The following is a 69,313-nucleotide window of genomic DNA, read 5'->3' as shown; positions in this document are numbered from 1 at the left end:
GAACCAGCAAATACTTGTTACCCCCACATTTCAGCATTTCTGTGAAATCCACCTGAAGATCCTCAAAAGGAGCTGCTCCATAAGCTTGTATGCCGGGTGGAACAGTGGGACCTTGCCTCGCATTGTGCTGTTGGCAAGTAATGCACCACTGTGCTACTGCTTTGGCAAGGGCTGGCTAGTGTGAGATGTAGAAGTACCAGCGTAACAACTTTTCAACTGACTCTTGACCTAGATGAGTGGTTTCGTGCATGGCCAGTATGATTGTGGTTCCCAGCAACTGCGGCACAGCTACCCTGCCATCTGGCAGTCTGATCATCCTTCTTTTATTACTTGCCCCACTTCTGCATGGAATGTCTTTTTCTTCGTTAGAATAGGTAGGTACCAGGTCAGGTGTTTGACAGAGTAAGGGGTCTGCTACTGATGCCCAGTAAGGGGTAGATGCTGCTTTTTGAGCTTCTGAGTCAGTTCAGGAATTTCCTAAGGCCACTGAGGTGGAGTCTCGCTGAAGTCCCCTGCAGTGCATGACTGCCCACCTTCTGAGGTTTCCACACTGCCTCTAATAATTGTAGAATTTCTTGTTGATATTTTATGTCCTGTCCCCCAGAGTTTAACGGCCCTTTTCCTTATATAATGCTCCATGCACTTGGAGGATTAGAAAGGCATATCGAGAGTCAGTGTAGATGTTTACAGTCTTACCTTCACTGAGTTCTAGAGCCTGAGTTAAAGCAATGAGCTCAGCCTTCTGGGCTGAAGTGTCCTGTGGCAACGATTTGGCTTCAATGACAACATCCAAAGTTACCACCGCATATCCTGCACATCTTTCTCCTTGTGGGGTGATGAAGCTGCTCCTGTCCATGTATAACTCCCAGTCTACTGATGCCCATGGCTGGTCCCAAAGGTCAGGTCTGCTAGAATAAACTGAGTCCAACACTTCTACAGTTATGCTCGAACAGGCTCTCTGATACTGGAAGCAGGGTGGTGGGATTTAGGGTGTTACAGACTTCAATGATTATGCGGGGATTTTCACATAGCAAGCTTTGGTACTTGGTTAATCTAGCATTTGTTAGGCAATGATGTCCTTTGGTATTCATCAAAGTTACCACAGCATGGGGGGCCTTTATATTCAGGTTTTGCCCAAGGGTTAGCTTATCTACTTCTTGTGCTAACAGGGCCACTACTGCCAGGGTGCTTAGACATGGGGGCCAGCCTTTGGAAACCCCATCTAGTTGTTTTGAGATATACGCCACTGGCCTTGGCCAGGGCCCTACAGTCTGGGTTAAAACTCCAACTGCCATTTTTTTCTCTTTCTGACACATCGAGTGTAAAGGGCTTTGCCAAATCTGGTAGTCCTAGGGCTGGGGCCGACGTAAGTTTTTCCTTTAACCCACAAAAGGCTTGCTGTTGTAGAGGCCCCCATTCAAAGGGCTCCCAGTCACCCCCCTTTGTAACCCTGTACAAAGGCTTGGCTAGTACTGCAGTTTGGAATCCATAATCCACAAAACCTCACAGCTCCTAGGAATTCCCTTACTTGACTTCTGGTTTTAGGTTCTGGTAAGCTGCAGGTGACCTGCTTTCTTTCTGACCCCAGGCTACACTCCCCTTTCCGAAAAGTGAATCCCAGGTAGTGTACCTGCTATCTGCAGATCTGAGCTTTCTTCCTGGACACCTTATACCCACAGTCCTCCAGGTGCCAAAGCAGGGCATCCATCCCTTTTGTGCACCCGACCGCCATGGAGTGTCCCAGCAGAAGGTCGTCTGCTTACTGGAGCAAGACGCAGCCTAGGTTTTTAGCAGGCAACTTTTGCAAGTCTCAAGCCCAGGGCCTCCCTGAAGATAGTAGGGGAGTTCTTGAACCCTTGGGGAAGCCAGGTCCAACTGCCCTGAGTAGTGACACCTGACTCTGGATCTTCCCACTGAAACGCAAACAGCTTCTGGCTCTTAGGAGCTAGTCTGATGCTATAGAAGGCATCTTTTAAGTCCAGACAGGTAAACCAGCTGTCCTCAGTCAGCGGCAACCCTAACAATTTGTAAGGCTTAGGAACTGTTGGGTGCAAAGTCACTGTAGCTTGGTTGACCAAGCACAAGTCCTGTACTGGTGGTTAGTGCTTGGGGAACAGGCAGGAGTAGGGTGTTCCATGGAGACTGGCAAGGGACTATAATTCCAAAGGCTTTTAAGTGCCTGAGATGAACCTGGATTCCTTCTAGATCTTCTCTGGGAACTGGATACTGCTTTTGTCTAATTGACTGGGTCCCAGGTTTAACTTCTATGAGTACGGGGACTTGGTTGACCGCCAGTCCCGGAGGATTATCCTCTGCCCATACTCCGGGCCATCACTTAGCTAGAGTTGGTTTTATCTCTTGGCCTGGCTCGGTTAGAAAAAGTCTCCATTCTTCTTCCCGGGGGACCATAAGGGCCATGATAACTCCTATTTCCAGTAACTTTAGCTGTAAAGAGCCCTGTTTTGTAAAGGAGATGGTGGCTCTCAGCTTGCTAAGCAAGTCTCTTCCCAGCAAAGGCAAGGGACAGTCAGGCATGTACAAGAACTGGTGAACTATTTCATGTCCCCCCACCGAGCAGGTCCGCAGTAGACAGAAAGCCTGCTTAGTGGAAACTCCTGTTGCTTCAATTACATCTACAGTTTTCTTGGATAAGGGGGCAGCTGGGGTGGTCACTACTGAATGTTCAGCACCAGTATCGACCAAAAACTTAATGTCCTTGCCCCCAATTGTAATCCTGACTGTGGGCTCCTTGGGGGCACTTAAGTGTAGAGGACTATGTGCTAACGAGATGTTCCTGATAAGTCCTGCTCTTGCAAACAAAGCAGGGCGTTCCTTCCCTGCAAACAGGGAGGACAAAGGAGCCAGCTGCAAACAGCAGACCCTGGGGGCTGGTTTATGTGTAAACATCTTGAAAATCCAGAAAGTCAGGGAAAGGTCAGAAAAACAACAATGTGTCTTATGACTTGGCAACATTCCACAAACGACTGTATAAAATAAAGCAGAGCGTGTCGTTTGGGGCAGCCGCCATGTTTGTCTCATCCTGTGTTGTCTTGTGTGTTCATTCCTTTGTTTAGGAAACACGTGGACCCCAACACTTAAGCCCAGTCCCCTTCAGTCTAATAGTCCTTCAGCCAGATTGTACAAAACTCCCTTGTCTTTATCTGAGGTCTTTTGCTCTGAATCACCTTGCTTTTCCTTCAGTTGAGGACACTTATCTTTCCAATGTCCTATTTCCTTACAATAGGCACATTGGTTACAATGCAAGTGTGGGCTATTAGATTGCTTGTTCTTCCCAGAAACCCCCTTTCCCTCTCCTTTCAGGGGAATTCCCCTAATGGCCGTGGCCAGTAAGTCGGCGTTTCGCCTGGCCTGGCATTCACCTTCCTTCACGACTTTCTCTGCAGCTTATTGCATCTCTATTCACTAACATTTGATTGACTATTTCCAGTAACTGCAGGGTATTCATACCCACAAACCCAGCCTGTTTCTGCAATTTTCTCCTGCTGTCTTCCATGCTTTGACTAACTAAGGCCATGTTAATCATGAGCTGATTTTCAGGGCTATTTGGATCAAAAGGAGTGTACATATGGTAAGCCTCACACAGTCTTTCATAGAATTGCACTGGACTCTCTTTTCCTTGGATGACCTCAGAGACCTTATTTACATTTGTAGTCTTTTGAGCCCCTTTCTTTAGACCTTCTGTCAATGCCTCATGGTACCATCTTAGCCTCTCTATGTCTGGTCCCTCATTTGGGTCCCACTGGGGGTCTGTTCCTGGCAGCTGAATTCTTATATATTCTTGGGGGTTTTGGTAATCTGCTAGGACATGCTCCTCTAGCCACTTAGTTGATGCCTGGAGCACCCTTTGCCTTTCATCTGTATTAAAGAGGTACATGAGCAGCTGGTGGCAATCAGCCCAAGTAGGATTATGAGTCTGTATAATAGTTTAGAGCAAGTCAATTAAAGCTTGAGGCTTTTCGGTGTAAGATGGAGTAGTATTTTTCCAATTGAAGTCAGCAGAGGAGAAAGGTTGATACACAAAGGCACGCCTTTCCACCAGGTGTCTGTCCTCATCTACTCCAGTATATTGCTGTTCTCTCAGGGGCATTTGGATTCCACTCTTGGGCCATAAGTGAGCTGCCAAGGGAGGAGTTTCTCCCACAGCTTCACTTCCTCTTTTGTCTACTCTGGGTGGTCTAGGAGTGTGGATATCTGGTGGAGATGTAGGTAATGTGGACTCAGAAGTGGGAAGCCCTTGCTCTCAATAAGTAAGGGTCACTGCTGGTATCAATTCCTGCCATGATTCTTCTTTTGTGGTGTGTGTGGTGTGAGTATGGTGTTTTGTCTCAAGGAAATATGGGTCAGGCACAAAGTAAGCCCACCCTACTAGGAACTAAGTTGGGTCGGACAGGACTTTTAGCACTGACTTCCCTCAGCAGGTGGAGCGAGAACCTTCTTTAACTAACTGTCCCTTTGCTACTAGTACTGCTGCTGCCTGTCCTCTTAACCACTGTGGGGGATCTAAAACTAGCTGTAACCAAGAATCTATATACGGGAACTGATCTGGGTGCCCTGGCTTACAGGTTACCCTGTGCAATACCTTCGAGACAAGGGACCTGTCCAGGCTTCCTTCTGATGGCCAACCCACCTCTAATGCTAGCCAGTATATCTCACACAAAATTCTGTTTTCCTGGTGTCACAGTAACTCCATAGTCTCCCTTAAATTCCTTTTTGAAAATTTTCAACATAGTTCCTAGTGGGGTGGGCTTACTTTGTGCCTGACCCATGTTTCCTTGAGACAAAACACCACACTCACACCACATGCATACCACAAAACAAAGAATGGGTAAAGAGGGACATACACACTTTTACAGTTTACACCAAACCAGAATCAAAACCAAAATCAGAGTATCAAGAAATCCAAGTCAGGTCAAAACCAAAACCAAAGTATCAAGCAATCCAAGTCAAGTCAAAAACAAAAACCAAAGTGCTGGTACAGGCACATCATGGGTGATCAGGCCACGCTTCCACTCAAATGGCGTGGGCAAGTTCCAAAGACCAGTCTTACCAAGTTTCAGATGTCTGGACCCCGAGTACCAGTTCCTTCCCGGTGTTCAGCCACTGTGTTGATCCTCCATGGGGGCCTGTCATGTGCTTCTCTGGTGAGGTGTTCCACTGGGGCAATTGCCTGCCCTCAGGGAGCACTCTCAGGATCTGCATCTTTCAAGCTGGCTGGAGTCCCCCACAGGGATGCTCCACAGGGTAGCCTAAGCTGCCTAAGGAGCTGCCTCGACTGTCCATTAATCACCTCAATTCCTGGTCAGAGAACCAAGAAATGTAGCAGGATGAGCCGCAGTCAAGAACCCCTCAGACACCAAGTTGTGGAAGGAAAGGGCTTTATTCAGCTGGGAGCACTGGTGGACTCACGTCTCCAAAAACCAAGCTTCCCAAGTGAGCAATTCCTGTCCCTTTTAAGGGCTTACAACTGTAAGGGGGTCCATGTGAGAGGATCATGATCGATTGAGCAAGCAGGGGTATGTGACTGGGGGCTACATGCACCGGTAATCAGAACGGAAAAGAACAGCACAGGGATTTTCACATTGCTTTTCCATACAATGTCTAAAATCTATAGATAACAGAACTAGTTAGATCAGGGGTTGATCTTTAACTACCAGGCCTGGAATGCAGCGCCGGGCTGTCTGACTACTGATCATTTCTGTCTTTTCTTTAACTCCTACTTTTTCTTTGAGGCAGAAATTGGGCACAAGACAATATGAGGGGTGGTCTCCTCCCTTATCATAACAACCTTGTGAGAGAGGGTTTATTTAACAAAGAAGACACTGAGCACAGGAGGCCACCATTTACCTGGGGCAAAGCCAGGATCTGAACCCAGATGGCCTGGCTCTGGAGTCCATGCTCCTGAGCACCATATAGTGCTGCTCCCTTGGAAATTCATAAAGGGAGGACTGGACCCAGTTCTCCAGGGCAGCAGGGGGAGGGCACATGCCAAGGATGCCACTGGAAAGTGAGCAGAGGTGAGGTTGTGAAGGTAAGCCTGAGAAGACAGTTTCCTCCCCTGCCCCCCTGAAGTCTTAGAAGCCACTAAACATCTTTAAGCAGGGGAGTGATGTGAACAAATTTACACATTAGAAAAATAACCCACTGAATTTTATTTCTTTCCTTCCCCCACCAACTATCTGAACTTTCTAAGTCCTCTTTTTCTGTGTGGCTCATTTGCTCCACCTGTACTGCAGTTGAAGGATAAGGAATGTGCAATTTCTATACACAGTCCAAGTGTTTTCATAAGTGCTTCTTAAACTGGCTTTAAAGGCAGATCTGTGTCCATGACTACACCTGTCCCTCTCTCCCTATAACAGTGAAAAAACTTTAAAACAAACTTTCCTTTAATCACATAAGCTATTTCTTTCTGAATTAGAAATGCCCAGTTGCTCAACCTGCAACAATGAATACAAATAGTTTCCCTAACACTTTGGGGAACTGCTCCACCAAATCTAATGCACCTGTTTCAAGTTTTCTTTTAAGTCCTTACTGATGCTACTAGTATAAACCCATCACTATTGTGCCTCTGTGCCTTGGATGTGCTCCCAGCCACTCCCCTACCTCTGCCACTTGCTTGAAGGCAGCCATTGTGACAGCATTCTTTTCTTGGCCCATATTAGAGTTAGAACTGGGAGCTTATTGAGAACTGGGGATCCACCTCTCTTGTGGAAAGGGTCTGTTCCTCTCAGTGTTCCCTGTTCCCTGCTTTCTGGACCAGTAAGGTCCAGGTTTTACATAACTGTTGAGTGGATTTTCACTAACAAACATAATAATTAAAAAAAATTGAAACATGTGATTTGCCTACGTGATCTGTCTATCTGGAATTCATGTGAAATACATTTCACCTGCAGACTTGAATTTTTAAAACTTCTCCCTTGCAAATTGCTCATTCCCTACCTTGCTGCTTTCTCTTGTCATCTGTCTTTCCTGGGATATTTTTCTCATAGGACTGCAGGACCAATCTCCTGTTTCCTTCCTTCTTCTCTTGTGGTGAGCAGACTCTAAGATGGCCCCCATGATCCCACCTCCTAGTACTCATGCCCTTGAGTGTGGGTGGGGCCAGTGACTTGCTTCTAATAGAATAAGAACAGGTGATGGGATGTCACTGCTGTGATTAGAATACACAGGACTGTAGTGTTCCTGCTTCCAGGAGACGCCTTTAACTAGCGGCCATGTTGAGGAGGCCCCTTTTGCAAGGAGCTGAAGGTGGCTCTAGCTGACAGCCAATGATAAATGGAGGACCTCTGTCCAACAGGAAACAAAGAACTGATGCTATCAATAATTACACAGACTTGGAGGCAGATCTTTCCCCCACTGAGCGTGGGGGTGAGATCAAAGCTCTGGCTGACCCACTGAGTGCAGTTTTCAGATGAGACCCTGAGCAGAGGACCCAGTTCAGCTGTGCCCAGACTCCTAATCCACAAAACTTGGAGACGATAAACATGTATTGTTTTAGGCTGCTACATCTGTGGGAATAGTTTACAAGTCTTCCTTTGCCCCTGGAGTATGGCAAGGTTCAGGCTCTGGTCCCATGACCATGAAAAATTAGGCACATGGACGTGGAGAGTGAGTAGGGCAGAGTAGAATCTACTGGGAAAAAGGAAAGCTCTCAGCAAAGACGGGGTCTTGAAAGCAGGGTGTCAGTAAGACATCTGTGTTCTGTGTCTTTTATGTGGCAGAAGACAGGAAGTCTTCTGTGGGTTTTGCCCAGATGGGAGAGGTAACATTTTCTCCTTGGGGTACTACAGCTGTGCATGCCTAAGGTTTGCCAAAGTGACTCCATCTTGGTTATTACCCATGAGTGCCTAAGCAAAACCCATGGGGGTGCTAAAACCACAATGCTAATGTCATGTTTAATGACATTATAATGAGCTGGGTTAAATTAGGGAAATTTAGGTTGATTTATTGTGCCTGCACCAAAGTTGGGATGGTCACTTCTGAGCAACATCCTAGCTTAAGGGTAAGTTCTTACATTTTTCCTGTTAACTGTAGAGGCAGTATAGTGGCTGTCCCACAGTTGTTCTTGTGAACATAGTTCCTTTCTATCCCTTCTCCTGAGACCCTCCCTCTCTATGGGCCTATCCATCCCTTAACTACCTCCTCTCTCAATAGTGTTACACAGCAATAAATAATGTATTCCCTTTTTGATTTCTGGTCATAGCACCGATCTAGCCCCAGGGACATCCTCAATTTCTCTGGCCTCCCTTAAATACACAAGGCCTTTCCTTAAAGCATACCACTCCCTCACACTATGAAAATTATATCAATAGTTATCAGAATGAAAAACTTCTGAGCTTTATACCTCTTCTGGCCAAAGGCTCCCCATGCCCAAGAAACTGGCCTGAACACCTAATCCCTGCTCACAGGGGGTGGTAAAACATGGCAGTTGAACTGTCTGCTTAGCACCTTCTGTCTGTACTATTCCTCCTGACATCACTGGGTATCCCTGCCATTTGGGCCCTCTAACCATCACTAGAGAGATCCTTGGCTTCTGGTCCATAGGGGATGACAATTTGGCCTACAGGCCTGTCTCTGAAGACTATTCGGACTCTGCTCTGTGAACGGAAAGTGGTGCCAAGTCATCTCCAAAGGAGTCAGTGTTTCTTAAGTTTGCTTTCTTTTCTTAAAACTAGTTTCTACTACACAAGCAATGCATAAGTACATTCTCTTAGTTAGAAAAGCAAGTCTTAGCCTTAACTTGGAAATGCCCTTTAACTTCCACCATGGAGTCTGGGCCTTTATCCCACTTGCCTACAGTAAGCCTGTTATGAGTTTGGTGTTTCCCTCCAGACTCTTCTCTATGCCTGGAGATCTTTTTTATTTTTTTAAGAGATAGCATCTTGCTCAGTCACCCAGGTTGGAGTGCAGTGGCAAGAACACAGCTCACTGCAGCTTCAAATTCCTGGGCTCAAGCACTCCTCCCACCTCAGCCTTTTGAGTAGCTGGGACTATGCATGAGCAACTGTGTCCAGCTAAAAAAATTTTTTTTGGGAGACAGGGGTCTCACTATGTTGCCCAGGCTGGTCTTAAACTCCTGGCCTCAAGTGACCCTCCCACCTCAGCCTCTGAAAGTGTGGTTATTACAGCTGTGAGCAACCACACCTGGCCTGTTTTGGGGATCTTTGCATGTTAGTTCACACAGTTCAGTCTCATTCTTCCACTGCCACGTGGTACTCCATAGTATTGACAGGTATTTACATGGTTTCCGCTTATCTGTCATTACAAATAATGCCACAGTGAACATCTTAGTATATGCCTCTTTGAATGAGGTTTTTTTTTTTTTTGAGACAGAGTCTTGCTCTGTAGCCAGGTTGGAGTGCAATGGCGTGATCTCAGCTCACTGCAAACTCTGCCTCCTGGGTTCAAGCAATCCTCCTGCCTCAGCCTCCTGAGTAGCTGGGACTATAGGCACATGCCACCATGCCCAGCTAATTTTTGTATTTTTAGTAGAAATGGAGTTTCACCATGTTGGCCAGGATGGTCTCGATCTCTTGACCTCGTGATCCTCCCACCTCAGCCTCCCAAAGTGCTGGGATTACAGGTGTAAGCCACCAAGCCCAGCCATGGATGAGTTTTTATAGCATGGAATTGCTGGGTCATAGGATATGATTTAAATTTTAGCAGATGTTGCTAAATTGTCCTCCAAAGTAGCTATACTAATTTACAAGTTGACCAGCAGGAAATGCATATCCCTTTCTCAAGCCTTGCCAACACTTTAGAAACTTTTTACTCATCAGATAGAAGGAAATATGGTTTCTCACTGTTGTAATTTATAGTTCCTTGCATTATAAACATCTTTTAGATGTTTTTGGTCACATTTCTACTTTACAAATTATTCATTGATTTTGTCCATTTTTAAGAACTCAGTTGTCTTAATGATTTACAGGTCTTTATATAATCTTTATACTAGTACTCTTTGTCTCACTTGTCATTTATTGTGTGTGCCTTAGGAAAAGTTGTAGAATTTGACCCTATTCAATTGGTAAATCTTTCCTTTGTGATTTTGTTATTGTTTAAAAAAGTAAAAGAATAAAGAATGGCTACTCCACAGGCAGAGCAGCCTATGTTTTTTTCTTATGTCTTTAAAGAAACTTCTCCTACTCCACGGTCACAAAAATTCTTATATTTTCATCAATACTTCAACAGCTCTGTGTTTAATGTTGGGCCTTAAATTCCAGATTTTAGTGAATAGTGGCAAGTGGGGGGGTCTATTATTTTTAATGAGTAAGCAATTGTCCCAACTCTACTGGCTAGACCACCAGTCTGAAATACTACCTTTATCACACTAAACTCCCATGTGTACACAGGATGTTTTTTGAACTCCAGTTAAGTCCATCAGTACCACAGTTTTACTTCACCCAGTCTTCACAGGGACTCCAGTCCCATTTAACATACCTGCTCTCTCCAACTGTGCAATCTCTTTTTCTAGTACCCACTCTCGAGGCTTGGGCATGAACCTACAGTGCTTGAACTCAGTTGGGGAGTAGGGGGAAGCCAGTGTTGCAGTGATTCAATTCATATCTTGATGATTCTCCACATATTCTTTTTCCCTTTTAGCCTTTATACCCAAGAGAAATTCAGCTGGACACCAGTAACCTAAATGCTATTTATTGAAAAGAGCAAAGAAAGAGTGCTGACCCCTTAGGGACAGGATGAAACAAAACAAGCTCTGCAAGTCTACCTCCTGCTCAGCATACAGGCTTGTTGCCCCACTGGGCCATCTTGTTGTTGATGGGCATCTTGAAGAACTGATCAGACTGTATATAGGCAGCGATTTTCTCCAAAGCCTGAAAGGAAAATACACCAAATCTTATAAAGACCCCAACCCAGTCCAACAGATGCATACCAAAACAGCAACATTCACATGTTGCCTATGTCTACCTCCTCCACTTTTTGTAGACAGTGCCTTCAAGGTGTAGAAGTCAGGCTTTTCCCAAGATTTAAAGGTCTAGAGGTGTCCAACCATTGATCCCTTTAGGCAAAAGCCAGGCAAGAATCCACCACAACGGGATCCTACAGGGCCCAGGGAAGCCTGTGAGTGTTTTTATAAGAGAAAGGTGCAGGAAACATCACCTCAAAACGGCACATAAAAGCCTTCAGGTTTGGGAACTCATCCAGGCACTTGGGCTCAAATATACGGTTCTGATCCAAGATATCATAGGTGAGAAAATCCACAAAGGTGAGCTAGAAGAAAAGCAATAAGATGCTTGGATCTGAGGAGTAGTAGCCTGCAGAGATAGAAGGTGTGCTCTTCTTTTCCCTTCTTCCTACCTTTTCCCCTGCAAACCATGAGAATTTCCCCAGAAACACAGAGAATTGTTTCAGTTGTCCAGGTAGCTCTTCCAAATACTGAGGCTTCAGTTTTTCCTAAGAGGAAAAAACAGAATGAGAATAGTGGTGATCACTTTTGTAGTTAATCAGGGCACAGGCCAGTGACGGACATTTAGTAGCCCCTTCTCTAGGTGGCTTCTCATTGCCTTCACTTGAGGATGGCAGGGTGGGGAGGAGGAGTTTGGAAAGAAGAGGCACCAGAACTGGAATTACATGACAAAACAAACCAAAAATTATAAGTTCTGTTTCTTATTCTAATAATCTGGGTTGGTGGGAAGGTAGCAGCAGCAGAATGAAACAGAGATAACCCTTGGGTTCCTAAATACCCCTTTTTCTGATACTCCATTCAGCAGATGTGTGCTAAAGAAACTCACGTGCAGCCGGGCGCGGTGGCTCAAGCCTGTAATCCCAGCACTTTGGGAGGCCGAGACGGGCGGATCACGAGGTCAGGAGATCGAGACCATCCTGACTAACATGGTGAAACCCCGTCTCTACTAAAAAATACAAAAAACTAGCCGGGCGAGGTGGCGGCGCCTGTAGTCCCAGCTACTCGGGAGGCTGAGGCAGGAGAATGGCGTGAACCCGGGAGGCGGAGCTTGCAGTGAGCCGAGATCCGGCCACTGCACTCCAGGCTGGGTGACAGAGCCAGACTCCGTCTCAAAAAAAAAAAAAAGAAAAAAAAAAAAAAAAAAAAAAAAGAAACTCACGTGCTCAGAGCTGTAACACAGCCTTATCAGTTGTGTGCGGAAATCCATTACTTGGTTCTCTATGATGTCCACTCGAATCTTTTCTTCCTCAGTCTCACCACCTGTAGGCCAAATGATAACAAATCACCCTTGGCATTGTCCACTCTCAGACAAACTACCAGCCTGGGGTCCCTCCCCAGCCCTACCCCACTCACACATGTTGTGCTTGCGAGCGATGTAGCGCAAGATGGCATTGCTCTGGGTGATCTTGTTCTTCCCATCCATGAGGTAGGGCAGCTGAAAGGAAAAGGACAGGCCAGATGAACAACCTACCTCTCTCTTGATTCCCTACCTCTCTCTCCTGGGGAAAAGAATACTTGCAGGACAGTGAACAAGAAAGAGAAGATGCTGCATTAGGAGAAAAAAGAAAATAAGTAGAAGGCAGCAACTGGGTCCACGAGATTCTAGACAGGGGTTCTTAAATTAGTGTGTGTATGTGTGGGTGTATGTGCATGCCATGGACCTTTTCTCAGAATAAAGTTGTTAAAAGCATGAAGCAGAATAGATTATTTACACAATCAAAAAATATTTTTAAAAATTCAAATAGCATAACATGCCTATTAATGCATTAAATAGTAAGCAGATGTAATGACTAACATAGTCTCAAAGTAAATAACATATGTATATATTTATTTACACGTATATAAATATCACTTAAAATATCTGCAATGCATTTAATAGAATATAAAACTACCTGATTTCAGGCTGGGCACAGTGGCTCATGCCTATAATCCCAACACTTTGGAAGGCCGAGGTGGGAGGATTGTTTGAGCCCAGGAGTTCAGGATCAGCCTGGGTAACATGGCAAAACCCCTTTTCTAACAAAAATACGAAAATTAGCTGGGCATGGTGGCCTGTGCCTGTAGTCCCAGCTCCTTGGGAGGCTGAGGTGGGAGGACTGCTTGAGCCTGGGAGGTTGAGGCTGCAGTGAGCTGCGATTGTGCCACTGCACTCCAGCCTAAGCAACAGAGACCCTGTCTCAAAACAAAAGAACAAAAAACACACAAAAAAGAAAATACCTGATTTCTCCTAGTGACAAAGTGACAGATATGGCTAATAACCAATGTCACTTATTGTCTCTCTTCACAATAAAAGGAAATCACTTTTGCTAGTGGTTAATGGGAATGAAAATACATATCCATCCAGTTGAAGGACCCCTGAATTCTATTTATTCTATCCAGGTTAAGATCCCCTATTTTGCATCCTTCTGTACCAGGCAGGAAAGAGGCAAGGATGGATACACTTGAAGGCTTTCCCTTCTGCCCGCCACCTCTACTAAAGCCACTTACATTAGGAAAGTCCAGGTCCAGCTTGAATTTCACATCCAGCCATTGGCTTCGATCATAGTCAGGAGCTGTAAGAGACAGAATTAAGTGGGACCCAACCTCCTTAATACCTCACCTGACAAGAGCGAAAGATCTAAAGAAATGACTTGGTCCCAATACCTCAAATTCCCGGGCCCCAAAAGCATAACCATTGAGCCTCTGAGCCCTATTTGGTTAAGCATTAAGATGCGGTTGGACTATGTTAAAGAGAGAACCCCCAGTTCCAGATAAAGGATGTGTCGCTATCCATCCAGACTGGGGCAGACGTCCCACCCGGCCTTGGCGCGACGCCACCACCCTCTGGGCCTAAGAAGACCTGGGCAGGTGGAAGGCCAGCTTGGCTACAAGGGCACGCAGAGCGGCATTACCTTCCCCACACGTGTATCGTTTCTCCTCATAGGAGGTATCCGTGAACTCCAGGAGCAGGCGGATGGCCTGCGCCAGCTAGGGGAAACAGCGGTTCAGCGACTGCGCAGCTCCCACCCATTCCCAACGCCCGCCAGCTAACGTCCCCGGCTCCGGGGCTGCCGAGCCCCTGCATCCTGCCGGGGCGGTGGTTAAGCTGCCCCCCAAGCCCGGCCCCGGCGTGGTCTCCTCGGCCCCTCCCCACATGGCCCGCCATCCCAGAAGCTGGGCAGGGGTCGACGTCTGTGGCTCGGCAGCTCGAAAATGCCCCCGCGTAGAGCTGCTCCTACTGGAGACCGCGAACCCAGAGACCCGCCGTCTCCGCGTCCGTCTCTTTGACCGAGCGGCTCTACCGTTGAGACGGCACTCACCCCACGAATATCCCAGTACCCCAAAACCATAGACGACTCGCACGACATGGTGAAGGGTTTCCGAGCCTTGGCGGACTGGGGAAACCGAGAGCGGGAGGGGCTTTATACCCGACATAAGGGGGCGGGGCCCACGCGCTGGCGTCCTGACTCCGCCTCCGCCCCGTTCTCCGTCCCCTCCCTCCGCGGCTCCACAGGGCCGTGGGCAGGCGCGACTTCTGTTGTGGTTGGGGTTGAGGGCCTCGCAAGCCGAGGCGGGACACGGGCGGGAGCGCTGCAGGCGAGCAAGCGGACTGGAGGTTGAGGCTCCTCCCTTCCCCACGGGTGGGAGCCAGACTTCATTCATTAATGGTGTCAGTGAAGACGCGAAAAGCAACACTAGCCAGGCAGTTGGGACCCTAGTTACCCAGGGAGAGCGAGATTCGTGCCGTTTTTACCGAGCCAGCCGGGGCTGGAATGTGGGATAGGGAGACTGGGGCAAGGCGGGAGAGTCGGACCAGCTTCTGACCACACAGAGCAGAGGATTCCCCACAGACCAAGCTCCCCTCTCTGTCAGTCAAGGACCTCTGCAACCTGACCCCGACGTGCTTTTCCAGTCCTATCTTGCCGTCAGCCCGTCGCAACTTCATAAGCCAGCCCAACCCAAAAATGCTTGCTGTTCCTTCTACACACACTTGCATTTCCCGCCTTGGAGTGTTTGCCCTGTGATCCTCCTGCCTGCAGCCTAATATCCACAGCCTATCCTTCCTCAGCAGCCTTGCTCAAATGTCTGCCTTCTTGAAGTCTTCTCAGAACCAACCTCTATCCTGGCCAGAAGAGGTCTCTTATCTTGAATGTTTCCTACCTTTGTTTCATGGGCTTAAGTAGTTTATGGTTTCCTTATTATAATTTCCTCCTTCTCCAACCCCTCCCACTTCCTAATGCTCACGCATTTAGGGAAATTAATCTTGCCTCTTTGTGTAGCATGGACTGGAGGAGGAAAGGTACTACCATTTTTCATTCACTCATTCATCTGTCCAACAATGTTTAACATGCCCGTTATGGACAGGCACTCTTTTAGGTACTGGGGATACAGAATTGAACTCAACAGACAAAATCCCTGCCCTCAGGAAGTTTACATTCTAATGGGGAATAAATAAACTAATATATAGTAAATATCTAGTAAGTTCGATGGTGATACACATCCTATAGAGAGAAATAAAATCGAGAAGAGGGGGGTCTCAGGGTGGGAATTGGGGGAGTCCTAGTAGGAAGGGGATTTGTGTTTTTAAAGGATATGTTCATAGAAGGCCTCATGAAGAAGTTAATCTTTAAACAAAGACCTGAAGGAGGTGAGAGATCAAGCCACTCTGCTGTAGGGGCCACCATGGGCTGATATAAATATAAAACAGAATAATTGCTATTCCTTTTACAAGCATGTTTGCTCTGCTCCTGCCTGCACCCTAATGTCCACGGCCTACCCTTCCTCAAGTAGCCTTGCTCAAAAGCTCACCTATTCCTTTAAGCCTTCTCAGAATCACCCTCTATCCTGGCCAGAAGAGCTCTCTCCATCTCTTATCTTGAATCACTTCCTACCTGCAGGAGGCAGGGAGAACTCCAGGAAAAGGGAAACAGCAAGTACAGGAGTGATCACTCTGTAGATTGCATTTGAAACCAGAGACTAAATGAGATCACCATGGGAGCGCGAGTAGCAGAGATGAGGTCTAAGGGTTTGAGGTGCTCTGGCATATCAACATGTAAAGATTAGGGAAAAATGAGAGCGAACCAGCAAAGTAGTCTGAAAAAGAATCGCCAGGGAGGTAGGAGGAAAACAAAGGGCCTCGGAAGCCAAGTGAAGATGTTTAAAGGGAGAAGTGATCAACTGTGTCAAGTGTGGCTGATCAAGTAAGATGAAGATGGAGAATCAATGGTTGAATTTAGGAAAGTAGGGGTTTTGACCTTGACAGAGCAAGAGACCTGCAGGAGGCCCCTATAGTCATGGGAAGAACTAAGCTTTTGAATTTCAGCAGGGCCCATGCAAATGAAACGGGGCACAGATTTGCAGCAGGGTCAACTCGGGAGAGATAGGGTTCTAGTTGACTGTGGAGGAGTGACAGAGGAAGGAGTCCTGAGCAGCTCTGAGGGTTCTGGCCAGGCCTCCACAGCACAGCCCTCAGGGCACTCTGAGCTCCTAGATCCCCTAGCTTGGGTGTGGGAAATCACATTTGCCCATCAGTTCAACTGAAGCAAGGTTGGGACTTTTAAAAAGGGCATTTTGCTAAACAGAAGAAAGGAAAAGAGTACAAACCACAGAGACAGGTGAAATTTATAATGCCGGTGTCTCTCATTCCCAAGAAAGCAAAAGGCCAGTCACAAATTCACCTGAGGTTTAAGATTAGCGTGTATTGAGTACCTATCATATGCCAGGCAATATCTAAGTGTTTACGTATGTTAGCTAATTTATTCCAATTTAAGCTGCACAACAACTTTAGGAAGTAGGTATTACACCCATTTTCTAGAAGAAACTTCCTGGAGCGGTTAGGGGAGTTGCTCCTCTAAGCTTGAGGTCCCACAGATGGTCTGGGATTCATACCTAGATCTGTCTAATAACACAGTTGGTGCTAGTTTCCCTACACTTGGCCATCTAAACAGCGTCTCGCTGCATGGCAGTCTTCTTGGGAAGTCTGGGGAACACCAGGTGAAAACACTTTTTTCTGGTCATGAACAGTTTCCCTGCTTCTAGGCTCCTTTAGCTCTGGGAGGCAATGGAGGGTGATGGGTTAATACCTCCTCTCTCATCCCAAGAAATTAACTTTTCTGGGTAACTTTTGCCCTTGACAAGTCACACCCAAAGGGTCTCACCTTTTCTCTCTTTTGTGAGGGAAAATTGTTGCTTTCCTATTCTGTTAACAGCTATGAGAGATGATTTTCTGAGGCCAGGAACTTAAGGGAATGACATAGGCAGTCTAAAAATAGGGCAGTCTGGGGCCCAGACAATGTTAGGGTCATGGACAAATTCAGCTAAGAGAGATTTAAGGGAACATCTTAAGAACCCTCAAATCTATAAGTACATTGGGCCTTATCTGTTGACTAAATCAATACAAGTATAGCTACTGGTATGTAGAGAGGGGACTCCTTTGAAATTAAAGAAAGCTACTTTTACTAAAAAATATACAAAGCTATGGACAGTCCAGATTCTTTGCTTAACTCTTGAGAAAACAGGGTCCCAAAGAGTGGAATGACTTGCTGGAGTTCACCCAGCCAGCTGGTGCAACTGACCAAAGCCCACAGCTGTCGGTCCTTGTGCTCTTTGCTACTGTGAAGTGGTGTGCCTGCAGCTGTGCTGGGTGCCTTGGAATATACTGAGACGCGTGTGCGAAAAAGATGGTGAGCATAGCTTTATTTTGGAGTTTGTTTGGAAAGAGAGTCAGGAGAGCTTGGACCGTGATTCTCAAATTCTGATTCCCAGCTCCAGGTTGCTGTGTGAATGTCCACTCAATCTGGCTCAGTGATGGATGTAGGCTTGCTGCTGTTTTCATGCCAAGTGTTCCAGCCCTTCCTGCCTCCCTGCCTTTGGTCTCCCTCAGGCCCAGAAGAAGCTGCGAGGGAGGCACATGACAAGCTTGAAGATGCTTTTACTGAGAAGGAGAGGGACTGAACAGCTTCTTGACAAGCCTAGGCATAAATGCTCCAGGTTTGGGAAAGAGATAAAATAAATTGGTGGTTACTGGGGAGGCTCCAACACAGCCAGAATTGGCACTGTTTGCTTCAGCCTCTGGGCCTGTCCATTGTTTTTGCTGTGTGAGCTGGGGCGTGGGGTTTGCTGCAAACTGGGATCCAGAAGAGGAATTCTCGGGGCTCTAATGGGTATCAGATCTGCCATCTTGCATCAGCAGGGCCTGGTTCTTGGAGGTGTCTAAGCTGGTGCCTAAGGGCTTATCTGAGGAAAGAAAAAGATTCAGATGAGGCTGGTGGCAGGTGAGGGATCTGCAGAGCTTATGCCACCAATAAGCTTGGAGCCTCAAGGTAAGCCTGAATGCATGAAGCTAAGCCCTTGGGGGAATATCCTGTGCCCAGCACCCGCCACACTCAGTTCTGCCCCAGGGCTGGGCCGGCAGGCTTGTCAACTTCGCACTCTCTCTCACCCAGGAGCACCAGACAGTCCCAATGGGTGTCAGGACCCCAGGGTGTCCTCACCCCCAGCATCCTTCTGACAGCCTCCAGCCGGGACAGGATTCGTGGGGCCTCCTGTGGACATAGCATCTGTAACTCCCCAGGTCTCATGTGAAGTAGCTGGCTCCCTGTCAGGGACCCAAGTGTCCTCACCGTGCTGTGAACAAAACGGCAAAAGCCATCAGTGGTGCGCTGGAAGCACTCTAGGCCTGAGCATTTGGGTAGAAAAGGGGCTTTTTGGGCTTGGAGGTTGGGGTTACAGAAAAATTCATGGAGTAGGCTGTCTGGGAGTGAAGGAGTAAAGTCAGCATTTGGCTTCAGCCAATTTCAGAACTTCCAGGCTTGAAAGAAGTGCTCTGGGAGAGAATCTGCTGGCTGGGGAGGGGCGACTGAGCTGGCAGCTGGGGTTCTTCCTGAGTCCACTCCCCTGATCCTTGCTGCCTTTGCCACAGCAGCGTTCCCCACTTAATCTCTAATCTAGGCTTGAACATGCCACTGCTCTGTCCTCTAACTCAGCAGAGACAGTGCTGGATCGGGGTCATGTACAATGTAGGCCAGGTTGTATGTTCTGGGTCTCTGGGTTTCCTTGGTTAGCCCTTTATAAAGTTTCTCCCTCCACATCCGGTAGGGCCAGGCACTCACACAACGGAGAAGTTCTCTGCCTGCAGCCAGGCTGTGACCTCTTCAGGCCTTGAGCTAAGTCGAAGCATTGGAACCTAGAATCAGGGGGAACCAGGGGTCAGAGTCCATCTCATCTCACAGTCAACCACAGCCCCTAACATCTGGGTCCCTTCTCTAGGTTCCCATCAAATCACTTCTCTTACTCTGTGGCTTTCTGGTCTGGTGGGGAGCTGGTCTTGTTCTCTGCTCTGGCCCCATGATAAAGTTGGCACACACTAAGCATGCAATAATATGGTCTAAATCAAACCAAGACTATCTCCTCCACTTGCCACTGAATCCTCCTCACCCCCACCTCCAACTCAGGACTTAGGGCTCTGGATAGTCCAGGCTGGGTAGTACCCGAGAGGGTGACCGGTCCTGGGTCCCAGAGGTCCCCGACTGTAGGGGCTCCAGGATGTTGCTGGGAATGTAGCCGCTCTGTCCTGCTTCGTTCTTCACCAGCCACCACCGCTTGCTATGGTCCAGAACCTGCCAAGAGTCACCACCTCAGTCCCCTGAGCCTCTGTCCAGCCAGCCTGCCCTCCCCACACAAGGCTTTCTCCCTCTGGCCCTTTCCTACCCTCCTTCTCCCTCTCTAGGCCACCCACCTTGGCAGCCCCCTCCCTGGACCACCCACCCTTGGCTGCCTGTAGCTCCCACTAACCACCACCTCCTTTTCTAGCCTCTGGCCCAAGCCTCACCTCCAGCTCTTCTCCCTGGACCACAGTCAGTTCCCGTGGGTTCCTAGCTTCAAACTCATACAAGACTTGCATTTTCAGGGCTGACTGGACAGGTTTGAGGCTGGAGGGTCTGGAGTTGGGGTCCCCAGGCTGAGGGTCATCGTTGTGTGTCTTCTCCTGAGGAAAGTGTGAGGTGCTCCCTAACCTATGACTTCCCCTCCTAAGAAACAGAGTCAGGATGGCTGGAGAATGGGGCCTCAGAAATTGAGCCTATGTCCCAGCCCTGAGAGTCCCCCCAGGTATCTCCTGCCTGCAGTCTGATGGTGACTTTTGGGTTTCTTTAGAGTTTGCTGGCAGGTCAGTGTTAGGTGGGGCTTGGAGTGGGGCTTTCTGCCGGCAGGAGGGGTCTGAAATGTCGTTGATTTCTGAAGACATTTCCGGGAGTAGAATTTTCTACATCTGAGCTCTGCCCTAAGCACTTTATACTTGAGTTTGGGAGATCAGAAACATGTGTGGGTAGTATCATGAGAAGAAGCTATGGGAGCCTAGGAGGGTAGAACACTGATTTTCCCCCAAGGTAGGAGATGGATGTCCTTGTACATGTTTGTCTGGCTAAAAGAGACCCTGTTGGCTCTCTTGAGATGTAGAGAGCCAGAGATCCAAAGGAACAGCCCTGTCCCTCCCTCCCCAGGACCACACGGTCCCTACTAAGCCCAAAGCATACCGAAGGGAAACAGGGGCCTGGTATCCTAAGGGTGCCTGTAAGGGACAGAACAGAGAGTGAGTAAGAGCAGGAGGCAGCCAGCATGGTGGGAGGGAGCTGGGGTATCTGACCACAGGCATAAGCAGCTCACATACAGCTGCCTCCTATCCCTTTTTCTGTCTCCCCCAGTATACAGATACAGGTGCCCACATGAACCCACCCACCTACCACTTGGAGATGGGGCCTCAGAAATTGAGCCTATGTCCCAGCCCTGAGAGTCTCCCCAAATATCTCCTGTTTGTAGTCTGGTAGTGACTTTTGGGTTTCCATGGAATTTGCTGGCTTGCCAGTGTTAGGTCACACTAGTTGTGTGACCATGGTTTGGATGGGGAGTGCAGAAACTAGCCAGGGACTAGGGCTGTGGGTAGGGCTCTGTGCCAAGCTCCCCTTACTTGGCTGGAGGGCTCTGGAAGTTGCCAGTCATCCGAAAATGTGGGTTGGTAGGGCAGCGGCTCATCGCCTGTCCAGTCGGCCCTGAAGAGAGAAACAAAGCTGAGTTCACATCCACTCTGTGAACTCTGATGCTAGGCTGTGGGATGTGGAGAGGGAGGGGATGACAGGGCCTAGCCTCAGGAATCTTTTGGCTAATAGGTGACATGGTCCATGTGCACAGATGAAAGGCCCCGACACCCACAAAGGAGCAAAAAGCTAAGCCTGGACACATCCCACAGAGCAGGTGTCTGGGGGCCAGCCTCACCTCTGCCCGTGAGGTAAAGATACACCACCTCCGTAAGAACATGATGGACGCTTCATTGCCCTGATTGGGCGTTTGGATTGAAGTAGTGGAACTACAAGAGCTTTTGGACTGGTCAACACCCCAGGGGGCTTGTGCAGTATTTTTCTAGGCTGTTTTTAGTTTCCTGGCAGCAGATCCTTTTCTTTCTAGCTAAATTGTTTGTGGATTTCCACCTTGTGAGTAGACTGCAGCTGAGCTGCTCCCGTTGACTCTGGGATGGGCTGGTCCTTGCCTCTCAGCCTCCCCCTCTCCCACTGCACAGGGCCCAGGAGGACCATGCTGTTTGTGGCCTTCAGGCTTGCCGTGCTTGGAATATTTTCCTCTTGTCTGTCCAGGGAATGCCCATTCATTTCCTTGAACAAGTTCCCTTCCTTGCTGCACTGGGGCAGAAGTAAATATTCTGCTGAACTTGGTACATCCCTGGGTTATTGCTCTTCTCACACTGCATTGCTCATGATTCTTTTCTCTTTGTTTCTTACTATATATAGATCTCCTTGGGGGCTGTACCCTTAGTACAGTGGCTGATACACAGGAGGCAGCTATTAAGTGTTTATTCAATGGGAACAAAGGAAAGAGTCCCTCGTCTGAATCTTTTTAATTGGTTCCTTCTGTGCCTTAGAAACATGCTTGGCTCTTGACCCTAATACTACTCCTTATAAGCTGTCATCCTATTACTTTCTTCTTACCAAATTTTTTGAGAATATGCCTATATCCTCTGCCTATATATTCTTGTCTCTGTTTCTTTCATTATTCCTGCAACCTGGTTTCTACTTCTGCCATTACTTTAGTGAAACTAGTCCATTTAAAATCCTGATTGCCAAATCCAATGGCCTTGTATGGTCTCTGTTCTTCTGGATGACCACAACATTTAGTGTTACTTATAGCTTTGGGTCAATTTGCCAAAAATCAAGTTATCTAAATATAATTTGCCTGAAATTCAACTCTTTTGAGGGTTTTTACATTTCTTTAGGTATTCTATTTTCTGTTTCTGTCTTTCATTTATTTCTGGTTATGTTAAAAATTAGAAAACATCTAAGGGCACATCTGATGTAATATTACATTTAGAAGTATTTATCAATTGTACATCATTTTATGAATACTGAAGTTGTTTTGCATCTTCATGGGTATTTGAAAAATTATATGTGCTAATCTGTTTTTATAAGGACTGAAATTGTAGAAGTAAGGCTGGATTTTGAAATACAAAATGGTGTGTTCGACATGATTATTCAATGTTAAAGTGGCTGAATGAAGGAATTTGAGGCCCTCTTGTTTGAGTCTATTGTAGAACCTCTGTTTTCCTCTCCTGCTAGTGCTAGACAGATACCAGAGCTATTCCCACAGACAGTGGGAGCCCAGCACAGCCCCAAGAGCTGTGAGACTGGCTTGTTCAGGTACTCTTAGTCCCAGGGTTTTGGACAAGGGAACACTGGTATGAGATGGGAGGTCCAGAACTGATAAGTAATTTCATTTTAGTGACTGCACAGAGGGTGCATAAAAATAGATTGTTATGGGTGGAAACAACCCACGTGTCCATCAACAGATGAATGAATAAACAAAATGTGTCATATTCATAACAATGGGGTATTATTCAGCTATAAAGAGGAAGGCAGTTCTGATAGATACTACAACATGGAAGAATCGTGAAGACATTATTTTAAGTGAAACAAGCCACATACGGCAGGACGAATATTGTCTAATTTCACTTATATGAGGTTCCTAGAACAGGCAACATATTTCTCATAGAGACAGAAAGTAGAATAGAGGTTTCCAAGGGCTGAGGAGTGGGTAATGGGGAATTATTATTTAATGGGTACAGAATTTCTGTTTGGGATGATGAAAAAGTTCTTAAAGTACTGTAAATAATGGTGTTGGTAGCACACATTGTTAATGAACGTAATGCCACTGAATTATACACTTAAAATGGTTAAAATGATAAAAATGGTTAATTTCATGCTATGTATATTATACCATAAAAATAGATAGTTTCGAACTATAATTCATGTCTTCAGACAAACTGGACACAAAATTTTGTAAATGGGGCTGAATTGAAAAGAACTGGTCATGATGGGGTGCGGTGGCTCATGCCTGTAATCTCAGCACTTTGGGAAGCTGAGGTGAGCGGATCCCTTGAGCTCAGGAGTTCAAGACCAGCCTGGGCAACATGGCGAAACCCCATCTCTATAAAAAAATACAAAAAATAGACAGACATGGTGGTGGCACACAGGTGGCACACTGTGGTCCTAGCTATTCAAGAAGGTGAGGTAGGAGGATTGCTGGAGCCAGGAGGTGGAGGCTGCAGTGAGATGAGATCATCATGCCACTGCACTCCAGCCTGAGTGGCAGAGCGAGATCTTGTCTCAAACAAAATAAAAGTGGTTATTAGGCAAATAACTCCAAGGAAAGATTCATTTCCCTGTTGGCTTTTCTGCTTTTCTAAAGCCTTTTCTCTTGATTTTCATCCCTTTGCTCTTCAGGTTCTCCTTAACTCTTCTGCCTTCTTAACCCTTTTTGCATTCGCCATGTAGAAGTTTGCCAAGGCCCTTGCCTCTTCTTTCATGGAATAGAACAAACTATGCTTGTCAAGGTACGTTCAGGGGCTCCCTCTGGAGTGCTCCCCAGTAGCTGTGCCTCCAGCCATCACTTCCGTGCATCCCCTCTCAGCTGCCCAGCCACCAGGCCTCTGCGGAATGTTCCAAGGATGCCTCAGATCAGTGTGCCCAAGCAGGTTCCACCCACTCCCCTGGCTCTCATCCATTTGGCTTTTTGTTTTGTTTTGTTTTTTGAGATGGAGTTTCCCTCCTGTTGCCCAGGCTGGAGTGCAGCGGGGCGATCTCAGCTCACTGCAACCTCCGCCTCCTGGGTTCAAGTGATTCCCCTGCCTCAGCCTCCCAAGTAGCTGGGTTTACAAGCATGCACCACTACACCCAGCTAATTTTGTATATTTGGTAGAGACGGGGTTTCACCATGTTGGCCAGGATGGTCTCGAACTCCTGACCTCAGGTGATCTGCCCACCTCAGCCTCCCAGAGTGCTGGGATTACAGGCATGAGCCACCGCACTGGCCTCCTTTGGCTTTTTTGTCCAGCTGCCCATCTCACAGTTACCCCTGCAGGGAGTATTTCTTTCTTTCTTAACCCCTGGCTCATTGGTTGCCAAGTCTTACTGATATTACATTTGCAGCATCTCTTACGTCAGTAATTCTTAAATTTGGGGCTGGATTGAGACAAAGTTTTCACTTTGTCCTTGACAAAAATGAGAAAATATTTTAGTAGAAGGTTGCCATCTCCCTTTTCTTGGGAAAAACTGTTCTTTTTTCTGAGATAACATGTTTTAGTAGTGGGTGATGGCAAATGTGCACTTTTCTTTTGTTAATAAACTGTTTGCACTTAGCCAAATAAGAAGTTGGGAGCTCTGTGTAGAGTCCCCCGAGTAGCTCTGAAATATTTCTGGTTTGTGGCAACGTAGAGCCTGGCCACCTCTGATGTCCTGCCTGATGCCTCCATGCCCGACCCCCAATTCAGTTCAGGCCTTGTCTTCACTCACCGGCTAGTGGTCCAGGCCAGGCCCAACCCCATCCAAAGGTTACTCTCAGGTGGGCTTAGACAGGACTGTAGCAGGTTGATGGCTTTAGGGGTGAGGAGGGGTGAGATCACTTGGGCTGCTAGGCCAGCCTCAGGGCACTTGGCCAGGATCTAGGGGAGAGATGGAAAATGTCAGGAAGCCTAGGCTCCCACAGGGCCCAGTGTGGGTGGGAAAGGCCCAGAGTCCCTGGCTTCCCACTTTTGCAATGGTAGGATGTAAATTCCTGCAAGTGTCCCCATCTGCCTTGGGCCTGCTGCTCCTTCCTGTCTCCCTTGGAGCCTTGGTGTCCTTGGCTCGGACCCCAGCCCATCTGGTTCCACCCTGGCCCCTGCTCCCCCGTCCCCCTCCACCAGCCTCCTTTCCTCCCTCTACTCCTTCTTGACTTCAGCCTGTCCCTCTTCACCACCCTGTCCTCCCTTGACTCACGAAGTTCAGGGATTTGAAGAGGATGTGCACGAGCTCAGGGGCACTTGTCTCCTGCAGCCAGGTGGCCAGCCTTCCCTGGGGACACAGGGCAATGCCTGTCACCACCCTTCACCCCACCCCATCTTCACCAGGGCACCATAATTGTTTTATGCCTTGACTAGAAGGCTGGCACTTCCCACAAGTCCCAAGAGGGGAGGGGAGGTTCTAGGGGGAGTAGATGGAGAAGAAAAAGGCTTGGGATGGTTGAGTCCAGACAGCAGAGGATTAGTGGGGAGGAAGGGGAAGAGGAGAGGCCTGGTGAAGTTGTGGGGAGCCACCTACCAGGAGGTTGAAGCTGTACTTGATTTTCTGGAAGCAGTCAATGTACTGTGCCTGAGTGAGACCTGGGAGAAGGGGCAAGGCAGTGGGCCACAGATCACCCCAAGACACCCTTCTTCCTCTCTCCTGGCCCTCAGTACTCACCTCCCTGGTCCTTGGTTTTTTTCCCAAATTTCTTCTTCTTCCTGCTGGTCTTTGCCTGGACCTTCTCCAGCTTTCCCACGAACAGCTCAATGTCCCTTAGGACATGGTTCAGCACTTCCTGGGCCCCAAACAACGCATGGCCTTGAATGGGCAGTTGGGCCCGCTCTGTAACTCCCAACATGCCTCCCGCACCCCTCCCCACCACAGGCCCCAGCCTCAGGCCCGGCCTGGAGTATAAACACACTTCTCTGGCCTCCTGGCCCAGGCCCTGGCCATCCTGGGACCCTGGCCTCCTAGAAAAAGAGGGAGGGTTGGTGTCCTTCCTTTTCCCAGGCCCAAAAAGCCTCAGCAAGCTCAAGACCACCTGCAGTTACCTCGTCCCTCTCTGGGTCCTCGGGGGAAGAGGGCCGCCTTGGAGGAGGCGGAGTAAAGACACTTGGTTCTCGGGCACTGGGGTGGTGTGGCAGGGGCCTTGGGGATGGCGGGAGGCCTGCAATGTAAGGGGACCATGGATCTAGATCTTAGATCTTTGACTTTTTATCGAAACTTTCTCCTCCACCTGCCCCCATGCCTCAAACTTACTGTGCTCTAGGGTCCTCTGGTGGGGCTGTTCTGGAGGGAGCCCCCGCTCCAGAGAGAGTGCCTGCTCCAGAGGGAGTGGCCTTTCCATAGGAGGCTCCCTCCATCTGTCCTGGCCTGGGTGAAGGTCTCCAAGTTGGGGTCTGCTGAGGACATGGTAGGGGCCACATCTTTGACAAGGTTCTTGGGAGAGAGGCCCTCCCCACACTTCTGCGCCAGGACCCAGGGGCACCACCACCTCTCTCCAGGAGTCCTACCCTCTGCTCCCTGGTCTCCTTCCAGACCCACCCCTGACTCCACCCTGCCTCATCTGCCTACCCTCTGGGCCCTCTCGGGTCCCATCTCAGTCTCTGAGGACAATCTCTAGTGCCCCCTGGGCCCAGCTCCTTCCCTATGCCCACCTCTGTCCCGGCTCCTCCTCAGTCCAGGCCCAGGTTGGTTGGGCCACAACCTTCTGGGTCCCCCAAGATATGGGGTCAGGGTGTGGCCCTCGAGGCTGAGCTGGGAGGCCCCATAGGTGGGCTGGGCCGAGGCTGCCTACCTTTGCTCCAGCTCTTCCTCCAGAGCCTTCTGCAAGCTGGTCCTCAGTCGCTCTGCCTGGGAAGCAACAGTCAGGCAGGCTAAGTGTGTGTGTGTGCGTGTGTGTGTGTATGGTGGGGTGATAGTCGATGAACCCCACCCCTGACCAATCACCCCTGACCACTCACCCCCACTTCCTGGCACTGGAAGAGCAGAGCGCTGGTGCCTGGCAGGCCTGGCTCCTGCACGGTGATGGACAGGATGGAGTTGTAGGAACATGTATTGAGCGCCACATTCATGGCCTGGATGCTGTTCAGGCGGTAAGAGTCCAGCTCCTCCTGGGCCAGGTGGAGAGGTCAATTGTGAGGCCACCAAGAGCCAGGTGTGGCTTCTGGGAGCTCCTGACCAGCTCGTCCTAGCCCTTTGGTGACTTGGGGCTGGGGTGTCATCTACCTGACTCTTGTGCCTCTGTCCCCTGTCTCTTCCTAGGCCTGGGTGTGTGTTGTATTTGGGGAGGGTGGCTGCCCTTTGGGGCATGGAGGGTGGAGTTCAAGAGCTAGTGCTTGCTTCCCCACAGCCCACGCTGGCTATGGCTGGGTTTGCTGGGAGGGCTGACCTTGGTCTCAATGTCCAGCAGCTGCAGCCAGCCGTCCCTGACCTGCAGGATCAAGTCTTGGCTCCACACCCGGCCCTGCGCATCCATCTCCAACAGCTTCTGCAAGGCATCCTTGGGCCCCTGGACTCTCTGACTCCCCAGCTTGCATGTCATCAAGTGCTGCAGGGAGAGGGGCAGGACTGGGAGAAAGCTCAGAGAGGGGGACCACAGGCATGCTGAGTAGAGAAAAGCAGAAGAGGAAGAAGATGTGTCCTCGGCCCCCTTGAGGTGGGAGGTTCTAGGCTTCAGATAAAGCAACTTTCCAGGGCCAATGTGAGGGCCGGTGTCGAAGCACTAGGGCCAGGGATGGGGGCTCCAAGTCTGAGTCTGAGGGGCTGCAGGAGGGGTTTGAGGACTCTAGAGGAAGGACAGGCATGGCCTTTACTAGTCCAGGCCAGGTGAGGCAGCTGGGTGGTGGTGGATGTGCGATCCAGCCACCCAACAAATAGCTCCTCTGGAGGGGATACAGGACCCTCAGATTCTGTCCCTGGCTTCCTTTGTTCCCTTTGGGAACTCAGTCTCAGCCCAGTCTTCCTCCTCACTCACCCAGAATTCCTGTCTCTTTCTCCCTGGTTCATGCCTGGAGACATCCATTGTGATCTCAGTCTCTGCTCAAGTCCTTGCCTATTGCTAGGCTGACCATTCAGGAGTTTTTTGCTGTTATCCAGTTTCCTTTAGGAGCCCCTCCCTTCTCCCAGTCAAACATTGCCTTCACAAGGCCCCTTCCACCCAGGCTTCTTGTGAGGGGGAGATGCAGCCTGCCTCCTGCCCCTTGACCCCCCACCCCTGCCCAGGGCCCAGCTCCTCTCCCTGTGTTCACACTACCAGCATGTTCAGGGAACCCTGGCATCATGAGCAAACTCCATCCTCCTGAACATGTCTCCTCTTGCTCTGCCTGCTCGGCCTAAAATAAGCCTGTTCTCAGCCTTCACCCTACAGAGAAGCTGAGTCCTCCTGGCCTCTCTTCAGCTGGCTGTGGGAGCCCTGCCTCTGCTGCCCTGTGGGACCTCTAGACCATCTCCGCAGCTCCCTCCCTGCTTGTTCTCCACTGGAGTCCTAACAGTGGAGCTCTTCTACTCCAGAGCTCCAGCCTGACCCTGTGCCTGCTGTCCCCACCACGCCCTTATAGCCTGTGCTTCGCCTTCACTTTGGTGTCGACAGCCCTTCAGGCACCTAAATCTTGCAGTGCCTGCGTCATCCTCCCTGGCAGAGCCAGAGACTCCTTTCTAGCCTTGGAGCAGCCTTGGAGCTGCTCACACTCACCCTGGAGGCTTGGGCCCAGGTGGCTCCCCTCTCCAACAGTGGCCATCTTAATCCTCCACAGGGCCCAAAGACCCCACACACTCCCGCCTCCAGTCATGCAAGGTCTTGGGCAATGGAGCAGTGCCCTGGGGACTCGGGCAGCAGGGGGTTGGGAGACAGGTGAGGGTAGGTGGGTGGGTGGTTGTGAGTGCTTCCTATACCATCCTGCTGCTACTTCTTCTTGTCTGGGGACAGGACACTCACCCGCTCAACCTCCAGCCAGGCCTGCTTTGCCCACTCCAACCACCCCTCCTACTCCCCGACACTGAGCAGATGCTCTGGCAGGCTTGCTGGATCTGAATCCATGGGACATGGTTGGGACAGGCTGTTGGCTTCCAGGGCAGGGACTTGTGTGAGGTGTCCATGTTCTGGCAGGGCAGTGGGCACACAGGAACACTTGGGTTGAGTTGGACACTGCCCAGGGCTGCAGAAGTACTCACCTCCACCCTGTGCTGCAGGAGGGTGGGCTCTGAGGTGAGGTTCTGGGAGTACTCCTTCCGGTGCACTATAGGGGCACAGAGCAAGGGGTGGGAAGCAGGCAGAAGAGCGAGGTGAGACTCAGGCAACTGCTGGGGGCAGTTGTTGTGAGGAAGAGGGAGTGGAGGATGGGATGTTCAGGGGGCTCAGTGGGAGGGCAGGGGAGAGGGGCCTGCTAGGAGCTTACAGTAAATGGCTCTGCTGCTGGGCCTTGACATGTTGACGCTGCTGAGGACGGCTCCCTAGAACCCAAAGTGAACCAGAGGCAGCCTTCTTAGCTGGGGAAAGGGGAACCAGGCACAGCAGGGCAGGACAGTTGCTATTGCTCTGACTGGGGGCCTCTGGGACCAGACCCAAAGCCCCTGGCTCCAGGGGCCCTTTCCAGAGCCATCTGCAGCCAGGGTCCTCCACTGAGGAGCCCTCCATCTTGGCTGGGCCTGGAGGCCCCAGGCTGAGGGAAGGGAGGGCCAGGGAGGCCACAGCATGGCTGGGCCCCAGGGAAGGCTCAGACCTCCCATTGTTTGGCCAATAAAGCTCATGCCAAGGAGCCCAGGAAGCCTGGATGGATAGGGACCTGCGTTCAGATCCTATCTTGGGCCTGGATATGAAAGATGCTGGATAAGCAGAGGGTTCTGTAGCTGACTCTGCCAGAGGAGGCCCTCTTGTTCAACCCTGTTACAGTTCTGCAAACTGAGAGGACACTGATGCTGGCTCTTCAGCAGTAGATCCTCTGGGAAGACTGTATGCATGCGTGTGTGTACTTACGATGGCACTGCAGGACTCGCCAGTGAGCTGACCTCCACGAGCGTCTCCCCAGGCCTCCTGGCTCTTTGCTTTTTGTACTCTGTATCCTCTGCCCAGGTCCTCTCCTGACCCCAACCCTTTAAATTCCAGCTGCACTGGAATGCTGCACTGGACCTTGTACATTTCTCTCCAGCAACGATAGTCATATCAGCCACCACGGTGCTGTGAGCCTGGTGCCAAGCCCCTTACCAACATCCTATCATTTCCTCTTCACTGCCGTCCACTTACTTGGTGCCATGTGCCTAGCACTGTTTTAACAGCTTTATCTTCAGTCACTCCAATCCTCAAAACAACCTCACAAGGCATGTACTGGTATTGTCCCCATTTACCATATGAAGACTCTGAGGCTCAAAGATGGTAACAGGCCTGAGGTCACAAATGAGTGCTGAACAGAGAGCAAAGCCAGATCTGTCTGATTACAAGCTTCATGTTTTAATGGTTTGTAAACATGCCTCTGCCACTGGGCTGTGCGCAGTCATGGAGGGAGTCTAGAGAACATACATGTTGAAATGGAGTGGAATTAAATATGGTGTGTGTGTGCCGGCTGGGAGTGGGGTTAGTCTGTGCGGGTCAAGGGTATGTGTTAATCTAAATGAGATTTGTGGATATCCACATGTCTACATGGTACACCTCAGTTGTGCAGAAATACTGGAATACTCCGGGTAACATGTAAGAGAGCAACCCACACCCTTGTTTATTAGGACCGTTGTGAAAATGACGTAGGATCTGATAAGATGACTCAGTGTTGAAGGAAATAAACTGCCAGTGAACAATAAAGGGAATGTGGAAGGGACGGCTGGATCTCTGGTTTCCTTGTTTGAGAGGACCCCTTTTCTCTCCAGGGGTAAGGCAGGGCTAGAAGCCTGCTCCCCTTTCGCAGCCTCCCCTAACCCCCATTGTAACACTCCCTGCTTCTCCATGCTCTCCATGCAGAAGAGGAAGTGAGGTCTGGCCCTGGTCAGCCCCACTCCCCACTCCCTCAGCACCAGGGTGGGCCCTGTAGGGCCCTGTGGGTAGGTAGGTCAAGGTGGGGAAACAGCTGCCTCCAAAGATTCCCTACCCCAGGAAGGGAAGAGGGGGCTGGCTTGGCCTACCTTACCCCTTAGGGGTAGGGGAGCTGTGACAGCCCAGTTTCCCCCTTTAAGCCCTAGATGTAGGGATTTGGAGCAGGCAAGGCCATCACCTCACAGATCCTGGGGCAAGCATCCCAGAGGTCCTTCCGGAACCCGGACCTTGCTCTGCTTTCCAGCCCACCAGCCAGCTGCTGAGTCCCAAGCCCCTCCTCGGGCTTGATCCCCTGGGCTGCAGCTGGGAACAGGCTGGAGACCTGGCTTGGGAAGCCACTAAGTTGCCCCCACCTGTCCTGGGATCCCCTGTGACTGGGCTGGGCCTCGATCTTCCCTGGGGGCCAGGCCCTTACCTGGGTGCCAGTGAAGACCAGGTACCTGGTCCTCCCAGGGGGCTGGTCTTGGAGCAGGTGGTCCGGTGCTGGTGGCAGAAGGACAGCAGCTTCTCTGCTAGTGGCCACAGGCAGAGCCTACCTTTGATGAGGTTATAGAGGCAACCACGCCTGTGTTCTTTGGACTCTGGCAGGTGGGGAGGCCTCCTGGCCACTAACCACTCAACATCAACCTGGACCTGCGGCAGTGTCTGTGCTGACAGGTGTCCCCAGCTTAGCTAGAGGCCATTGCTTCCCTGTTTCCTCACTTCTAGCCTTGGGGCGTGGCCCCCTCTTCCCTCTGCCTTTTGCGTGCCTACTCTGGGGAACAGGTCAGCATCAGGCACGGGCCTGGGACCAGAAGGAGAGAGCATGCATGGCCCAGAGTCTAGTTCTGTGGTGAGGGCACAGGCTGGTGGGAGGAGGACTCCAGGCTTGGGGGAAGCTGTGGGCTGGTGTGTGTGCTGTGCCTGTGCATGGGTGGCACCCATAGATGTGTGATACTGTGTGCCTGGGTGGTGCCTGTGAGCAAGACATGGATCTTTTCAGAGAAGATGGGAACTGGGGCACAGAGCCACATGGGGCATTACATGGAGGACTCAGATTCCCTCCAGCAGGGCCCTCATTCTGTCCCTACTGCTGTCCCTTCCAGCAGGAGCCCCTGTACCACCCCATTCTTGCTCTTCTACTCTCTTTCCTTCTTTACCCCATCTTGTGCCCAGACCCCTGGTGGATGCCTGGCAGGCTTCAGCAAAGATGGGAAACGGAGGCCTGCGTCTATCTCTAGTCATGAACCTACCCACTTCCCGCACTTCATGGTATTGAAAACTCTTTTTTGGCACTCAGGGTGGGCCAGGCTCCCACGCCCTCTGGGAACTCACAGTCTAACCAGTGAGGCCAGGTGTAAACAGAGACCAGGGAGCAGGGCAGGAGGGGAGGCGGGGGCAGGGGAGTGTCGGTGAGCCTCGGACCGTTGTGAGCAGAGTGCAGGGCCCCAGTGCTGGGCCCTGTGATGGAGTGTGCTGTGGAGTCTAAGGGCTGGAGCACTCCCATCTTTAGCTTCCCTGGAACTATCCCAGGAGATCTCAGCCTTCTCTCCCATCACCACTCAACCAGTGCTGCCCTGGATGGCCTGGAGTCCACAGGTCATTTCCTAGGGAGATGCCTTCCCTGCCTGGGCTGTGTGTGTCCCTGGGAGAGTCCAGAAGGTAGCCAGCTGCTGGGGCCCAGGGATCAGGTGCCTGTGAGACTGGCACCCAGCCATGGCCCCATGGGAAGCAGTCCTGGGGTTCTGTTCCCTGGGTCTCCATCTCGTGGCCCTTCACTTTCTTTTGGGATACCACAGCCTGTACCCTCGTTGTCTCCCCCAGCTCCATGAAGGCCACAGTCATATTTCACCCCAGCCCTAGCTTGGGGTTCAGGCAACACCTCATTTCTGCCCAGCTCAGGCCAGGCCTGTCCTTCCCACAGGCCCCTCCTCAAGTCAGTGTGAGCACAGCAGGGACTCCCATGGGGGCCCTGGGTCAGGATGGGCAGGGGCAGAAAAACAATGAGTGGCATTCGCAGCACCTTGCTGTCTGCAGTGCCCTTTAGGGATGCCCCTGGGAGCAGTGTGGGTCTCCTCAGACAGAAACCCTTTGTGGCCTGGGTGGGTCTGGGGCCTGGGGCCAGGTATTGGGGACTTCTGCTTCTGTGGAGCCCCCTCAGGGAAGAGGGAGAGGCCACGCTTCCCATACCTGGGGACTTGGGGCCATAACTAAAGCTTCTGCACAAAGTTCTGGGTGCCACAGCAGTTCTTCTGCAAAGGAGTTCCAGCGGAGGCACCAGGAAGCAGGACTCGAAGCGCATATCCTTGAAATTGTGGGATTAAAAGGCTGTGGGACCACATTCGTTCATTCATTCCACAGCTTCCTGTAGAATTGAGGGCTTTCTGCCTGCTAGGCACTGTGAGAGGTGCTAGGATCCCTCTGGAGGGCTTACAGACACCTTGGAATTCAAGCTGAGTTCATTATTTCTCAGCAAACAATCTCCCCTCTCATGCTCCCATCTCAGGGAAGGCACCAGCCACCAACCATGTGTTCCAGCAGGGAGCCGGAGTCCTCCCTGAGTCCTCCCTCAATCCTCACACCCGATGGACTACCCTTCCTAGCAGACCCAGCTCTGTGGTAAGCCCTAAGGGTCCCCCCTCCTCTTCACCCCACTGCGACTGTCTTCCTCAGACCCCATCACACCTTCTATCTTTGACCCTGTGGCAGTCTCCTCACCCACGCCCTCGCCTCACTCTTTTCTCATTGATCCTTCCCAGTTGCTGGTCGGGAAGCTTTCTTTTTTTTTTTTTTTTTTTTTTTTTGAGACGGAGTCTCGCTCTGTCACCCAGGCTGGAGTGCAGTGGCCGGATCTCAGCTCACTGCAAGCTCCGCCTCCCGGGTTCACGCCATTCTCCTGCCTCAGCCTCCTGAGTAGCCGCCACATCGCCCGGCTAGTTTTTTTTTTTTTGTATTTTTTGGTAGAGACGGGGTTTCACCGTGTTAGCCAGGATGGTCTCAATCTCCTGACCTCGTGATCCACCTGTCTCGGCCTCCCAAAGTGCTGGGATTACAGGCTTGAGCCACCGCGCCAACTGGAGATTTGATTGTCCACTCCTCTGCCTAAAACCCCTCACTGACTTCCCACTGCTCACAGGACAAAACCTAAACTCCTTCTCAGGGCAGTTGAAGTCCTTGATGAACTCAAGTCTCCTGCTTCTGAGTCTGGCCTTATCTTCCCCCCAACTCCCTGCCCCTTGTACTTTATACTCAGCTTGGGGCATGGCTTGTAATTCCTTGAAGAGTCACGCCCTGGTACCTGGCTAGCCACTGTTCTGTGTCTGGAATACCCTGGGGGAAACACTATACCTTTATGTCTCCAGTAAGCCTCCTTCAGAAGCCTTCCCACTGCCCAGGGCCGGTGGAGCTGGCCCGTGGCTTCCAGATGCCTTGTACATGTGTCCCTCTGTTACTGCATGTATCACATTGAAGGGGATACCCCCATGAGACTAGGGTCCCTGTGGGGAAAAGAAAGAGAGATCAGACTGTTACTGTGTCTATGTAGAAAAGGAAGACAAAAGAAACTCCATTTTGATCTGTACAAAGAAAAGTTGTTCTGTTTTGAGATGCCATTAATCTGTAAATTTAGCCCCAACCCTGTGCTCACAGAAACATGTGCTGTATTGAATCAAGGTTTAAGGGATTTAGGGCTGTACAGGATGTGCCTTGTTAACAGTATGTCTGCAGACAGTATGCTTGGTAAAAGTCATCGCCATTCTCCATTCTCTGTTAACCAGGGACACAATGCTCTATGGAAAGCCACAGAGACCTCTGCCCAAGAAAGCCTGGGTATTGTCCAAGGTTTCCCCCCTCTGAGACAGCCTGAGATATGGCCTTGTGGGAAGGGAAAGACCTAACCATCCCTCAGCCTGACACCCGTAAAGGGTCTGTACTGAGGAGAATTCGTAAAAGAGGAAGGCCTTTTTGCAGTTGAGATAAGAGGAAGGTCTCTGTCTCCCGCATGCCCCTGGGAACAGAATGTCTTGGTGTAAAGCCGAAGTCCTTCTATTCTGAGATAGGAGAAAACCGCCCTGTAGCTGGAGGCGAGATATGCTGGCAGCAATACTGCTCAGTTACTCTTTGCTACACTGAGATGTTTGGGTAAAGAGAAACATAAATCTAGCCTACGTGAACATCTGGGCACAGTACCTTCCCTTGAACTTATTTGTGACACAGATTCCTTTATTCACATGTTTTCCTGCTGACCTTCTCCCTACCATCACCCTGTTTATTCTGCTCTTCTGCCGTGCTCCCCTTGCCGAGATAGTGAAAATAATAATCAATAAATACTGAGGAAACTTGCAGACCCCCGCCGGTGCAGGTCCTCACATGCTGAATGTGCCAGTTCCCTGGGCCCGCTGTTCTTTCTCTATACTTTGTCTCTGTGTCTTATTTCTTTTCTCAGTCTCTCATCCCACCTGATGAGAAATACCCACAGGTGTGGAGGGGCAGGCCCCCTTCAGGTCCCTGAGGACCCAGATTGTTTTCTGCCACTGTCTAGAGGAGAGAAGGCCTTGTAAACACATGCACTGTAGTATGCAGGCATAAAGAACCCTACTCGGCTTGGGGGTGTCAGGAAGGACTTCTCAGACGAGGGAATGCAAGGGCTGGCCCTTCAAGGACACACAGGAGTTCAGCCAAGAAGTGGGCTGGGAATTGCAGGCAGAGGGACTGCAGTCCTACTGGATGAAGCGGTCTGGGGAGAAGATGGGTATGGCGTAAACTGTGTGCATGCAAGTATGTGTGTGCGTGTACATGTGTGTGTAGAAGGGAGGTGGTGGCAGATGACAGCATATGTATGCCCTCATCACCTGGTGGTGAGTAGAGCCATTGAATGGTTTTGCACGGAGATGCAACAAGAAGGCTGCTGGGTCTTCTGTCTTCTGGAAGACCCTGCCGCTTGCTGGTTCTCAACATATACAGAGAAAGGCTTCTGTGGGGTGGGGCGTCAGATGGACCCAGGTGCACAGGCTTTAGGTTAAGGGGCCAAGGAACCCCTCCCACCACCCTGGCCTGGGCCAGGAAGCAGGGTGGGTTCCTTGGAAGCTCCAGAGCAGGCCCTGGTCAGAGCTGGGAAACTCTGGAGGGCTCTGGGGAAAAGAGCTCCGTGTTCACGGATGACCATGCAGGAGGTAGGGCAGGGCTCTGGCATTCAGAGGTGAATGGGTGCCGCCTCACCCGCAGAACCAGACCCCAGAGCAGGGTCCAGCCAGAACCTCTTGCTAGTGGACTGCGTGGATGAGGTGCAGCCTCAATGTCAATCAGGGGCTGATTGACAACCCATCTTCTCCCCAGGCCGCTTCATCCAGTAGGACTGCAATCCCTCTGCCTGCAATTCCTTGCCCACTTCACCCCTTGACTGAACTCCTGTGTGTCCTTTAAGAGCCAGTCCTTGCATTCCCTGAGTCATGGTGGTCCTGTCCAGTGACTGACACCTGGCCCTGGGGCTGCTGGGGAATCACAGAGACAGCCCCCATCCTTGCCCCTGCTTTCCCCAGCCCTGGCATTGGGTAAGTGGCTTCTATGAGCCAGATGGAGAAATAAACAAGAGAGATGATGTCCCTCCCTCTGGAGCTAACATGCCGAGGTAGAAGAAACAAATGCATCTGAAGATAATCAGGGTCCTGACAAGTGACACAAGAGAAATAAAGAGAGTGAAGTGGATGACGGCATGGGGGTGGGTGTTTTGGAAGCATGATGTCGAAGAAGGCTTCTCTGAGGAGGGAAGCTTCAAGCTGAGCCAGGGATGGAAAGGAGCCTGGGAGAGGAGACCATCTATGTAAAGGGCTTGCAGCTGGGAAGGAACAAGCTTGCGAAGAGGTGACCGAGACAGGGCCAGAGCACACAGGGCTCTGTAGACCATGGCCAGGAGCCTGGCTTTTATTCCAAGGGCAGTTGGAAGACACGGAGGGGTTTTAAGCAGAGGAGTGGCATGATTGGATTTGTGTTCTGGTCACAACTCTGGCTGGAGTGGGGAGAATGGGCTGTGGCGGGAGTGGGGACAGACTCAGGGAGACCACAAGCAGCTGCTGCAGGGAGGGCAGTGGGGCCTGGACACAGCAGGGCTGTGAGGATGGAGACTTCGGTTGCAGGTGGAACGGACGGGACATGCTATGGATTAGAATGGGGGTTGAGAGGGGAAAGAGGACCTATTAGGACCCAGGTTTTTGGCTTGGACAACTGGGTGGGTTATGGTGACATCTGGTGAGATGGAGAAACCGAAGACGAAAGGGATTGGGAGGCGAGGGGAGATGAAGAGTTTCTGTTCCATTCTGCACGGCCTTAGTTTGAGAGGTGTTTTGGGCCTCTGGGTGGAAGTAGCAGGAAGGCCAGGGCAGCTGTGAGTCAGAAGCTCAGCTGAGCGGGATGACCACCTGCAGGCATTCAGAAGCATGTGGAGAAAGATGATTCAATGATGCGGGGAGCGTTTGCAGTGTAGAAAACAGTAGATACTTGGCAGCTGTAAATACATGAACAACATTCAGAGACCTAAGACTCGCGAGACCACATGGGCAAAAGTGTATAGATAAAGAGAAGTGGGCTCACAACTCAACCTAGGTGCTCCAACATTAAGAGATTGGGAAGGATGAGGGGAGACCAAGGGGCCGCCAGTGAGCAGCAAGGAGAGCCGGGAAAAGAGAGTGTTTCAGGAAGGAGCGGTGGACACCTGGGCCAGGTGCTGCTGGGAGGTGGAGGCATGGCTACCATCTGTGTGTTTGTGGTAGGGGCTGGAGCCAGCTGGGGACGGCTGAAGAGTGTGAGGGCGAGGAGGTGGGCTGTGAGTGAGTTGCCGAGTGTAGACAGAAGGAGGCTTTGCTGGGGATGGGATGGTGGGCCAGGGATGAGATACCAGAAACTTGTTCAGATGTGTTCAGGATGGAAGACATCTTGGCATAATGGCTAGTGGGAACAACGCGCTACTGCAGAGACAGATGAGACAACAGAGATCCTGGGTGCATGTCAGGAGGGCAGTCTCTGTGGGAGGGCAGGGGAGAAGGCGGGCTTGTCTCTGGAGCCTCTGGTCAGGCCTGGGCCAGACTCTGCCATGCTGCCCATCCGTCCACCTGCCTGCCCTCTCCGATAAAGGCAGACGAAGCGCGAGTGGGTGATTTGAAGGCAGGTGGGTGATTTGTAGCCCCACAATTACAAGAGGCCCAGTGGCTTGAGTTTTCAGGAAAGAAGGCCAGGCCTCACGTGCTTCTGGAAGCCGCTCTGTCTGGGGACGGACTGGGGTTGGGATCTCAGACCCGACCCCATTTTCCTAGCTCTCCTGGGTGCCTCCGTTTGTTTAAACCCCAAACCTGAAGCCAGTGCTCAGGGCTCTGAATTCTCCTGCCTTTTCCTCATTGCCCTGGCAGCTGGTTTCGGTCCAGATGTCTCTCAGTTCCTGATTCTGGGCCTTGGTTCTGCACCTTCCCAGCCCTGGATCCCCTTGGTGACTCCTACACACACCCCCTCCTTCTTTCCCTCTCTTCTACATCCCATCCCATCCAGGTAGGCAGTCCCAGGAGCCTGGATTACCCTGGCCCCACTGCCCTGACAGCCCTGGAGGAAGGGACCTCTAGGACATCTGGAAAACCCTTCACCAGAGGCCAGCCTTGGGCTGGGATTTGGAGCAGGCTCCTCAGAAGAGCTGGGCTGGAGAGGAGGAGAGGAACCCAGGGCCGGGCTGGGAGGTGGCTGCTGGTTAAAGAGCAGCCTTCGGGAAACGCAAGCCCTTGGGAATCTCAGGGGAGGGGCTTAGTTGGGCCCAGCTCAGTCTATGGGGCAAGTGGGGAGAGACAGGGAGAGGCAGTCCTATCACCATGCAGGACCATGCCCTGGGCCCCCTTCCAGGAGCTGGTGGCACTGAGTCTTCTTCCTGGGCCGGGCCTGGCCAGCAGCCATGGGTATGGAGGGGAGAGGGCCTGACCAACGCTGCCCGCTCCCTCAGACACTTCTGCTCCTGCCCCCACTTTAAACCACTTCCCAAGACCAACAGTGCAGCCATTCAGATCCATGTAGTGAAGGGATGTTCAGTGATGTGGAAAAGCTCCCCATTAGCAGTGGATGAAAAAGACAAGTTACAAAATGTAGATCTTAGTTCTGTGAAACAAGCAAACACACAAACAAATAGGGAAATTGAAATCATATAAAATGAAACAGAAAAATCTAAATGAAACCTGTAATCATAGACATCGAAACAGGAAACATTGCAATTATGTAAATACCCAAACATAGAAACGTTCATGATGTAGTATATGGTGAAACAAGCTTCTTACAAGTTGGTGATACTCAATTTTGTTAAGAAAAGTTGTAATGAAAATCTAAACAGAAAATGTTAACCTTGTAAATATAAATATTTATCCAGCAGTTGCTCAATGACAGACACCCATCTAAGTCTTTATATCAAATGCTCACAACCGCCCTTTGAGATAGGCACTGTTATTTTCACCTCCGGTTTACATATGAAGAAACTGAGGCACATAGATGCACAGAGAGGTTAAGTAACTAGTCTTGGATCACACAGCCAGAAAATAGCAGGCCTGTGGTTTGCACCCAAGCAGCCTGTCTTGAAGAAGAGACACAAGAAGAAAGAATGTTAGTTATCTTTAGACGTGTGTCTGTGTTGGGATGAGGGGACTTCTTTGTGGTTTTACTTTCTTTGTGCTTTTCTATATTTTCCAACTCTTCCCCAAAGAACATGTTATGCTATTTTTGTAATCAGTGCATCTCCATTCCCATGTCACCCCACACAAAATAAATGGTAATTTTTCAAGTAAGAAAACAAGACAAAAATGTCCCAGAAAGGAACTCCTTCTGCAGCCCTGGGACTCTGTCCTGCTCCCGAGGGGTTGTCAAAGGGTGAGAACAGTGGCCCCAGGACTGGGAAGGCCAGTAGGAGGGCTCAGCTCCCCTCTGTCTGATGTGTGGCCTCTTTGCGGTCCCAGAGGCTCTGGGCTATGTCCCTGAGGAATTCCTATGTCTCAGGCCAGAGCCAGGCCTCATCCCTGTTGGTACTGTTTTCCTAGCTTTCCTGAGCTTCGGGGAGGTGTGCGTCTGCCTGCGTGTGTGCGTTTGTGTGTGTGTGTGCATTTGTGTGTGTAGGCGTGTGCACAAAGCCAGCATGGAGGAGTCTGGGAGCCCTTCCTTGGTTTCTTGGCACCACACCCCACACATATTCCCAGGTCAGCACAAAGCAAGACTCCCCCTGCAGGATTCAGCTGTCGAGGAACCCTGCTAGAGACCAGAAGCTCACCACCTCCCCAGCAATGCAGGCCATGGAGAGTGCTCTCCATCGCGCAGAGGAAGCGGCTCAGCGTCAGGAACACAGGGTGTGAATCCTATCTCTGGCTCTTAGCCATGTGGCCTTGGAACCTGAGTTCTCTGAACTTCGGGTTCATCATTTGTCAAAAGGGCTGATGATGACTGCATGGTTTACATAAGACAACTTGGTCACATGTCTAGAGCAGGGGAGGGGCTCCATAAACAGGCTCCTGAAAGTCGACCTCCCTGTAAAGCCTTCCTCTGCTGCCAGCCGTCCCTGTGATGCTGCCCAGAATAGTTCTGATCCCTCTGAGGCACCTCTTCCCCAGGCAGGCTTTCCCTGGCTCTTCTGCCACCCTGGATAGCAGGCTGCCCAGGCTCACTGCATCTTCATCTCTCTAGAGTAGTTTCTCAAATGCCTGGCTCCATGGGACTGCCTGGGAAGCCTGGTTGAAAATGCAAAGTTCTAGACTCAATCCGTGGAGAGTCTGATTCAGGAGTTTCAGGAAGGAGCTCCAGAATCTAAATTTTTATAATCTCCCAGTGGTTCTAATGGGAGCCCGTGCTCTACCCCCTTCCAGTTGGCAATGTCCTGCCTTAAGTGTCACCCAGAAGTGACCAGTGCCAGGCTGCCACCCAACCAGCTTGAACCTGAGAAGTCATCCCTGCAGCTGCCCCTGCTCTCCCCACCCAGCCTCCTAGGTGCCCCGGGGGTGTGCTGTGTCACAGCCAGGCAGCGTCACTCCAGAGACTCTTGCTCTACAGTGCCCTCTCTGAAAGTGGGCAGCAGCTGGAGCCAGGAGCCCTGGCCTCCCCGACTCTGCACCTCAGTGGATTCTGTGCCAGGAATATGTGTCCATATAGAGGTCTGTGCAGACAGCGCAAAGGGCTCCCAGGAGGAGCTGGTGAGCTTGGCCTGTGACTCTGCTGACCTTCCCATCAGGCTGAAGGGGTCCCGCCTGTGAAGAACATAGGCCACCAAAGATCTTGCCCTGAGAGGCCTACCCAGAATTCCAGAACTGTCCCCAGTGGAAGTAGGCAACTGTGGAACAGTGGGTAGGGGACCGCCCCTCTGCCAGTGATCTGAGATCCAGAGGCCCTCAGAAAAAATGCTGGGCCTCTCTAGCCCTGAGGCAGCTGGGAGACCATGGGGAGGGCGGTGACCTCTGTGATTCAAGGCAGGCATCCACTGTGTCTGGCCCTTCCGTCCTCTCAGAATGTGGCCCTCTGGACTGGAGGGGGACAAAGGAGACCCATCATCCCTCAGTTCCCAATGCCCTGAGGCCATTCCTCAGACAGGGTGCTCACAGCCAGCCCAGGCAGGCCCTCTCTCAACTGGCCAGCTCTGACCATTAGAATATTCTTCCTTAGGCCAAGCGCAGACCTGCATTCCTGGAGCGTCCCTGCAATGTTCCCCTCTCTGATGGTAAGCCCTTCAGATATTTAGAGATGGTATCACACCCTCCTGGAGCCGCCCAGAGCAGCATCAGAACCAGAGCCCCTGGGTTCAAATTAAACTCTTGGAACCTCAGTTTCTTCATCTATGAGATGGAGACAACCATGGCCTCTATTTATGGAACACGTGACCTGGCCAGGCATTGCACTAAGCATGTCACGTGCCCAGCACACAGATATTTATTAAGGCTTCCAGATCCTTGGCCAGACCAGCGGCACTGGTTCCTGGCTGTCTGCGGAGAGGTGCGGCTCCCTCTGCTGGAAATGGTGAATCGCAGTCAGGGCGGGAGAGGACAATGTAGAATTGCAATCTAGGTGGGTGGGACCCCAGAGATGACCTGACCCAACCTGGTGTTTTACAGATGAGGAAACTGAGGCCAAGGGTGGCCGCCTCACTGGATGACCTCTTTGAAGTGTGCCTGTGTGGGTCCCAGATTGGGGCACTTTCTCCCGCCCCCCAACCACACGCTGCAGAGAGGAGCTGGGCAGTTTGGTTCTGATGGGCGCCCTGACTTCTGAATCTCACTTTCCATTCCAACCCACCTCATCCCTCTGGGACTACTTGGTGGAGTGGTGGGAAGGACACCGCCAGGATGCAAGCACAGGGCAGGGGCAGAGGCTCCAGCTGTGCACTTCCTTCCCCCAGCAAGCTGCAGTTCCAAGGAAGGTCCTGAGGGCAGGGCAGGAGGTCAGGAGGGCGGGGGATCAGGAGGGCTGGGCTATGGCGTCCACCCACCCACACCATGCCTGGGAAGGACAGAGCCCACAGAGCTGGGGTCTCCCAGCCGGTGCCATTCAGGGAAGCAAAAGGGAGCTGCACAGACGTCTGGGTCCAGCCTGCATTTGCTCCTCCAGCTGGTAATATGACTGATGGATAGAGAGGTCCAAAGGGACTTCCAGTGGGGACAATGGCAGACTTGGAAGATTCTGAAAACTTGTAGCTTCTCCGTGCTTGTTGTTCATGGTAGTAGCTCTCTGCTAGGAGCTATGTGATATGCTTTATGATTATTATTTTTGTTTTCTTTTTTGAGACAGTGTCTTGCTCTGTCACCCAAGCTGGAGTGCAGTGACGTGATCACGGCTCCCTGCAGCCTCCAACTCCTGGGCTCAAGTGATCCTTCTACCTCAGCTTCCTGGGTAGTTAGGACTAGAGGGGTGTACCACCACACCCAGCTAATTTTAAACTTTTTTTAGAGACAGGATCTTGCTATGTTGCTTAGGCTAGTCTTGAACTCCTGGCCTCAAACGATCCTCCTGCCTTGGCCTCCCAAACTAGTCCATTTCATGAATGGGGAAACTGAGGCTTGGAGATGTAAGAAATGGTCAGGTATTTAGAAGACCTGGCATGAACCCATGTCCTCTGACGTGAATGGCTTTCCACTAACTGCATTGCCTCTCGTCTGTTCTTGTCTCTGTACCCTCAGTGAATAGCCATGGAGCTCCTAGAAAGAATGGGAGTTTTCACTTAACCTCCCTTCTCTCCCTCGCCTACTGCCCCTCAGCAAGTGCTTCAGCTACAGTCTGGGAGCCGAAGATGCCTGTGTTGATGCCTCCAACACCCTGTCTCTGCATCTCTAATCCAGCTACATGACCATCTCTTGCCCACCTTTGGCCAATGTCCCTAAGACATTTCAAGTGCATCATGCTGCAGACTGGGGCTGCTGTCTCCACAACACCACGCTTCCCCTGTGTCCCCATCTCAGTCCTTGGTCCCTCTATCCACTCCCCACATGCAGCCATTGAGTCCTCTATTTTTCTTCCTTAAATCTCCAGAATGTGCTGACTGTTTTACTTCTCTGTTGTTATTGCTTTAATTCAGACACCCCCACCACAATCCTTTGCTCCTTATTCCCCCACACCCTCCCGAGCGTTTCCCGCCATCTCCTTTCCAGGGGATACTCCCTTCTGATCTCTCTCCAGCTTTGCCCAATACAGAGTTTTCTAAAATTCTGATCAGCACATGTCACTCCCTGCCTTATAAATCCTTCAGTTGTTCCCATGCTTTGAAAGAAAATCATACACCTTGACTTTGCACATGGCATTTGAGCTCTGCCTCTGCTGCCTTACCAGGTCTCACCCTTCTCCTGCAAACCCAGACGCAAAGACAACCCAAAGCTCCTTGAAGGCACCTGTAGCACTTTGCCTCTCCACACCTTGCTGCTGCGTCGGCCTCCCTGCTTTCTTTGCTTGGCCAAAACCTCATCTTCCCTCCTGGAAATCATCTCTGCCTCTGGAAGGCTTCCTGGACTCCCCTCACTCCTCAGCTGGTTCGGGGGTTGTGATCTGAGACAGCACACCTCTTCTTATATCTCTGTCCAAAACCTTAATGTAAGACATTGGTGAATACCTTAATTTTCTCTTCCACTAAATGATGTTACTTTGAGCAGGTTTTACACTTTTCGTAAGTGATACCCGCAGTCAGGCCAGTGCCTGGCACCTAATAGGTGATTGCTGATTGAGTACATAAGTAAACAAATGAATGAAGAAGGTAGAAAGGAAACAGAAGTTAGGAGAGCAGAAGTGGCTGGGAATGGAGACAGTGGCCTGGAAACCTGGAGGAGGGGTCAGCATCCCTTAGACACAAATTTCTCTCCTACCTGGCTGCACATTAGGGGGACTCTCCGTTCTTTCCTGCCTCTCCGTGGCAGACCAGTGACTCCTGGACACCAGTACTGGGAGGGCAAGGGGCCTGGAGGCTGGTCAGAGACCCACACAGAGACCATCCTTCTCCCTTCCCAAGGGATGCTGCCAGCCTCTGCAAGAAGACTACCCAAAGGCTGGCGGATGGCATGGAAACGTGAGTGCTGGAATTCGATCCTTTCCTGCCCAGCACTGATTATGCACCAGCTGTGTTCTGGGGCCTGTACTGAAACTCTGAGGTTGTGCACATTCCAATGTGACACCATCCTTTGCCTTAGTTTCAGATGAGACTAAGGTGGGCCCAAACCACAGGTGGCTGGAGTGAACTCTGGGCAATGAGTGTCAGGGGACAAGGGTGAGGATGCCAGGGCTATGCAGTCAGCAAGGAGGTGGAACTTGGACTGGGTCTTGAAGCAGAGTGGAAAGGCAAGGGCATTGCTGGCAGGAAGGATGACTTGTATAGAGGCTGGAGGTCAGGACACACAGGGACAAAGAACAGCTGGTTTACTTGGACCTGAGGCTTTGGGATGGAGTGGTAGGAAATAGATTTGGAAAGAGGCATTGGAACCGGGTCCTGGGGGAATTTGCTAAGCCAAAGAGTTTGAACTTGAACTAGAACGATGAAATATGGGGCTGGGGTGGATCCCATAGGGCCAGCCAGGCAGCCCCTGGCTGCTTCTTCCCCGCCTCTCCAGTTAAGGAGCCATTCCCTACAGTGACCAGCAGGGGGCAGGACACGCTCACGTTCCCTTAGCCCAGGCCTTCCCGTCAGGGCTCAGTGTCCAGGGAGAGACCTGGGTTGGGTGTCTCTTGGAGAGTGGGGAGGAGTGGGGAGGCACAGAGGAAACAGGCCAGCTGTGCATAAATGGGGGACCGGGAGAGGTCTGTGGCCACTGAAGCTGCGTGGTCTGGTGACCTGACCTGGACAGCCCTGGGGTGAGCATACACCCTTCCCTGGCACTAGTGCTGCTTTCCAGCTGTGCCCCCTTGCCTTTATTTTCCCAGCCCCTCCTTCCCAGTAGAAGAACCCTTGTCACCATGAGGTGAATTGGGCCTTCCGGCACCCCAGCTCCTTTAGAATCAAACCAAATCCAGGACTGTGGCTAAAGAGAGTCTCTTTCCTCTGCTCACTCCCTTCCCTAGAGAGAAGGAGGAAAGGTTGTCGGGCTGATGACAAGGTATGCATGTTGGTGCTTGACTGGCATTATTCAGCAGCTCCTGTGCTAAGAACAGGGACATGAAGACAGAAGAGCATCAGGCCAAGGCACCATTACACTCAGGGTCCCCAGGCCACAGAGTAAACAACTCCGTGACTCAGCTGGCAATGGCTGGAAGGTGCTATGAACACAGTGCCGTGGACGCCCCGAGGAGGAGGGAACACCCCTGCACAGTGTGGGCTGCAGAGGCTTTGACTAAGCTGCTGCTGGATCTAGGCCTTGAAACATGGGTGGGATTTTACCAGATGGGGAAGAAGATGGGGCATCTCCATGCAGGAACCAGCGTGAGCAAAGGCACAGGAGTGGGGCTGTGTTTAGATAATATCGGTGAAAAGATACAGCTCTATATGCTTTTCCATGACCACTTGTCTTATGACAAACATTGTGCTATGATATTTATATTTCCAATTTTCAAATCAACCCTTAAGGTGTTATGATCCGCTCTTTACAGATAAAGCATCTGAGGGTCAGAGAAGTGGCATGAGAGCCCTGGTAAAGAGCATAGAAGCTGACATGCTAGTCCCGGTCCATGTGACTCCACTCTGCCTCGGAAAGATGGACGTTAAGGAGTGTGCAGGGAAGGGGTGGGTGGGAAGGGCTGATAGTGCCACAAAGACCAATAAAGTCCTTCTCTCCCAGGGGACTCTACCCTTGGCCCTAGCATCTCTGGCCAGGCTGTAAGATCTTCTGGTCAGAAACCTTTTCTCAAACAGCTATTTACCTTTTCACTTTTCCTTTTAGGAAGTTCTTATGCAAATTTTATTCTTGCGGGTCAGAGATTTTGTCTAGGTCTGGGTCACTGACGAAGGAGGGGCTCTGAAATAGGGTGAAAGGAGGAGGGGCTGGGCCAGACCCCCGGGGGCATCACCCTGCCCTTGCAAGCCTTGCGCTGGTATTTAAAGGTTGGCTTCCGGCCAAGTGCATTGGCTCATGCCTATAATTCCAGCATTTTGGGAGGCTGAGGCATGAGGATTGTTTGAGGTCAAGAGTTTGAGACTAGCCAACGAAGAGAGACACTGTATCTACAAAAAGAAAAAAATTAGCCGGACATGGTGGTGCATATGCTTGTAGTACCAGCTACTCAGGATGAGGTGGGAGGATCACTTGAGCCCAGGAGTTTGAGGCTGCAGCGAGTTGTGATCATGCCACTGCACTCCAGCCTGGGGGACAGCAAAGGATCCTGTCTCTAAAACAGATACGTAAATAAAAACAAAGGTTGGCTTCTTTTCCCACTCTCCATTTGTCTCCTCTGTCTGGGTGGGATGGAGTAGCCGAGAGGGCAGACCTCCTGCCATGAACTTCCTCTTCCAGATGGGAGAGAGGCCTGCTCCTCCAGTGCTCCCCTCCTCTGCAAAATCTCCTCGGAACCACCTCCCTTCCCTGGTCTCAGTAAAGCCATTCCCACATCTTCCAGAGGTCCCTGCGTTAGTCTGTTGAGGCTGCTATAGCAAAATAGCATAGACTGGGTAATATATAAACAACAGAAATTTGTTTCTCACAGTTCTGGAGACTGGGAAGTCCAAAATGAAGACACTGGTAGATCTGGAGTCTAGTGGGGGCCTGCTATCTAGTTCATAGAAGGCACTTTCTCACTGTGTCCTCACATGGTGGAACGGCAACACAGCTCTCTGGCATCTCTTTTATAAGGGCACTAATCCCTTTTATCAGAGCACTTACTCACCTCACAAAGGTCCCATGCCTAATACCATTGCCTTGGGGTTAAGATTTTTTTTTTTTTTTGGAGACGGAGTCTTGCTCTGTCGCCCAGGCTGGAGTGCAGTGGCGCGATCTCACTGCAAGCTCCACCTCCTGGGTTCCCGCCATTCTCTTGCCTCAGCCTCCTGAGTAGCTGGGACTACAGACACCTGCCAGCACACCCGGCTAATTTTTATTTTTATTTTTTTTTTGTATTTTTAGTAGAGACGGGGTTTCACTGTGTTAGCCAGGATCGGGGGTTAAGGTTTTAACATATGAATTTTGGGGAGACACAAACATTCAGACCATAGCATTCTGCCCTGGCCTGCCAAAATTTATGTCCTTCTCACATGCAAAATATACTGATTTCATTTCAATAGTCCCAAATGTTTTAACTCATCCTAGCATCAACTTTAAGTTTAAATCCAAAGTCTCATGTAACTATCATCTAAAACAGATATAAGTGAGACTCAAGGTATAATTCATCCTGAGGCAAATTTCTCTCCAGCTATGAACCTGTGAAATCAAGCAAATTATATGTACTCAAAATACAATCGGGGAGACAGGTGGAGGATAGACATTTCCATTCCGAAAGGGAGCAATAGGAAGGAAAGAAGGGATACCAGGTCCCAACCAAATCCAAACCCAACAGGGCAAACAACATGAAATCTGAAAGCTGGAGAATAATCTCTGGCTGATGCTCTGCCCTCTGGACACTGGGGTGGGGGTTGGCCCCTCAGAGCTCCGGGTGGCCCTGCCCCCATAGCTTTGCTGGGCACTACCTATGTTCCATCTCTCACAGGTTATTGTTGGGTGCCTGTGGCTCACTCAGGCTGGAATTGCACGCTGGTGGGTCTGTGGTCTGGGATCTTGGTGTTGGCCTACCCTCATGGCTCCATTAGATATTGTCCTGGTGGAGACTCTCTGTAGAGGCCCCACCCTTGCCGTACCTCTCTGCCTGGGTCACATAACTGAGGCTCCTGGAGGCTCCAATCTTCAGGATCTAGGTGAAGGTAGCCACGCCCCCATAGCTCATGCACATTGACAGGGATGGCACTTCACGGAGCTGCCAAGGTTTATCACCTATGCCCTCCAGAGGGGTGGCCACCTTGGCTTGTGTTGTACCTAGGCCCACTGGAGCCATACCTGGGGTGTCCAACTAGTACTGTGCTAAAGTGCAGGGAGTGGAGCATTGAAATCATTCTGTCCCCCAGGCCCTTGCACTCTGAGCCTGTGATGGGAGGGACAATTCTGATAATCTCCAAAATGTTTTGAGGGACAGCCTTTCATTGCCTTCATCAATAGCACCTGGCTTCCCTTGAGATGGCCCATCCATCCCAATCCCTTTCTCAAATCACTGTGGGGCCACATTCTTGGTGTTTTCTCTGAACACACTTACTCATTCTTTTCAATATGGGTAGGTTGAGAATTTTCCAAAATTTTAAATTCTGCTTCCCTTTTGATTAACAATTCTATCTTCAGATCATCTCTCTCTTCTCAAATGTTACTCCTAAGCACTCAAGAGAAGCCCAGCTGCACCTTCAACACTGCTTAGAAATTTATTCATTCGGCCGGGCGCGATGGCTCAAGCCTGTAATCCCAGCACTTTGGGAGGCCGAGACGGGCGGATCACGAGGTCAGGAGATCGAGACCATCCTGGCTAACTAACACGGTGAAACCCCGTCTCTACTAAAAAATACAAAAAAACTAGCCGGGCGAGGTGGCGGTGCCTGTAGTCCCAGCTACTCGGGAGGCTGAGGCAGGAGAATGGCGTGAACCCGGGGGGCGGAGCTTGCAGTGAGCCGAGATCGCGCCACTGCACTCCAGCCTGGGCGACAGAGCGAGACTCCGTCTCCAAAAAAAAAAAAAAAAAAAAAAAAAAGAAATTTATTCATTCAAATATCCCATTGCATCGCTCATGAATTCTACCTTCCACAAAAGCACAATGATGCAAACATAATGCTGCCAAGTTCTTTACTACTTTCTAATAAGGATCGTCTTTCCTCCAGCTTTCAATAAAACATTCCTCATTTCTGAGACCTTATCAGAATGGCTTTTATCATCCATATTTCTACCAATAGACTGTTCATGACCACTTAGGTAACCTCTAAGAAGATTGAGGCTTTCTCTACAACTCTTCACACCAGAACTGCTCTTAACAGTCCATTCATGGCAATGGTTAGGTTTTTTTCTAGAATGCACTTCCAAACTCCTTAAGCCCCTACCCATTACGCAGTTCCAAAGCCACTTCTACATTTTAGGTATTTTTTACAGTAGCATCCCACTCCTGGTACTAATTTTCTGTTTTAGTCCATTCAGGCTGCTATAACAAAATGCTATAGACTAGGTAGCTCATAAACCACAGAAATTTATTTCACAGTCCTGGAGGCTAGGAAGTCCACAAGCAAGGCCCTGGCAGATTTGGTGTCTGGTGAGGAAATGCTTTCTTGTTCATAGATGGTACCTTTTCGGTGTGTTCTCACATGGTCAAAGGGCAAGACAGCACTCTGAGGTCTCTTTTATATGGTTACTAATCACCTCACCAAGGCCCCACCACCTAATGCTATCATCTTGGGCATTGGGAATTTAACATACGGATTTTGGGGGTAGGAGGATACAAACATTTACACCAAAGCTGACACTTTCTCAGCAATCATCCAGTCCTTTTAAATTGGGACACTCACCTTTTTCCTGCCAGCAATCATTGAAAAAAAGCAATTTAAAATAATAAAGATTATATTAAATACCATAATAGCAGAGAAGGATATGTAAAAATTAGAAATGTTCTACCCTTTTCCCTTGCCTCATCTTATTCCCCAAGGAACCACTCTTAACAATTCCTTAGTTATCCCTAAGATATTTCTATATATATAGAGAAGCACATATAGCTACAAGTCACTGTATGTGCTTTGTAAAAAATATATACAAGTGGGATCATATCATAACCATAATGTAACCATGTTATTTTGCAGCTTGCTTTTTTCACTTAATGTCAGATCTTGGACCTCTTTTTCATGTTGATATCTGTAGATCTACTCATTTTTTTTTTTTAGTGACTATAAAAAGTTCATTGTAAAGATATGACTGACCAGTTCCTTTTTTAATGGAGATTTATGCTGCTTAGGTTTTGCTAAGGCAAACAGTTCTAAGATGAACAACTATGTTTGTAGATTAACTGCCAGCTGACTAATAATATGTGTGTTTAAAATGTGAACATGTGTTCCCAGATTGACTTTCAAAAACACTGTAACAATTTATAGTTCCACTAACAGTGTATGAAAGTGCCCATTTCCTTATATTAGCACCAACATTAATACTATCAAACTTTTAAATCTTTGCTAATTTGACAGATGAAAAATGGTAAAAATTTTTAAATTTCGAAAATTTAAATGCCTTTAAAAGTGAGGGTGAGCATTTAAAAAAATATATCTTGGCTATTTAAACTTATTTTTCTTTCTTTTTTGTGAAACCCATGTGCAGAGGGATTTTTTGAGATGGCTAATCTTTTTCTCATTGATTTGTAGAAGCTCTTTGTGTATTAAGGAAATGTGTCTAAAATTCATTTTCTTAGCTCTTTCATTACAAATTCTATGTTTGAAAAGGTTTTGTTAAGTAGCAGTTGCCAAGTTACTAGTTCTTTTTCTGTTTTCTCCATCTGATCCATGTATACTTAACCTCAAATATTTATCTGCTCAGATAGCCAATGTTTCTGCATTGAGTTGATGTAACTCCAGCCAAAAGCAAAGCATTGGAATTTTTGTTAATCCCAGAAATCTCACCATGGCTAAATGTAGAGTATCCATGGGTTTTCTGAAATATTTTAAGTGGTTCAAGGAACCCTAGAGGCCTGGGGCCCTGGAGTGGGAGCCACAGCCTCTGATTTAGCCCTTTAGCTGGCACTTCCTTGGGCCAGCCCAGCTCACTTGAGCCAGCAGTGTGGTCAGCACCTGTGTGCACCCCAGTGTCCAGCTGTGGATTCTTCTGTTCTGGTGAATGGGCCGGGTGTTTGCATATTTTCCCCTTTGTTTATAGGCACTTATAGGTGTGGGTCCCTTTTCCCTTTAGCAGATGGTCCCTGAGGCAGCACTGAACCTGCCCTAGGCCAGGCCCGGTGGGACTTCACTGGGGGTTAAGGAGGAGATGGAGGAGTACGGTGTGGGGCGGACAGAAGGGGGCTCACCCTTAGAGCCGCTCAGCTGGCCTGCACCCCTGCTGCCCATCCTTCAGCCTCCCTACTTCCTTGAAGAAATGTTGCCAGACCCATGTTCTATTCCCTTGAGGGTAGATGTAGGCCTCCAGGCAGGTTGGGAGGGGGTCTGCAGAGCCCCACATTGGAGAGTGGAGGGCTGGACACAACTCTCCAAATATGGGCCTGTGTGTCCTAAGTAGGAGTTAGAGGCATAGATGGGTGGTGGGGAGGGGGTGTCCTGGAGAAGGGAGGTAGCTTTCGGGCTTCTGGACACTCACCCCCAATCTAAAAGCAGCTTCACTTTGTTCGGGAATGTGTGTGGGGTGAGGGTGGTAGTGCTGAGCTTGCAGGTGTTGGGGTGGGAGGAGAGGAAGAGAGGTCCCGGAAGCCTGCCCCTGATTCCTGACCTGTCTGAGCCTCTGCAGCTGACTTAGAGGCTTCCAGGTTTGTTTGTTGTTTTAACCCAGGGCTGCCTTTTAAGAGACTGCCACATTCCTAAGGGATTGGCAAGTGAAGGTGATGAATGGGGTTGGCAGGAGGCAGAGTCTGAGGAAGTCAACAAGAACTCGAAGTTGACACCCGGGAGCCCAGGTTCCCAGTGCTGTGGCCAGGTGTCCTGTCAGAGGACTGGTACCCCCGCTGACCCTAGTGGGTGGGGAAGGAGACCTTGGTCTCTGAAAAATCCCCTTGTCTCTTCCCATGAATGTCCTCCAGCCTTTCTGGTTTGCCCTGTTCTCTGCCTCGGGGCACAGCTCTCCTGCCCCACTGGGGCAACCAGAGCCTGGGAGTGGGCACAGCAAGGGTAAGGGCTGAGGCTGGCAGACCTGGGTCTGTCCTCTGGAAATATGCCTCGGTGGCAAATGACTCCCCAGAGATGGCTGAGCTTTTTCTTTTCTTTCTTTCTTTTTTTCCTTTGTTTTGTAATTAGTATATTAAGGAGACGATACATTTCAAGAATTGCTTAAATTCTGATACCCGGATTTAAGCATGTGAACACGATGAGATTTTAAACATGCAATTAAAGCTATTCATCAGAATTTGTTATACTACCAACATTACAGTTACTTTGGAGCATAAGTCAAATGATTTAAAGTAATCCTGTAACATACCTAAGGAACACCTTCCTATATTACGCATGCAAATTACTTCTCCATGTAAAGGTCTTTTCACTTTAATTTCTATGTTACTTTTTCTTTAAAGCAGGGCTGGTGAGATGACATAGACAGTGCCTGCTCTGACTTCCATGAAACCTTATTTCATTGGCTCCATTTGCCCTGCCTGAGCCCAAATGGAGTCTCTGAGAAGGGAGCGAGAAAGAGCTGCTCCTTCTTCCAAATGTTCTGCTTTGGTCTGCAGGAAAATTGTCTCACTAAATACACAAATCTATCTTGACAATGCAATTGAATGGCCCTCCCATGTACAGTGCGATGCAATAGGTGTATTATTCCCGTTTCCTCTATCCTGGACCTTGGCAAAACCATCCCAGCCAGACTGAGGGAACACCAGTCCTGATATTTGGGACATGCTAGTGAAGAATGTGGCTTCTGAGCCAAGCGGGTGAAGGGCAGACTTGGCCACACACAGGAGCTGGCTTCATGGACTGGTTCCCCATCTGTAAGTGGGAACCGCTCTGCTCAGGTTGCTGCAGAGATGAAGTCCCAGCAGGTGTACGAGTGCTGCAGTCAGGAGCGGCTCAGTCCCTTTGCTCTCACTCTCCTGGAGGCCCTTCTCTCGCCTCCTCTGGGAGCTAAGTCCTTCCAGCCAGGCCTGACCATCAGGCCCCTCTAGATATGACTTGACTGACCTTCTTTCCCCTTCATAAAATACTTGGATCTTGAAGTCCCTTTCAGCTCTGAAGTTTGATCACTGACTCAGGCCTGGGTTGTCCAACTTCACAGTTTTGCAGGCTGGATTCAAGGAGTAGGCTTATGCTGAGAACTCAGGACACAGTTGTCTCGGTAGGACAGGGGTCGGAAAAGGCTTGGAACATGGAAGAGGTGTGGGCCTTCTGCTGGGAGTGAGAGAGAAGGAGGTGCTTGATGGTAGTTGATATGGTGTGTGTGTGTGTGTGTGTGTGTGTGTGTGTGTGTGTGTGAGAGAGAAGTGAGAAGCAGTCTTTCAAAATAACATTTGTCTTGTTTTCTCATTTTTCTAGAGCTGGCTGGATTGAAGCAGGGTTTGTCTTAGGACTGCCAGGAGCGTGTGTGTGTTTGTGTGTGCTGAGGGTAGATGTGACAAAACATAGCCCTTGAGAAGTCCATAAAACAAAGGCTTCTCAATTTCTCTGGGGTTATTTATGGATGTTTTATGCCTCTGCCATCCACAAAACCAAGGGCATCTATTTAATTCATTCTTTCAAGGAATGTATTGAGCTGGGCCCAGGAGGCCGTACTCTACATCCAGAGGCTGGCCCTGTGCTGGGTACCAGAGATAAAGTAAGAATAAGACGTGATTCCATGCCCCCGAGCCCACGGCCCCGTGGTGCAATGCAGAGTGTGGGGAGTCCTATGCCTGGGTGGCTGTGGGGGGTGGGAACTGTGGTGGCCCAGAGAGGAGCTGCAGGAGGCTCCACTGTTAAGGAGGGCTTGAACTTGCACCAGAGACCAGGTAGGCACCAGTGCAGTCCCCACAGTGGGGACAGGTACCACAAGCCATGGTGCTGCTGGTGCAAACACTCAGAGGCATAAAAGAACACTGGTGATTGGAGAACCAGATGTAGCATGGGGCAGCCAGAACCTTGGGGACAAGGACAGTGGGGAGAGATGAGAAGCTTATCCTGAGGGTCACCACCGAAGCCTTGGGGGCCTGACCGAGGAGTTTGGATTTTAGCCTGTGGGCAGGGGTCCTAAACTCAGCTGTCTGCAGGGACCAGACGAGGAGCACAGGCATGAAGATGCCAGTGCAGAAAGAGGTTACCCTGGGGAAGGCAGGCCTCTGTTCAGTCATTGTCCCAGGTTGGGGGGACAGGCCCAGAGTAATATGTCGCCTAACTAACTCTTACAGAGAAGCTGGCAGTCTGGGTTTTTACATGGGCACATTTATTTTTAAACGTTAGCAATTAATTCAAATTTAATACATAATGAAACAAAACACATGGCTCAGGCCCACCAGGAAAGGTCTGGGTGTCTCATTGGGCGCCCAGGCCCTGTGTGGCCACTGCCTGTGATGGTGGGGGATGTGTCCACAGCTTCCGAGTGGGAGTGGGTGGGTTAGAGTTTGCTTCCTGTGGTGGGCGTTCTGAGGAAGGCTGTACAGACAGCTGGATGGACAGAGCTGGAGATACCAGTACAGAAGTTATGGAAAAATCTCATTCTTCATTCATTCATTTAACAAGTGTTTATTGAGCATGTGCTGTGTGCCAGGCACTGTGCTAAGCAGGTGCTGTTAAGGGACACCCAGCCTCTTTCCAACCCACAGATCAAGGTCCAGGCTAATTCTGCCATGCCTTCCCAGGCCTCCTGTCCTTTCTTCCCAGGCTCTGAGGCTACACTTCTCAGTCCCAGGCCAAATCTGCTCTCTGCAGGGCCTCCTGAACTCCAACACAGCCTTTTTTCTGGGTTTTGCCCCCACTCCAGTCATGCTCTGTCCTCTTCTTCTCTGGCGTTTATTGCTCCTCAGAGCTCTGCCCTCTGCACACCCATCCTTCAGTGCCTGGGTGTGGCAGAAGAGGAGCTCTCCTCTCCCCAGCTTTCCTGCTCTTGTCATCAGCAGGAAATTCGCAGAGCTTTTACTCTGGATCCAAACAAACACTCATGTGTTCATGCACCTAGCTGAGAGCCCAGCCTGGGTCTGGGCTGGCCTGGGAGCCTGTGGGATGCAAGGGTCTTTGTCCTCAAGGCACTCCCAGGTATAGGGGAATAAGCCCTGTCTACCACCAAGAGCAAGACCACTCAATACCCGATGGATAGTCCCCATGAGCCAGTGGGGGCCGTGGAAACATAGAGACCCAATTCTTAGTGCTGGGTGCTTAACTTTTATGGGCTCATGGGTGCTTCACCACCGCCCGTTAAAGCCAGCTCTGTTATGGTACGATTCCACATTTGAGGAGACTGAAGCTCAGAGAGTTGACTAGACTGTCTGAGATTGCTTAGCTGTCAGAGGCAGCACATTGGTTTGACCCTGGGGTGGTTGACTGCAAGCCCACTTAGTGCACGGCCATTTCAGGAGTAGGGTGTGAGAACTGGCAGGGATGGGGGGTAGTGGCTGGGGCACATCCCCAGTGGGCATCTTCCTGGACTTTCTCCAGGATGGGGAGTGATTCTGCACTGGCTGATATGGGGTGTGATGGGCCTGGCTGCTGGTGTGTGGCCCCGTGGCACCCCCATCCTTTGCTGGGCTCTCACCCAGCCCCCTCTCTGGTCTCCGACTCTGTGGCACGTGCCTCTCTTCTCCCAGTTTATCCCCCCTCCTCTTCCTCCTAGACAAAGGTAGCCTGATACTGTGAGTCAGCTTGGATTGGGAGCCAAGGTCATTAACTCACCTGGGCCTGTCAAATGGGCGTAAGCACTGATTATCCTGCAGGGATCTAGCGGAGCTCAAACCTTTGAAGACTACAGAAGGAAACTACTATAAATATTTAGAGGCTTGAGTCATTCATTCATTCAGCAAGTATTTATTGAGGGCATACTCTGTGGCAGGCCCTGCTCTGAATTTTAGGGATATTGTCCTGAGGAAGACAGCCTTAGCTCCTGCCTGCATGGGGCTTACAGTCTAGAGTAGGGTGGGGGGCAGACATTCAATAGTCATGCAGATGAACACATAGGTACAAAGCAAACTGTGTTCAACAAGATTGTTAACAGGGATGGAGCATGGGTCCACAGGTTTTCCTGAGTAAGAGGGATTTCAGCTGAAGGATGACGGGCGGGTCAGCCTGCACAGGGCAGGGCAGGGCAGGGGCCCCCAGGGCGTGAGTGCAAAGCCCTCAAGTTGGGGACAAGCCAGAGGCTTGCGACAGGGCAGCATGAGCCAGGGCGGTGCGGGGGGAGGCTGAGGGGCTGACTGGCCGGACTGGGCATGGCCTTGCAAAAGAGAGCTATTGAAGGATTTAGTTTAAGTGGCTTAACAAAAATAACCTCTATCTCTTTGACCTGGGTCCCTAGAGCTTCTCCTGCCTCCTTTGCCCTCAGTGTCCATTCTGTGTGGTGAGAAGTTGAGCTGGGGGGAGGTCTCAGACCCCATCTCCTTCTCTGGCAGAAGGGCAGCTGATTGAAAGCAGATGTCTCACCCTGGTGGGGCCCAGCCCGGCTCCTCAGTGCTGACCTCAGACCTGCACCGCTGGCATGTCCAGGCCGCAGACTCTCTGTCAGCAAAGCCGCATCCGTCCTGCAGAGAGACGGTCACTGTGGCTGCCCACACCCCCAACCCAGCAATTTCCCTACCACGGTGAGAAACCTCCCATATTCCAGGGCTGGAGCCCAGCCTCCTCCTTCCAATTGCCTGGGGGAGGGAGAGACACCAATTAGGTTCTTGGAAAGGAACTAGGTTAGAAGAGGTGTCTGTCACCCCTGCCCAGTTCCTCGGCACACCTGCACCAGCACAATGCCAAAGGAGGCCACTATTGTACTATTCAGCATGTCCTTGGCTCTGTGCTAAGTGCTTTATGTTTTCCCATTTAACCCTCATAAACAGCTCCATGAGGCCCAACTGTTAAGGCAGTGTGTGACTGAGGCTCAGAGAGGGCACCTGGTCACATGGCTGGTAGGTGCAGAGCTGGGATTTGAGCCCAGGTCATCAGGTCTGAAGTCCGTGACCCCAGTGGTCCTCTGCAGGGGGCACTGGCTGTTGCTCCTGTGCCTCTCAGACACTCCATGTGCCCGTTGCTCCTGAGGAAGCCCAGGTCAGCTCCAGGCTGCTTGTGCCTCCAGGGGCCTGCGTCTTGGCATAGGGCACCAAGATGGGCCCAGAGAGTGCTGGTGCAGCCTCTAGGTGGTGGGAACCTGGGCTCTGGACATCGTCAAGGGCAGTGTGCTTGCTGCTGAATCAGTTTGGACCATACCCAGGGGTCTCTTCACAGAGGGAGTTGCCATTTTGATTTTTGCCTTTGAACTCCTCCAGGGACCACCCCCCATGCACCTGCCCTTCCGGTGCTGCTACATCCATGAGGCCTCTGCTCCCTGGCCCCCACTGTGAACCTGGAGGCATCCAGCAGGTTCCACAGGTTTCCCAGAGATGCCTCTGGTGTCCTGTAGCAACCCTAGTGGCCACTTCCCTCACTGCCCCTTACTCTCAGGCCACCCTAGAACTGCACCCTCTTTCCTCTGCTCCTACAAGGCTGCTCCCGGCCCTTCTGCAGACCTATCTCCCTCACCCCTGGCCATTTCCCTGGTCTACTTCCCCTTCTCTGCCCATCCCAGCATCTCCGCCTGATCCCACCCCCTCAGAGAGATCACTGTGCTTTCAGTCAGTCAGCAAGCATTTATTGAGCTGTAGAGACATCCTGGCTGAGAGCTAAGGCTCTGAAGCCTGACGCCTGGGGCTATAGAAATGAAACCCTCCCATCCCCTGCTCACCTCTGGTGCACCTGGAGCGTAAAGAGAAAAGGCAAAGACTCCACCGCTGGATACTGGCTTCACTTTGGCTTCTCCCCGCTGCCTAGTTACTGAGAAGAAAAAAATACGGCAGGACGCCCCATATAGACCATTTTTTTCCCTCTGTTCTGTGCAAGAGTTACCTTGGTAGTCCTCAGTTAGGTGACTCAGCACTGGGGTTTACTGTGGAGGGTGGGTCTGGGGGTGGCAGAGGGGAGCAGCTTTCTGGGGACTTTCAGACAGAGGCGTAAGGAGGCTATTTGTGTTTTGGGGTCTGTAAAGAAGGAGCCCCAACCCCAGTGTGGATCCTGGGGAAGGAAAAGGGACCCAGACTTTGACCGCAAGGGGTGCACCCAGAAGCCCCAGCAAACCGTCAGCCATCCTCAGCCATCCTTGGAGTCAGCCCCCAGAAGATGCACGTGGCCTGTGTGGTGCTCTGGTTGGCACAGGACACTCTGCCTTCTGACCACGTGGGAGCAGTTATCAACAGGTGCCACCTCAGTGGGAATGGGTCACCGTCCTTGTTCTTCTGGCCGAGGTGCAGAAGTTGGAGCCTCCACCTCCCCTTCCACTTTTTGAGTACATGAGACCTGGAGGTTCTTGGGCAATTTGAAAAGAGAGGAAGATTCCAGAGGAAGGTATGTTTTTCTTTCAAGTATAGTAAATTAGGTCTGGATGGTTTTACTTAAAATTATACAAATCAAAGAAATGCAATAGTATTTGTACCTCCAATATCTGCTGTCACTCAGTGGTCACAAAATCGTCAGTTCCTGTTGATCAAAAGCTTGTGGTGTGCCAGGTACTGTGCCAAATCTCCCATTTACATTGTTTTATTTAATCTTCATGACAAGGTAGGTACTTTCTGTCACCATTTTACAGATGAGAAAACTGAGGCTCTCTACAGAGAGGTTAACTAACTTTCCCAAAGTCACGCAGCTAGCAAAGCTGTGAATTGGGCTTATAACCCACGTATCTTTCACTCCAAAGTCCTTCAACCACAAGTTTCACTCTATTGCTCTGTCTGGGGGTTCCCTGACTCTGTGGGGACCCCAGAAGATATGGACCCGCAGGGAGAAGCCATGGGATCTGGAGGCCCAAGGCCTAAGGAGACCGTGGGGTCTCCTTCAGGTAACTGTCTTCGGCAGCAGCTGGATCCCATTACACTGTGGACAGCAGTCTTTAGAAAGCCACCTTCTCCTGGGCTGCAAAGGAACAGGGTGACCACAGCCTATGAACCCTTGGGGCCCCTTGAATTCCTACTGCCTACCCAGCAGGGTTTCACAAACACATTGACGTTGACAGGGCAGCCTGTGTGGAGGGTGCAGGAAGCTCAGAGGCCTGTGGCTGCCAGCATTGCTCAGAGTTTCCGCTGAGCTCTTCCTGCAGGGCCCTCCTCAGGGCTCTGCTAGCCAGCGCCCCCTGTCTTGAGGCCTTCGTGGGCCCCAGCTGGCTCTGAGAGAAGCTCAATTGATTCCAGGGCCTCTGAAGAGCCAGGAAGGCCCCATTTTCTGGGTGCCGAGCCTTGGGTTAGCTTCAGAGGCCCTGGTGATAGCCTCAGGATGTCTGAAGGTTTCTTAGGACCCACGCCACCGGGTGGGACAGAGACAGTGCTACTTCCAGTCAGAAGATCCAAGTTCCACTCTCAGATTCAACACTCGCTGGTTCTGCACCCTCAGGCGCGTGTCTCCCTCCCCGAATTCCCTTCCCTGTCTACCTCACAGGGCTGTTTAAAACCCTGGGCAAATAGGAAAACACTCGGCCAGTGTTGGTGGCCCTAGTAAGGCTGTGGGCTGACTGTGGACCTGCCCCTAATTGGTCTTCCCACCTGGAAACTCAGCAAAGAGGCTGGATTTATGGGTTCCGGAAGAGGGGAAGGCATTCCAGGACGAGGGAGGGCTGAGCCCAGGCACAGAGTCCAGAACACACAGGAATGGATTGAGCTCTGTGCCAGAAACTGTTCTAAGTATTTTACACATAGTAACTCATTTACCTCTCTCATCATTCCCATGAGATAGGCATTACTTCACTCCACTTTACAGGTGAGGCAATGGAGGCACAGAAGGGTAAAGTAACTTGCTCAAGATCACATCCCTAGAAGTGGGGAGCCAAGATTTGAACCTGGGCAATCTGGGAGGAGACCACGAGTGGAGGCAGTGGTGGTGGGACTGGAAAGGCTGGGAGAAACGCCAGGGTCTGGGCCTTATCTGCCTTGCCCACTGCTGCAAGGCCAGTGCCCAGAGCAGTGCTTAGCACATAGTAGGTGTTCTGAACCTGTTCCTGATACATGAGCTCTGTAGCAGGTGTGGCTACCTTGCTTGTCTGGGGACGCTGACATTTCACACAACACAGAGAGGTTGGGGTTGCTGCCTCTGCCTTTGGGCTGAGATTCAGCGCTTTTCAATGGGGCTACTGGACCCTTATAGCAGGAGGGCCCCTCGTGGGAAGGCAGACATTTAAAATCGTTCCTTAATCTCCCTCTGGCCCCTTCCTGTTAGGCCCAGCCTTGCCTCCTGTACCTCCCTGGGGAGTGTTTTTAGCTCCCAGAACTTGGGATCCAGGTGGGCTGGGGGGCTGAGGGAATGCAGACAAACTTGGAGAAGCATGTTCGCTGCCGGCAGAGGCTGCTGAGAGACCAGCCTGTTTGCATGGCTGGAGCGCTGGGGGCTGGTGAGAAAGGAAGCTTCCTACTCTGCAGCACTCAGACCCCACTAGGAATGTGGCTTGGGGCCAGGATCCCTCTGGGCAAGAAAGGATGACTCGGCAGAAACAGCGTCCTGGCCCCACAGGACAACTGGAGCCGCTGCCCTGGGGGCTGGTGCCAAGTGGCAGAGCTGCTGAATTAATGACCCCTCCGCCTCAGCTTCATCTCCACCCTCCCACACCTCATCCCGCCTCCCACTCCCCCAGCCCTCTTTTAGAAGCCATTCTCTGGGCTGGGGTTTTCAGACTCTCAGAGCGGCAAGAACTTGCCCCCTCCACCAACTTTCAGGCAGAATTGGGAAGGGTCCTGAGGCTGGAATTGATAACTGGTGAAGGGAGGCAGCCAGCCTTCGCGATCCCCCAGGCCTGCCAAGGGAGCCCAGTACGGGGTGAGGGGTGCATGGGGCAGTGGCAGGAGCTGGCCTGGGCCGGGCCCTGGGGAATGCCAGCCCAGGAGAGCCAACTGGAAGCACGTGTTTCTAGATGGGCACGGAACCCACAAAGCTGCTTCTTCCAGCCCAGCTTCCCAAGGATTAAAGATCTCAGGAATCCTGGGAAATCTGTCTCCTTGTCACCAGAGGCCCCTCATGACACAGGCTCCTGCCCCACTTTGCACCTCAGGTCCTGAGCAGAAGTGGATGATGATGGTGGTGGTGAAAATGCGCATCTTGTGAGTGTCAGGCTGCAGCTGCTAGCGTTCATTGTTTCCCACACATCCTGCTGACCGCTGCTACCTGTTTAAACCCAGGTGCTCCCCAGGGCAGCCTTATCAGGTGGGTAGGTACCAGTATTACCCTCATTTTCTGCAGAGGAAATTGCCTTGCAGAAGGGTAAGTAGCTTGTCCAAGTTCACTCTGGTTGTGGCAGAATACATTTCCAAGACTGGGATCTTAAATGCTCTGCTTGATCGTCTACCCCTTGCAGGAAGGACAAAGTGTAGAGTTCCTGTGGCTCTGCCCCTTCCCCTGGGTGCCACGCAGTGATTGAGGGTCGCCATGGCCAGCCCATGGAAACACTGACCCTTTCTAGGAGGCATTGCAACATCCAGCAGTTTCCTGCGCACCTATCGTAGGGGGCTTGGGTCTCGTGAGCAGTGAAGATCCTGAGATGTGGGGCTAGAAGACATGAGCCTGTCTCCTGACTTACTAGCTGTGTGACTTTGACACCTAGCTTTGTCTCCCCCTTGGTTCCCTCACCTACCAAATGGAAGAGAAGAATACAAAAACTTTCTCTCCATGACCTGCCCCAGGGAAGATCAAATGTAGACCCTAAGTCGGCTGCAGCCAGGGGGCCTGAGCAAATGGAAAGCAGCAGGGGTTGAGAGGGGAGGAGATCAGGGACGGGGCCGGAAGGGAGTGTCGGGGGCTGGTATCACACTACTAGGCTCCCAGGTCTGGAGAGAGGCCAGCAGAGATCAGGATTTCCTTTCATAACAGATTATGGAACAGCTACTTTGCACTAATCCATCTGCCTGATAGAGATCATCTGGGGGTGACCCAGCAGCCTTTGGTGAAGACACAGAACAAAACGACTGCATCTTCCCAGGAAAATCCCATGGGCAAAACGACTCCAGCTGCCAGATAACAGCCAGTTTTTGGCAAGTGCCCGGTTTGCTGACTTCCTTCTGTCCTACTCTAACCTGCCTTCTGTTAGTTGACTGGTTCCTGTTGCCTCAGCAACAGAGCAATAATGGAGGTGGGTGTGAATGGCTATGTTAAATCACTTAATTATTGCAAACAGGCACTCTGCCAAACGGGGGTGGTTACAGCTATGTTAGACTTAGTCACTGCCTGCAACTAAATGTAGCTGAGATGGTCGTAAATATGCATGAAATAATAGACCACCAACAAATACATCTTGGTTGACTGAAGAAGCTTTGGAATTATGAAGACATTAGACTACATCCATCACAGTTGTATCACTGAGTCCATTTTATTCTATTCAAAACCTTTGCAAACCAGTAATTTACATAGGATGTGTATGGCGAGGCTACCTCAGTTACCCCATTCGTCAACTCTATAAGGTTTTATCAATAACAGCAGGTCCATTCCATTTAGGCTGTTATTATGGCTCTCCCCTGGGACATCCTGTAGTGGTTGTTTTTTGGAAACATCATTTGGTTCATAATCTCTTAGCAACAGGACTTTGAGGGCTAACGGCCGACATAGAAGCCCAGCAAGATGATTGTGACTCGTGGGTAGGCAAACCCACAGCAGCCAAGTCTAAGCACTCTCTGATTATGGGTTTAATTGTTTTAGGTCATTGAACGTCATGGGCACCCACTGCGGGTCAAACTGGCTTTGTTATCTGCCAGTGAGCATTTGCCAAGGCAGCCACACACCCAGGGCCTGAGGAGAACTTCCAGAGTCACGGAGTGCCCCAGGCGTCACAGCTTGGCCTTTTTGCTGCAGACCCTAGAATGCCTGATGCGGAAGAGGAAGAAAGGAAGGAGGATTTATCTCCCTCTGTGTGTGCCTGGCACTTCACCTCATCGTATCCTCACAGCCCCCTGTGCAGCAGTGTTAGGACTGTCTTGCCAGGCTGCAGGTGAGGAGGCAGCCGCCCAGACCGGGCAGTCACTGGCTGTGCTCACAGGTGCTCACAGGCTGGCAGAGGCAGAGGCAAGATTCTGATCCAGGTCCTCCCGAGCTCACAGCCTCTGCTCTTTCTGCTCTTTCCATGCAAACACCCACGCCTACGGGGACAGCTGGGTCTTTCTTGGATGTTTGGTCTCCATAAGATTCTGTTCCAGAGTGGAGCATGTGAGGGTCATTGCCACAGACCCATTCCACATGTCAGAGGCCACGCAAACAGTGTATACATCTGGCGCCACTGAGCCCAGCACTCACAGGCAGCCTGGGGCCTGCCTGCCTGCTCTCAGAGTTTGCAATTCCCTTTTTATTTGAGTTCTTTCTGGTCCCTCCCAGAGACTGAGACTGTAGTTTGCCATCTGTATTTAGTAGGAATTAAAAGTTTTAAACATAGCTACCACGTTTTACTATGAGCTGAGCACATACACACCGCTATTTACTCCTTAAAACCTTGTAAAGATGTGATACTGTGGTCCCTGTTTACAGATCAGGAAATTGAGGGTTAGAATGGTGGGTTGATTTGCTCTAAGTCACAGAAAACAGGTTCTTTTTTTAATTTTTTAATTTTTTTGAGACAGAGTCTCACTCTGTCACCCAGGCTGGAGTGCAGTGGCGCGATCTCGGCTCACTGCAAGCTCTGCCTCCCGGGTTCACGCCATTCTCCTGCCTCAGCCTCCCCAGTAGCTGGGACTACAGGCTCCCGCCACCACACCCAGATAATTTTTTTTGTATTTTTAGTAGAGACGGGGTTTCACCATGTTAGCCAGGATGGGCTCCATCTCCTGGCCTCGTGATCCGCCCACCTCAGCCTCCCAAAGTGCTGGGATTACAGGCGTGAACCATCGCGCCCGGCCTGAAAACAGGTTCTTATTGTGATACCCACAGCTCACCCCCTGCCCTGCTCTGTAGCTCCATTACTCCTGAGCAGGGGGTGGATGCCCGGAGAAATATGCAGGTTTGTGCTTTGGGGCCCTGCACTCACAGGGGCCTTTTCCAAGGCCCTAGAAATCTATTCAGATGGTCACATATCTTTGTAAAATTTGCAAAGGTAAGATGTTTTTATCTTCTTTTAATAGAGGAGCATCTCGCATCCCCTCATTGTATAAACTTCAGTTTCCACAGAACCTAGGTCCATCCTGCTAGTGAGTATATACCTTGAACATTCTACCTAAGAATTTACTCTTCCTTCTAGCCACCACCACTTAATTTTTTCTCCTTGGCACTTCTCATGAATACACTATATACTTTATGCATTAATCTTATTTATTGTAGTTTTTTTTTTTTTTTTTTTTTTTTTTTTGAGATGGAGTCTTGCACTGTCACCTGGGTTGGAGGCGTTGGAGTGCAGTGGCGTGATCTTGGCTCACTGCAACCTCTGCCTCCCAGGTTCATGCCATTCTCATCCCTCAGCCTCCTGAGTAGCTGGGACTAAAAGTGTGCACCACCACACCTGGCTAATTTTTATATTTTTAGTAGAGACAGAGTTTTGCCATGTTGACCAGGCTGGTCTCGAACTCCTGACCTCAAGTGATCCATCCACCTTGGCCTCCCAAAGTGCTGGGATTATAGGCATGAGCCACTGCACCTGGCCAGTCTTATTTATTGTAGATTGTAGGCACTACTCTCCACAAGTTTTTTTAGGTGAATGAATGCAAGCATCATCCTTATACTTAAAAGAGTCCTGTAGCATAGACGGAGCCATGATAATTTTCACATTCTAGACAAAGACGTGGAAGATGGCATGCTCAAAGGCACCTACTAGCAAACCTAATCCCCTTTCTATGTTCTGAGCTCCCTTTGAATTTGGCCACGTCTCGGTTTCCTCTGGCCATGACATCATAATTTACTCATAGACTAGACATCAGCTCACTAGTGTTTCATCCTTGACTCTTCTCTTAACAAGTTTCTCTTTCCCTCTAAATTTTATCAACCACCTCCCAAATATCTCTTGAACTTTAGCACTTCTATCTCCACAGCCCCAACCCAGAGAAAGTGTCCAGTAGCCTCCTGACCCCAGCCTCTTCCCTCACAGCCTCCCAAGGCTTATCTGATCGGACAATCTCATGTTGGCATGGACCCATGGATCCTCATTTCTTAGAGATTGTATTTGAAGTCCTCAGCCCAGCCCACAAGGTCCACACTGAGTTTTGTTTTGTTTCAGTTTCTCAAATGCAGTGTCTCCTTTCTGACTCAGAGCCTTTGTACATGCTATGTCCCTTTCTGATGCCAGAACATTCTTGTTCTCTCCTTTCCTCCGATCCTACTTAGTTTTTATTCACCCTTCTGGTCTCCAAGCAAGTGTTACTTCCTCAGGGTTACCTTCCATGTTCTCCCAGCATGGGTCAGAGCCTCTGTGAATGATTTTTACAGCTCCTTATATATTTCTGCTTAGAACTGATTACAACTGTTGTTAAACAACCAAACTGTTTCATCTGTTGTAGCAATCCCTCCCCTCCACCTTCCTCCTCAGCCAGGCATAAGCTCACGGAGGGCAGAGACTACGTCTGCCTTGGTCCCTGCTATATCTTTGTTTTGTTTGTTTGGCCTAAGGAATAAAGATGTTTACATGTGCCAGGTGCAGTGGCTCACACCTATAATCCCAACACTTTGGGAGGCCAGGGCAGCTGGATCACCTGAGGTCAGGAGTTGGAGACCAGCCTGGCCAACATATTAAAATACAAAAATTAGCCAGGTGTGGTGGCAGAAGGCTGTACTCCCAGTTACTGGGAGGTTGAGACATGAGAATCACTTGAATCCAGGAGGTGGAGGTTGCAGTGAGCTGGGATTATGCTACTGCACTCCAGCCTGGGTGACAGAGTGAGACTCTGTCTCAAAAAAAAGATGTTTATATGTAACCTTCCAAAGTGCTTCACATCAGCAAGCAGCAGCACTCCATGTGGTTATTTAGCAGCACAGGTCCTTCCATGCTTGTCATCCCTAGGACTTGAGGCCAGATCAGTGCCACATCTGGGTTGAAGCCAGCAGGAAAGGGAATTGGTTTTCTGGGTCTTGGCTTCCTTCTGGTGGTCTATTACAGAAGAACAAACCACCCCAAATTTAGTGCTGTAAAACATCAACCATTTCATTATCTTCACAGATTCTGTGAGTCTGCAAGGAATTCTGGGGAATTTGGACAGAACACAGTGAGGGTGGCTTGTCTCTGCCCTGCAATGTCTGGGCCTCAGTTGGGAAGACTCAAATGGTTGAGGTCTGAACCATCTGGAGGCATCTTTGCTTACCTGGCACGTGGCTGGAAGACTGTACCAGAGCACCAACATGTGGCCTCTCCAACGTGGTGGCCTCAAAGGAGTTGGGTTTCTTTTATGGTGGCTCAGGGCTCAAGAGTGAGTGTTCCCAGAGAACAAGGTGAAGCTACATAACCTTCTGTGTCCTAAGCCTCAGAAGTCACATTTCTTCCCATGGTACTCTTTGATAGAAGACTGCCCAGGTTCAAGTAGAGGTGTCATAGACCCCCCACCTCTTGATGGGAAGAGAGTGGAAGAATTTGTGGCCATATTTATAAACCACTACAGCCCAAAGGGGCACATGCCAATTTTACTCACATTCCACCTGTGAGAGTGTAGTTATATGGTGTCATCTAAATGCATAGGGCTGGAAAATGCTGTCCCTACTTAGACAGCTTCAACTGCATTACAAGGGAAGAAGAGGCTGGGCACAGCGGCTCATGCCTATAATTCCAGCACTTTGGGAGGCCGAAGTGGAAGAATTGTTTGAGACCAGGAGTTTGAGACCAGCCTGAGCAACATATCTTCAAAAATTAGCCAGATGCACTGGTGCACCTGTGGCCCCAGTGACTCAGGGGGCTGAGGTGGAAGTATCACTTGAGCCCAGGTGGTTGAGATTGTAGTGAGCTGTAGTGCCACTGCACTCCAGCCTGGGCAACAGAGCAAGTCCCTGCCTCAAAAAAAAAAAAAAAAAAAAAAAAAAAAAAAAAAAAAAGAGAGAGAGAGAAGAAAGGAGAATGGATTTTCGTGGACTGTTAGCAATCTGTCACAGTCACTCCTCTGGCCACCAAACATCTAAGTGTCTCACTCCCCACATATGCAGTACACTTCTCCTAGGGGGAAAAATCCCGAATCCCCGTGATGGTATCTGCTGCTGCGTATTTGTTGAACAACTAACTGACTGGATGTTGCAGAGTAACTGTGTCCAGCCCATCCATTATGAAGATGGGTGGGCAGAGACAATGTTTTATTTCTTTATTTCTTTATTTTATTTTATTTTATTTTTTTGAGATGGAGTCTCGCTTTGTTGCCCAGGCTGGAGTGCAGTGGCGCAATGTCGGCTCACTGCAACCTCTTCCTCCAGGGTTCCAGCAATTCTCCTGCCTCAGCCTCCCAAGTAGCTGGGATTACAGGCACCTGCCACCACGCCTAGCTAATTTTTGTATTTTTAGTAGAGATGGGGTTTCACCACATTGGCCAGGCTGGTCTTGAATCCTGACCTCAAGTGATCCACCCACCTTGGCCTCTCAAAATGCTGGGATTATAAACGTGAGCCACCGCGCCCAGCCAATGTTCCATTTCTTAACCTTGAGCCTCGGGTGGGCTAGTTGTAAGTGGGGAGGCAAAATGAGGTAGACTCTGGCCTGTTAAGAATGGAGAGAGATCTGCGTTTCCCTTTGTCTTGGCACTTAATTCAATCATTTACAGAGTGGGAAACACGAATAAATGTTCATTGAAGAGAACATCTATCTCATGCTGCATCTTAAATTAATTCCAGATGGATCAAAGAGTCACATGTGAAAAATAAACACAGGAAAGGCTAGAGGAAAGGCATAGGAGCAGACAGTTCACAGAAGATTAAAAAGAGGCCAGTGGTGGTGTGAAAATATGTGTTCTTGAGGATGTGGGGAGGCAGGAACTCTCAGACATTGTCAGTAGGTGTTTAAGTTGATCATTTTTAGATTTGGCAATAGCTTTTGAGGTGTCAAATGTTCCATACCTTTTTATCCAGAAACTCCTCTTCTAGGTATTTATTCTACAGATGTACAATATTCCCACAAATGAGCAAAAACTCTGTCAAGAATGTTCAGGTCGGGGGCGGTGGCTCATGCCTGTAATCCCAGCACTTTTAGAAGGCTGAGGCGGGTGGATCACCTGAGGTCAGGAGTTGGAGACTAGCATGGCCAACATGGTGAAATCCCATCACTACTAAAAATACGAAAATTAGCTGGGCATGGTGGCATATGCCTGTAATCCCAGGTACTTGGGAGGCTGAGGCAGGAGAATTGCTTGGACTCGGGAGGTGGAGGTTGCAGTAAGCCAAGATCACACCACTTCACTCCAGCCTGGGCAGAGCAAGACTCTGTCCGAAAAAAAAAAAAAAAAAGAGAGAGAGAATGTTCAGTGTACGCTTGTTTAAAATAGCAAAGTAACTGGAAACCACCTAAATGTCCATCCATGGAAACATTAAATAAAGTAGAATTCCATGCAGCTGTTCAAAAGAATAAGATAGATTCAGTAGTATTCACATGGAAAAATGTCCAAGGAGCACTGATAATAGGAAACAGAAGGCAAGCTGGAGAGTAGTATGGATAACATAATTCCATTTGTGTTAAGAAAGAAAACAAGTCGATATAATTCATAAGTATAAAACAACAATACCTGGAAAGATTTACAGGAAGCTTTGACAGTGGTTTCTTCACGAGGAGTGAGTTTCACGCTGGGGGTAGCAGGAGAATTTTATCGTCGTGCTTTATACCTTTCTTTGCTGTATGGGTTATTTTACAATGTACATGTAATCAGTTTCATAGGAGAATCAAATTTAGAATAGTGATTATCTCAAGGGAAGGAGGGAAGAGAATGGAACAGAGGTTATAGGGCCCTTCAGCTGTATTTCCAATATTGTGTTTCAAAAAGAAATTGAAATGGTGAAAATGGTCAATTTTATGTTAGCATATTTTATTACAATAAAAAAAGAAGAAATTGAAGCAAATGTGGCAACATGTTAAGAATTGCTAAAGCTGGGCTGGATGC

The 69,313-nt window shown here is 50.1% G+C and overlaps 2 protein-coding genes across 6 annotated transcripts; both read right to left on the bottom strand.

Annotated features, from left to right (window-relative positions):
• Positions 1-10,652: 10,652 nt before the first annotated feature.
• GSTM3 (glutathione S-transferase mu 3) lies at positions 10,653-15,035 on the bottom strand. 2 transcript variants are annotated; one of them, XM_007977667.3, is made up of 9 exons: positions 14,953-15,035; positions 14,239-14,509; positions 13,831-13,906; positions 13,427-13,491; positions 12,293-12,374; positions 12,099-12,199; positions 11,332-11,427; positions 11,134-11,244; positions 10,653-10,847 (listed from the first exon to the last, which is right to left on the bottom strand). In XM_007977667.3, the coding sequence occupies exons 2-9, from the start codon at positions 14,284-14,286 to the stop codon at positions 10,749-10,751; spliced, it is 678 nt and encodes a 225-aa protein (XP_007975858.2). In that variant the 5' UTR covers positions 14,287-14,509; positions 14,953-15,035; the 3' UTR covers positions 10,653-10,748. The 2 variants fall into 2 exon arrangements, with proteins under 2 accessions (XP_007975858.2, XP_037854103.1); XM_037998175.2 differs by lacking the exon at positions 13,831-13,906.
• Positions 15,036-17,582: 2,547 nt separating this feature from the next.
• Positions 17,583-31,553, bottom strand: EPS8L3 (EPS8 signaling adaptor L3). Of its 4 annotated transcripts, none has more exons than XM_007977665.3 (19): positions 31,452-31,553; positions 29,415-29,469; positions 29,191-29,255; positions 27,410-27,568; positions 26,982-27,131; positions 26,816-26,871; positions 26,278-26,420; positions 26,070-26,185; positions 25,696-25,813; positions 25,555-25,616; positions 25,234-25,308; positions 24,769-24,917; positions 20,883-20,964; positions 20,452-20,486; positions 19,749-19,947; positions 19,408-19,536; positions 19,030-19,103; positions 18,412-18,544; positions 17,583-18,154 (listed from the first exon to the last, which is right to left on the bottom strand). In XM_007977665.3, the coding sequence occupies exons 2-19, from the start codon at positions 29,443-29,445 to the stop codon at positions 18,143-18,145; spliced, it is 1,788 nt and encodes a 595-aa protein (XP_007975856.1). In that variant the 5' UTR covers positions 29,446-29,469; positions 31,452-31,553; the 3' UTR covers positions 17,583-18,142. The 4 variants fall into 4 exon arrangements, with proteins under 4 accessions (XP_007975856.1, XP_007975857.1, XP_037854105.1 ...); XM_007977666.3 differs by having other exon boundaries at positions 26,278-26,417; XM_037998177.2 differs by having other exon boundaries at positions 19,749-19,857; positions 26,278-26,417.
• Between the last annotated feature and the right edge of the window lie 37,760 nt (positions 31,554-69,313).

The sequence above is a fragment of the Chlorocebus sabaeus genome, chromosome 20 (genome assembly GCF_047675955.1).
Source record: "Chlorocebus sabaeus isolate Y175 chromosome 20, mChlSab1.0.hap1, whole genome shotgun sequence".
Taxonomy (NCBI): Eukaryota; Metazoa; Chordata; class Mammalia; order Primates; family Cercopithecidae; genus Chlorocebus; species Chlorocebus sabaeus.
This window is presented reverse-complemented; position numbering and strand designations above follow the sequence as displayed.

What these genes read in the sequence shown, in the direction of transcription:
- GSTM3 (XM_007977667.3), bottom strand. Translation starts at nt 14,286, where the DNA reads ATGTCGTGCGAGTCGTCTATGGTTTTGGGGTACTGGGATATTCGTGGG. An exon ending in CGCTCGCAAGCACAACATGT is followed by an intron (nt 12,200 to 12,292) that starts GTGAGTGGGGTA and finishes TTTGGCCTACAG; the next exon opens with GTGGTGAGACTGAGGAAGAA. An exon ending in TGTGTTACAGCTCTGAGCAC is followed by an intron (nt 11,428 to 12,098) that starts GTGAGTTTCTTT and finishes TTTTCCTCTTAG; the next exon opens with GAAAAACTGAAGCCTCAGTA.
- EPS8L3 (XM_007977665.3), bottom strand. Translation starts at nt 29,445, where the DNA reads ATGTCAAGGCCCAGCAGCAGAGCCATTTACT. An exon ending in AGTACAGCTTCAACCTCCTG is followed by an intron (nt 25,309 to 25,554) that starts GTAGGTGGCTCC and finishes CTGTGTCCCCAG; the next exon opens with GGAAGGCTGGCCACCTGGCT. An exon ending in TCCAGGGAGAAGAGCTGGAG is followed by an intron (nt 19,537 to 19,748) that starts GTGAGGCTTGGG and finishes GACTCTTGGCAG; the next exon opens with GTTCTGGACCATAGCAAGCG.